The 66598-nt window shown below is 43.5% G+C and overlaps 1 protein-coding gene across 1 annotated transcript; it reads right to left on the reverse strand.

The window, feature by feature from the left end:
* Positions 1-10685: 10685 nt before the first annotated feature.
* LOC120433867 (NXPE family member 3-like) lies at positions 10686-36954 on the reverse strand. The gene is made up of 4 exons (XM_039600820.1): positions 36912-36954; positions 36709-36779; positions 11945-12151; positions 10686-11849 (listed from the first exon to the last, which is right to left on the reverse strand). Exons 1-4 carry the CDS (start codon positions 36929-36931, stop codon positions 11296-11298), a joined length of 852 nt encoding a protein of 283 aa, XP_039456754.1. The 5' UTR covers positions 36932-36954; the 3' UTR covers positions 10686-11295.
* Between the last annotated feature and the right edge of the window lie 29644 nt (positions 36955-66598).

Genomic DNA, 66598 nt, shown 5'->3' on the forward strand with positions numbered 1-66598 from the left:
AGACATGCAGCACAGCATCTTTCATAAAAAGCTGGGATGGGTGACACATACTACACCACAAACACACTTAGAGGGGGGTGAGAATGACACAGCAGAATGATATGTTGCAGATGTCAGCGATCACCCGGTGTCAGGAGTTTTCCTGTATTGCAACTCAGGTCGGAATAAAAACGCTCAGACAGGTTTAACGTGTACACGGGTGAGACTCAGGGAGACTCGCCCCGTGCAATAGTTGTCAGCCTTTTTATTCATAGCATTCTCAGAGACATACAGGAAGAGATAAAATAGAACTGTGCAGGCTTCCTGTTGAGTCTGCACTTCCCCATTTAAGTGTAACTTCCCCATTTAAGCTTAATACTGAAAGAGCAAACATATTTAGATAAAGAAACGTACTTTTAAGCATAACATAATAAAAATCCCAAAATCCTGAAATCTTTTGACATTCCCACCTGTTGTTTGATCTTTCCTTCTATATATGTACATAGCAACCACTAACAGTGCATCAGTCTATGGCCACTTGTAGACATTTTTAGCCAAGACATCATAAAATAGTGGGTTTTGTGAGTATGTTATATCCAAGTGTCTGTCTCATTATCATCTTCATCATTCTGTGATAGGGTGATGTAAGCATGAATTGAAGCAGAATAACAGTATTATAACACCAACAAAAACAAGTCCTTTAATCAGCAGGGACTTCCAAGAGCCGCTTAAAAGCCACGTAAGCCAGTCTTCTGTGTTTGCGGCATAGTCTCATTGTTGTGCATCCCGAAGTTGTCTGAGTGTTTTCAGAGCATCAGTCATGTTCGGTGAGTGCACATTATCTGGAATGTATGTGCAACATGTGTTGTTAAAGAGAATTCTCCTTTCTCGGCGAGAATTATGTCCAATGCTACCCTGTGTTGCATTACTGCAATGCACAGAGCGTCAATCTCCTGATCCCATTCGTCGTTGAATTTACATGAAGCATTCAGAACCTTTTGTCTTTCAGTCCAAAGTTTAAATTCCTCTGGGACATCGGAACCCCATATGGAATCATGCTGCTTGAGGTCTGGGGTGCTTCGTCTTTTCCTTGTTGTTGACGTTGAAGTTGACGTGGCGTCCATGGTTATCTTGAAAGTGTGGTCAGATATGAAAATGGGAGCGCACTGACCTGTCCAATTCCCAGGAAGGATATCCCAGGCCATCCCTTGCACGCAGAAGGTGTCATTTGAGATGTTGCTGCTCTTCACGGGCCCTCCAGGAGCATGTGTCTGTACTGCTTTGCAGTTGGTGGTTTCCCATTGGCGTGGATCCGTTCTCTTGGCGGTAGCATGGGCTTTGGCTCAAATTCCCATTGTTTTCAAGAAAGACTGGGAATGATTTAGCCTTACTTCTGTGCTTCACTTTCAGGTCAACCCAGAACCATTCGTCACATGTGCCATTTCGTCCTATCTGGAGAGGTTCCTCATGGTTGACCACGATTCCCTGGAATTGATGCCCACGGCTGGCGTAGCTTGCGGCACACTTTGCCTGAATTATGTCCATTCCCTTCGCATACAAGGTGGCGTATTGTGTCGTTGGGGGCATATAGGAGCAAACATAGCAGTCCTTTCTGGGTGTGCTGTCATGTATATATCGATACCATGCGTTGTTCATCTTCTTTCTTTCGGGTGAGTGTTAAGAAACTCACCAGGAGTGCAACATTAGCCACTAGGAGGACGAGTGTCTTCATGATGACCAGACACACCTGTGACCTCTGATGAGTAGACTACTGGCAAGAAGAAGAAGGCTCGTATACCCGATCAGCCCTCCCTCCACCAATAGACCACCATACAGGAGTTAGGGGTGTCGGCGTCTAAACGTTTAGGTTGTCACTCACTTTTTTGCAGTGGCTTTGATGGATCCAGGGCGGTCTTTCTGATATTTTGCAGGCAGTAGGTGTGGTGAGTAGCACTTGATAAGGACCTTCCCACCTTGGTGAACTCCAATTTCTCCTTTGGAGTACTTTGATCAGGATCCAATCACCTGGTTTCAACCTGCAAGATACTGGAGAGTTGTTTAGAACAATCTCTTTATTTTCAAGTTTCTTCCATGCATTTTCTCAGTCTCTGTTTTATTTCCTAGTGCTTCAGAGACTTTACTGATTACTTCATTAACAAAATGTGTCCCATTGTCTGATCTTATCAGAGTGGGGATGCCATATATTGAAATAAAATGGTTGCACAAACATTTTGCTACTGGCATCTGCTTTTTTACTGGATAGATTTCTGGCCATTTTGAGATCACGTCTATGATCACTAGAGCGTATTCTAGTGGCATTCATTTAGCTCAATAAAACCCATGTGGATTGTATGAAAAGGATGAGGTGGTGTGCATTATGTGCATTATGTTTTTGGCAAATCATGCATGTTCCGACAAATTTCCGAAATTTTATCTACCACTCCTACCCCCCCTCCTGTTGACAATAATGCTGCTGATATGTGTAGGGACTGGTAGTATTGGTTTGCTATTACAAGTCACCAAACCACCTTCTAGCTGTGCTCCACCTTTTAACCACTTCTATTGTTCTGTAGTTGGTGCAGCTTTCTGTTCGTTTATAAGCACATCAAGTGGTATTTGCATTGAGGAGTCAGACATTAATGTGTCTATAGTTTGTTGTGCTGCTGCTTTTGCGGCTTTGGTCTGCGAAGTTATTGCCTTCAGTGACCTCTGAACAAAATGCTAACTGTTTTGGCAATATAAACACTTCCAACAGTGCCTTCAAAAGCTTTCCATGTTGCAGTTGGGTTAGGCACGTATGACAGCTGTGAGTTCTGCACTCTGTGCAGAGTGTGAGGAAGTTGGTGCTTTTGCTTCTAAAATTGTGTCTACTGTGGTTACCGCATAACCTACACAGTTCCGCCCAAGGCTACTTTTGGACGCTGAACCGTCTACAAAGATATCAACGACACCAGCCTGTGGGGTGCTGTGAAGGTCAGCGCGTGATACAGCATACAGCAATTCTGATGTGTGACAGTGTAAGCTCATAGCTCACAGCTCTAAAACTAGGCATCAGCAAATCATATGCCCAAATCATTATGTGTCACTGTGATCCACAAGTATGATCACAAATTTGTTTTCCAAACTTACTAAGCAAACAAACAAAAACAAAACAAATCGCCTATGGCATCATCAAGGCTTTGCGTTCATATTAATTGAGTGTAAGCTGCTTTCTTCATTGCAAGTATTTATTGCAATAAGGTTTAATTCATGCATCATATCACTGAGTTCTAAATTCAACCTATCTCCTCACACACACACGGTTTCCTGTCACCGACAGGCACACATTTCCTGTTTCTGCAGACTCTGTCTTTCATTGTATTTATAGTCTAAAAACCCTCTCTAATTCTACTAAAAACAATCTAAATCTCTTGATCTAAAAACAATACACCTTTATTTCACACACACTTTTAAATTGAGCTCTTTCAGACATCAGGAATCATCACACACACTGCCTTTTCTCTCAAACGTCCACTTGTTCACTCACTCCACTATGAACCTTTGTAGTGTTATACTTACTAATTCTTTATTATTTTTGTACAGATCACACCCAATCACTCAAAACCTACTACTCAAAGTCAAAATCACTCAAAATATGCTTCCATGCGAGTATTTCAGATATGCTTTTCAAGATATATAGAGGTCACTCACTGTACATCCACAGAATTCAAACTCTATTTATACAATTGTAGTAAGCAAAACCAGCATCTCCATGCGCGTCACCGCTCCTCATTAGCTTGGTAGTGTCCACATATTTATTTAATTCAGCTTCTCAATCTTGTAGCTGTTGTATACAGGGTTTGGCTCATTAGTTGTTAGTATAGGTCTTCATTATAACAAAGTCTCATCTAAGATGACAGGTTTACAAGCAGGTCAAGTGTCTCTATGCACCTGATTAGTGTAGTTAATTCCTTATTTTCTTCATCTCATATATCATTGTACTGAGTTTGAGCAAACCTTAAGCTTGAATCAGACTACTTTTAACAATCTTCCACCTCGCATCATAACTGACTGAGGTGCCTCTTCTTATTAATAGTATGTCATTATTAATGTTATCATTGTATTGTTTTTCCTTTTTTATAACAGCAATAGTATATTACAATACACTGCTTCACTACTAATATACTATAGTTTGTTAGTTTATATTTTATTATGTATCCATCACGGGTCTGTGCGAATCTGCAACTTCACACCTTCCCAAGCTGGAGACATTTGCTTTTCCTTGGCTGAACAATGACACAGCCTTAATATACCTTATGCATCTCTCTTTTTATTTGATATATTTTCGTGTGAATTATCTGGTTTCATGCATTCTATTCATTCTAGGCACGGTCGTCATGCCAACTATGTTTCATTGTTAATACCAGTTTACAGGTTGTTAACCTTCCTATTATCTCCTATTATCATGCTTATCACTAGATAAGCTCTGCTTTAATTTAAGTTAACCTTAATTTAACCTTTTGTTTATTCCACTTCATTCCTCTTTCCATGCTTTAAAATACAACTCTTGTGTACGCTTTGATTTCTTTTTAGCATCCTTTTCAGTATTTATTTCTGCTTGGAGGGTTTCTTATAGTTTCCCTCCCACGTGGGACATTTAGGTTCTCTTTGGATTTCTCCATCTTTATGCACTAATTTGTCCGGCACCTGGACATTTCTTTTCTAACCACTGCTCGTCAGCAGTGAGTTTTGAAGCTTCATTACCCATTTTAATCCTTTACAACTACACAACTGCGGCACCTTCTCTGGCACGAGAATCGAGAGAGGTAGTTGACACGGCCTTCTACTTTCAAGCTATTCTTGAAAGCGGTGTCATCTTTACGTGATGAAACACGACCTGTTTCTCTCTTTTCACCAGTACTTGGGTGGCCAACAGCAAACAAAACAGTGGAATAGTTCAGCCTCCTTATTGTGCTGTAAAATCAACTTATTCCACCAACAAAAATAAAACAACAACAATACCTTTTCAACGCGTACTACGTTTTATGGACGAGGTTTATCTAAAAATGCTTCCAGCCCTTTTTCAGGCGAGCGTTTACTTCTAGAAACCCTTCTAAAATAGCTTCCAGCCCCTTTTTCAGGCGAGCGTTTACTTTTAGGAATGCCCCCTAAAATAGCTTCCAGCCCCTTTTTCAGGCGAGCGTTTACTTTTAGGAATGCTACCAACCCCTCTGGGCGAGCCGAGCCTAGACGTTTTACGCGAGGTGTCTGAGTGTTAATATTCACCTGGTTGCTGATTCACTGCCGGTCTCTCAGGTTTACCTCATCGACCCCCACCGCCGTGGACCACTTATAAGAACGCCGGCCAGAACCCGAATTCACGTCTCTGGACTTTATCCTGTACCTGGACAGGAGCTGTCGACAGACTTCAGCGCGGGCTTCTCACGACGGCAGGACTCAATGAGGCTTTCCTGTGGGGTCACACAAAAGCGCTGTGTCCCATCCGGCTCGAAGGACCAAAAAATGTCAGGAGTTTTCCTGTATTGCAACTCAGGTCGGAATAAAAACGCTCAGACAGGTTTAACGTGTACACGGGTGAGACTCAGGGAGACTCGCCCCGTGCAATAGTTGTCAGCCTTTTTATTCATAGCATTCTCAGAGACGTACAGGAAGAGATAAAATAGAACTGTGCAGGCTTCCTGTTGAGTCTGCACTTCCCCATTTAAGTGTAACTTCCCCATTTAAGCTTAATACTGAAAGAGCAAACATATTTAGATAAAGAAACGTACTTTTAAGCATAACATAATAAAAATCCCAAAATCCTGAAATCTTTTGACACCCGGAGCTTAAACAGGTCCCAAGTCCCAAGCTCTGGTCTACTGGGAAGACTGATGTGGGGTTAATGACCACAGCGAGTCCAGTAGTAATAAAGCCCAAAATGTCTTTTAGGCCAAGAGTGAAGCAATATCCCTTGAAGCCTGATGCAGTGGAAGGCATTAAACCAGTAACAGAGGATATGATTAAAGCAGGGATACTAGTTGAAGCTCAACAGGCAGTATGTAACACACCAATCTTCCCAGTTAGAAAGGCTGATTCACAGTCATGGCGCATGATTCAAGACTTAAGAGCTGTAAATCAGGCAGTGGAGAGTATAGCTCCATGCGTCCCCGACCCCCACACCTTGTTAAATCAGCTTAAGCCGGACAAGACACACTTCACTGTGGTAGATTTAAGTAATGCTTTCTTTTCCATACCAGTGCATGAGAATTCACAAGGCTGGTTTGGTTTCACGTATCAAGGCAAAAAATACACATACACCAGATTGCCGCAAGGTTTTTGTGATAGTCCTACAATCTTCACACAGAATATTACAAATTGTCTGTCTGATTTTGTAGTTCCATCACATTCGCAGATGTTGGTTTATGTCGATGACATTTTAATTGCATCCAATTCAGAGCAGAACTGTAGGAACGTATCATTGACATTGCTAACTCACTTAGCTGAAACAGGTAACAAGGCCTCACTTTCAAAGCTACAGTGGGTAAAGACAGAAGTGAAATTTTTAGGACATCTGCTTAGTGCTGCAGGGAAAAGCATACATCCAGAGAGGAAAACAGCTATTTTGGCAGCACCTAGGCCAGTGACAAAGAAACACATGATGCAATTTCTAGGGTTGCTAAACTTTTGTCGATCATGGATGCCCCATTACACTGAAGTTGCGCAGCCATTATTACGGTGTGTTCACACCGAACGCGATAGACGCAAGCGAAAATGCCCCAAACGCCCCTAATTTGACGCGTGCACATTCGCACCTCGACGCGTGTCCAAGAAAAATCCATCGCGCCTCAAAATGGCATATTTTGACGCGCGTGAACCGGAAATGTGGGAGGAAGTTGTGCCAGACGGTATCTTTGCTAGATGGCAGCTGTCGAGCTAGCGCTTGAAGAGAGAGCCTCCCTTCTCTATTTACTGTGGAGAGCAGAGCAGCGGCATTAAGGACGTCCTCGCTGTACCTGGGTCCATCAGGTCCTCCAGAGGCGTGAGCAGTTTGGTGAGTTTCACCACTTGCTCGAGGAGCTGCGCCTGGATGACGGCCAATTTCAGCGATATCACCGTCTTTCACTCGCCCAGTTTGAGGACCTGCTGTCCCGTGTCGGTCCCAGAATCGCCCGCCTAGACACCAACTACAGGCGCTCAATCCCACCTGCAGAGCGCCTGTCCATCTGCCTGAGGTTAGTAAAAGTGTTTAATACGGTAGTCCTTTATTGATACCTGTGCTAATATATGCTGAACTATCATTTATACACTGCTAACATGGCTGTGGTATGCTAACAGTGAATGCCGTCGGTGTTTACTGAAAGCAAACTGTGGTATGGAGACGACTGTTTATAATATTTCTAGTGATACTCGACAGTTCTCATCAAGTCCTGATTTAATTCAATTTATGCTGTTATCAGTGTTAGCAATGATAGCATGGCTGTGGTGTCATATCAATGTATGCTCTCGGTGTTTGCTGATATCAAACTGTGGTATGAGGACCACTGTGGGTAATCTTTGTAGTGATACTGACTCCTTTTTTTTTTATTTAGACCTGGTTTAATTCTGGTATAGTTGAATATTTGTATATAAATATTTACACTTTAATTGTCCTCACAGCAGGTTTCACACGTTGGATGAGTGGTGAATACCTGGGTGTGAGGAACAGGGAGAGATGGTCCGATTGTCCAATGTGGGGGAGGGGTGTTGCTTTGTAGGCTCCAGCCAAGTTGGAATAAACATGGTCTAAAGTCTTGTCTCCTCTGGTGTGGCAGGAGACATGTTGGTGGAATCTGGGGAGGACTGTCTTTAAGTTGGTGTGGTTGAAGTCGCCAGCAACAATAAAAGCAGCCTCGGGGTGTTTATTCTGGTGTTTGTTAATGGCTGCAGAAAGTTCTTTCATGGCCAACCTAGCATTAGCGTCGGGGGGGGATATATACTGCAGTGAGTATGATCGAAGTGAGCTCTCTGGGGAGATAATAAGGTCTGCATTTGACCATTAAAAACTCCGCATTAGGTGAGCAGTGACTCTCAGTAGTAGTGGAGTTCATGCACCAAGCATTGTTAATATAAATGCACAAACCTCCACCTCTGGTCTTGCCGGAGTCATCTGCTAACCTGTCGGCTCGGTGTGTGTGGCATCCTGCTAACTCAATATTGGATGTTATATTATGCGAACATAGCTGTGTCGCTAGCGGTCACGTAGCACATCATTATATACCAGCTAGCCAAACTTCAGTAACCCTACAAACGTCACTGCTGTTTAGTTTTCTGTCTTCATTTATGTTGGAAGTGATAGCAGAGCTGTACTTTTGAATTTGTTTCCAAAACCCCGCAGTCAGGACATGCTATATTGTATTTAGATAGAAGCTAGCGAGCTAACTTCCTGCTAACTTCTAACGCCGTTAAATGTCATAAATTCCATTTTCATGGATGCCTGGATGTTAAACTCAATTGTTACACCTGGTAGAGCAGAACACTGATGATTTTATTAAAGATGAAAGACTTTAGACAGTTTTTCAACTCTCAGTAATGCCACAGTGATCGTTTGATATATGGACCTGCAGCGGAGTTTAGGCCCAGACACGGCCAGTGACGTCAGACTGAACAACCGGATAGACCTCTCTGCATTGAATCATATCTGTTATTAACGTCTGTCTCTCTTCCACAGCATGTCTTTCATCCTGTTTTCCTTCTCTCACCCCAACCAGTCGCAGCAGATGGCCGCCCCTCCCTGAGCCTGGTTCTGCCGGAGGTTTCTTCTTGTTAAAAGGGAGTTTTTCCTTCCCACTGTCGCCAAAGTGCTTGCTCATAGGGGGTCATATGATTGTTGGGTTTTTCTCTGTACCTATGAAGTGCCTTGAGGCGACTTTTGTTGTGATTTGGCGCTATATAAATAAAATTGAATTGAATTGAATTGAATTGAATGTGTCCCTCAAAGTCCACAAAACTCATGTAGACTGGTTGGGAAAACGTCCATGCACCCTCAAGTATCCTTGAGAGGATAAAGGCCCAGTATTCCACGACCAGGACAGAAACCGGATTGTTCCTCCTGTATCCGAGGTTCGACTAATGGATGGACTCTCCTTTTCAACACCCTGACATAGACCTTCCCAGGGGGGCTGAGGAGTGTGAGCCCCCTGTGGTTGGAACACACCCTCCGGTCCCCTTTCTTAAAGGGAACCACCACCCCTGTCTGCCAATCCAGAGGTGCCGCCCCTGATCTCCATGCAACATTGTAGAGGCGTGTCAACCAGGACAGCCCTACAACAGCCAGAGCCTTCAGGAAGTCAGGGTGGACCTCTTCCACGCCAGGGGCTCTGCCACCAAGGAGTTGTTTAACTGCCTCAGTGACCTCGCTGCCAGAGATTGTCGGGTCATCCCCCTCATCCCCAGACTCTGCTTCCTCCACGGAAGATGTACCAGTGGGATTAAGGAGGTCTTCGAAGTATTCCTCCCAGCGCCAGACAGTTTTCTCAGTCGAAGTCAGCAGCACTCCACCGGCACTATACACAGTACAGGTAGAACACTGCTTTCCCCTCCTGAGTTGCCTGACGGTTTGCCAGAATCTCTTCGAGGCAGTCCAAAAGTCTTTTTCCATGGCCTCTCCGAACTCCTCCCACACCCGAGTTTTTGCTTCAGCCAATGCCTGAGGTGCATTCCGCTTGGCCTGTCGGTACCTATCAGCTGCCTCCAATGTCCCACAGGCTAGCCAAGCCCGATAGGACTCCTTCTTCAGTGCAATGGCTTTGGCAATGGAGGTGCTAAATATGGTCCATTCGGAATCAGTGTTCCCAGTCTCCCTTGGAATGCTGTTGAAGCTCTGCTGGAGGTGTGCATTGAAGAGCTTGCAGACTAGGACCTCTGCTAGGCGTTCCCAGCACACCTTCACTATATGTTTAGGTGAGTGTCCAGAACATATGGCCGCAGGTCTGGTGATACAATTACAAAATCCATCATTCACCTGCGTCAATGATGGATTGACGCAGGTCAATGTCCTGGTGCGCGTGCACTTATGGGCACTCTTATGTTCAAACATGGTGTTCATTATGGCCAAACTCACGTTTTTCGAGCAACAAAACACTGCTCGGGTTCAGATCAGGGAGGCTGTTCCTCCCAATCACGCCCCTCCAGGTCTCACTGTCGTTACCGATGTGAGCATTTAAGTCTCCCAGTAGGAAAACAGAGTCCCCAGGCGGAGCACCCTCCAGCACCCCACCCAGGCACTCAAAGAAGGCTGGATACTGTGAACCACCACTCGGCGCATAAGCGCAGATGACGGTCAGGTCCCGTTCCCTAACCCGAAGGCGCAGGGAACAAACCCTCTCGTCCACTGGGAGAAACTCCAACGTACAGGCAGCAAGCTGAGGGGATACTAGGATACTTAGGCTCCTTCCCTATCAGAGAGCTTACATTCCATGTCTCAATTGCCAGTCTTGGTAGGCGGGGATCGGTCTACCAGGGCCTCCGCTCATGAGTGGGTAGGAGTGGGTAGCAGCTACTGCATTTGTTACTTCTGTTAGGTTAACTGCAAAACTGATGCTCCTGTGTGGTACCTCCCAGTGCCCTTTATTGGTGGGCAAAGTGCTAATAGCACTCACAGCCCTTTGAAAATAAAACAAAAATAAAATGAAAATTTTTTTTTTTTTTTTTCAAAATCATTTTTATTTATTTAACTTCAGGTCTGCTAATAAGTGACAAGCTAGTGAAACAATAATCAGTATGTATATGTGTACTTTTTAACTCATTAACTCAAATCAAACCCCACAAATGATTCATGCACCACAGTCACAGGACCCTTTTCAAATACTTTTCAAATATAAATTAGCTAGTTCAGTGAACGGGAAAAAACTTCACTTTGGTTTTCCAAGCAATGTCCAATGTAAAAACAAAACAAGAAAGTGTTCAAGGTATTTTCAACCAAGGAATTACAAAAATTTGCAAAATCAAGAAACAAATTGAAGGCTGGCAGTCAACTATAATAACCAGCTAGATGGACAGCACCAGAGTTATGTTGATTGCCCACAGCCTGTGAAAGACAGACTGATGTAATTGGTTGACCTGCTCAAATATAATTACATAAAATCACACTTAGAGACAGCATAAATTGTCAGGTGCTTCCCCTCTTTAGAAAACATTGGAATATGTCAGCTTTACATCCCCCCCCCCCCTTTTTCAATTTTATTTTTGTTGTAATAACAAAAAAGTTATTAAGATGATGTGCCTCCATAAACTGCTCCTGTGAAGTTGAAGCAGACATATTATATATGAGATGTGTCTGCATGGACTGCTGAAACACATCTATCCAACCTTTTGAGGACATATGTAGGATAAAAGAACATTAATCATGTTCTTGATAATTGGAGGTTGTGGGTGCATGTTGTGTGGTAGGTGATGGGCCAGAACCATCTCCCAGGAATGGACCAGATGGACATTCAAGCCTTTGAACACAGCCTTGAGTACCTTTAGCCGCTGAAAAGTGTACCAGTCGCTGTTGACAAATGCACCAGAGGGTGTAAAAGATTTGGGATTTCCAGTCCGAATGACAACCACAGTGCCTGGAGCCCTGGACAGTAGCCTTACCACTGCCCTGCGGATGGACATCAGTCGGCGGATGTAGAACTCAATAGGGAAATTGTCAAAGTGTGCCCAGATGCCAAAAACTACTACAGTGTTACTACCTCCAACCACATTGTCCAACTCATTGGCAATATAATGCAGCTCCATGGATGGGACATTGACAGTACGCAGAGGAGGACCGTGGGCGCGGTGTGTCACAAAGATATTGTTTGCATAGTCCAGGGCCATTAAAGGTCCGATAGACTTGGGGCTATGCAGGTTAAACTCCTTTAGATCTAAAAGAATTCCAAAGGGAATAAGTCAAGATACATAAATAAAATAGTGTGAATAACATAATGTTGGTTTCCAGAAGGGTTTGCAGAGATGCTACCTGGTAGTGATGCATTAAGGTACTCAAACCACTGCCTCATTGTGGAGTCTCCATACATATGGATCACCTTTCCTTTCAGACACTGAGTGATGGCTGAGGAAGTGTTGAACTGATGAACTGTGGTGCCATCTAGAGCTCGCCATACACCCTGGTAGTAATAGCCAGAAGGTTCAGGCTCCCCACTGCTGCTGCTCACCTCTGACTGACCTGGTAAGGAGTAAAACAAATAATTGTGTGTGTTTTTAACTTAAATTAAAAGACCAAAACAAAGTCTTTCCTTAACCTGTCTGTAGCTATCAAACCCAAGTAAAATTCGTACAAATGTATTGCTTTATTTTTCTAATGTTGATTTCATAAAACATCTGGTCGATTGAGTGTTCTACTCTTACTTAAATAAATGGGTTTTTAAATCTACTGTTTACATTCTCCAATAGATCAATATAAATGTACTTCACTAGTGATTTGCAGAACATTACATGTACAATTAAGTTGATCAATTAAAACCTACAGGACAAATCAGCAGGGGATAATAATTTTGTTGTGTTTAACTTAAACTTATCAAATGCATGAAAGTAGAAGATTTCAAAAGCTGAAAGAAGCTTAACAAACAAGCTTTACACTTGGAAAGCTTGACACTGCATTGCGCCAGTTCAGCTGTTGTATGGCAGGTGTGATGTGATCAAAAGTTCTTGTAACCAGCCCACAATAATCCTTAACGTGATTTAAAATTGGTCAAATTTGCCTGAAAATGGGTCTTTTGCTCACAAGACTGGTTTACTGAATAACACTCTTTTGCATCAAACTCTGATCATCTCCAGAGCCTTTTTAAAAAACTTATTGAGGCACAGGTAAAAATTACTGAAGATTATCTACTGAATGAATAGGTACTGGTTCAATTCCAGGAGCCAGGACATGGGCCCATCCTCCTGCAGGATGGGTGCCGTAGGGGTCGGGTGCATTGTGTGCCGGGCGGCGGCCAGGAGCGGAGGCCCTGGCGGACTGATACCCAGCTACCCAGACTGGCAACTGGGACATGGAGGTGCATGAGGTTGAGAGGTACTGGCTAGATATAGTTGGGCTCACCTCAACGCACTGCTTGAGCTCTGGAATCAGTCTTCTAGACAGGGGCTGGACTCTGTCTCAGTCTGGAGTTGCCCCTGGCGAGAGGCGGCGGGCTGGCGTGGGTATTCTAATATCCCCTCGGCTTGCTGCCTGTACGTTGGGGTTCTTCCCAGTGGATGAGTGGGTTTGTTCCCTGCACCTACGGGTCAGGGAAAAGGTCCTGACTGTCATTTGCGCTTATGCGCCGAGTGGCAGCTCAGTGTACGCTGCCTGTTTAGAGTCCCTGGGTGGGGTGCTGGAAGGTGTTCCACCTGGAGACTCTGTTGTCCTAATAGGAGACTTCAATGCTCACATCGGTAACGACAGTGAGACCTGGAGGGGCATGATTGGGAGGAATGGCCTCCCTGATATGAACCCGAGTGGTGTTTTGTTATTGGACTTCTGCGCAAACCACAGTTTGGCCTTACTGAACACCATGTTCGAACATAAGAGTGTCCATAAGTGCACGTGGCACCAGGACGCTCTAGGCCGCAGGTCGATGATCAATTTTGTAATCGTATCACCAGACCTGTGGCCATATGTTTTGGACACCCGGGTAAAGAGAGTCCGCATGGATCATGTTCAGCATCTCCATTAATGAAGCTGGTGCACTGAGCTGCGGCTGCAAGGTGGTTGGTGCCTCTCGTGGTGGTAACCCCCGAATGAAATGGTGAACACCAGAGGTGAAGGGAGCCACCAGGCTGAAGGAGTCCTATCAGGCTTGGTTAGCCTGTTGGACTTCGGAGGCAGCTGATAGGTACCAACAGATTCTGGTAAACCGTCAGGCGACTCAGGAGTGGAAAGCGGTGCTCTACCTGTACTGTGTATAGTACCGGTGGAGCGCTGCTGACTTCAACTGAGAAAATTGTCTGGCATGGAAAGAATACTTCGAGGACTTCCTTAATCCCACTGGCACGTCTTCCATGGAGAAAGCAGAATCTGGGGATGAGGGGGATGACTCGCCAATTTCCGGGGGTGAGGTCACTGAAGCAGTTAAACAACTCCTTTGTGGTAGAGCCCTTTGGGTGGATAAGGTCCACCATGAGTTCTTGAAAGCTCTAAATGTTGTAGGGCTGTCCTGGCCGACACGCCTCTGCAATGTTGCGCGGAAATCAGGGGTGGTACCCCTGGACTGGCAGACTGGGGTGGTGGTCCCCATTTTTAAAAAGGGGGACCGGAGGGTGTGTTCCAACTACAGGGGATCAAACTCCTCAGCCCCCCTGGGAAAGTCTATGCCAGGGTGCTGGAAAGGAGAGTCCGTCCATAAGTCAAACCTCGGATACAGGAGGAACAATGCGGTTTCCGTCCTGGTCGCGGAACACTCGGCCAGCTGTTTATCCTCTCGAGGATACTTGAGGGCACATGGGAGTTTGTCCTACCAGTCTACATGTGTTTTGTGGACTTGGAGATGGCATTCGACTCGGGGTGTCCTGTGGGAGGTGCTGCAGGAGTATGGAGTGTCTGGCCCATTGCTACGGGCCATTCAATCCATATTCAACAGTTGCAAGAGCTTAGCTGGCAATAACGGACTCGTTCCCAGTGGGTGATGGACGCTGCCTGGGCTGCCCTTTGTCACAGATTCTGTTCATAATTTTTATTGACAGGATTTGTAGGCACAGCCAAGTGGCGAAGGGCTTTTACTTAGGTGGCCTCAGAATCTCATCTCAGATTATGTGGTGCTGTTGGCTTCATCAGGTGATGGCCTCCAGCTCGCAATGGAATGGTTCTTAGACGAGTGTGAAGCAGCGGGAACGAGGATCAGCATCTCCAAATCTGAGGCCATGGTTCTCAGCCGGAAAAGGTTGGAGTGCCCATTCCGGTTTGGGGATGAGTTCCTGCCCCAAGTAGAGGAGTTCATGGGGTATCTTGGAGTCTCGTTCACGAGTGTTGGGAGAAGGGAGCTGGAGATCGACAGACAGATTGGTGCTGCGGCTGCAGTGATGTAGATGCTGCACCGGTCCGTCGTGGTGAAGAGAGAGCTGAACGTAAAAGCAAAACGCTCAATTTACCGATTGATCTACGTCCCCACCTTCACCTATGGTCATGAGCTGTGGGTAGTGACCGAAAGAACGAGATCGCAGATACAAGCGGCGGAAAAGAGCTTCCTTTGAAGGGTGGCTTGCCTCTCCCTTAGAGATAGGGTGAGAGGTTCGGCCATCCGGGAGGGGCTCAGTGTAGAGCCGCTGTTCCTCCTCATTAAAGGGAGCCAGTTGAGGTGGTTCGGGCATCTGACAAGGATGCCCCCTGGGCACCTCCTGAGTGAGGTGTTCCAAGCATGTCTCACCCGGAGGAGGCCCCGTGGCAGACCAAGGACATGCTGGAGAGATTACATCTCTTGGCTGGCCTGGACAAGCTGGAGGAGGTGGCTGGGGAGAGGGAGGTTTGGGCTTCTCTGCTTAGGCTGCTGCCCCCATGACCCGGCCCAAGATAAGTGGAAGAAGATGGATGGATGGATGGATGGATGGATGGATGAATGAAATGACATGGATAGCTCAAATTGACAAGCATTAAATAGTATGTTTGTACCAGTACGTTTTTTTCCAAAGACCTTTGAGCTTCAACTTAACATATCTCAACATATTGTACAAAGAAAGTGGCAGGCCTGAAAATAATCAATAAAATATCTATAACTAGCTGCCCTTAAGAAACAGGGAAAAAATCCAGCAAAGGACCGCAGACCCAGAAGCTGAGATTGCATCTGGCCCTTCGGTTGATCAATCTACTATTTGCTAAAGCCTCATCAAAATGGTCCTAATGGAAGACTTATTGTCAAGGAACCATTTTTAAGATAGGGAAACACAAAAACACAAACACAAAAAACCACAATCAGATTTTAAACCACCATGCAATGCCATCTGGGAAGCATGTAATTGCTAACAATTTCCTTTTTCAGCACAGCAATTACCCCAAACATGCTGCCAGTGCAGTTAAAGCATACCTGGATAGAAAAAACACACAATTGAACAATATCATTCATAAATAGAGATGGGAACTGAGAACTTGCTCTTGTACATGTTGCAGGTACAGGGCTAGACAGGGAGACATGGCTTGTCATTCCTGAATGCTCCACCAATATTTATTCCACTTCATACTCATGCACTATTTTTTAACCTTTTTAGTATACAACTCTTTGTTTACTTTTTCCAAAGATATCTCACATAAAGAATGGCATAATCATCACCATCTTAAAATGTGCACTGAATTTGAGTAAACACTTTATGGCAAAAAAGAAGGAAGTATAATAATACACGATAAAGGTGGAGCCAGTCGGCAACATTACAGAACATTGAAGGTGTGTGATGCAAACTGACACGCTACCAATAGCATGCTGCTAAAGCAGTAAACAAGCATTTAAAAAATAGACTAATGTACAAGACTCAACAGTTTTGTGTTATTTCTGTTTCTGACCTTAAATGACTAATCTACACAATATATATACACACCACTTTTGTGGTCTATTTTGGACACAATACTAACCTGTAAACAGGAAAGGAATGATTAGACAGGGAGACGTGGCTTGTTGTTCCTGAATACTCCGCCATTATGAGAAAATAGTGTGTGCTTCTGGCTGCTAACAACAGGCGAACTCATGGTCTCACACTGCCAGGAGGTGTCCTTGTATAAAAATCAAGCAGCAGCTACAATGTCCCTGACTATCCCTCCTAGTACCCTGTTACCCTAAATGTGGATTTTGCTCATTTTTTGATTTTTGATTCTAGTTGCATGAAACTTGGCCAGGATGGTTTTTAGGATTATTTTTAAAATTCAAAGATCCCTCTATGGCAGTTGTTCTCAAACTTTTTTTGTCAGGCCCCCCTTTGTTTTACAAGACCCCCCCCCCCCAATCACAAATACATCCTCCAACCACACACACCCACTTTTTGTTCTCCATTGCAGTTTATTCACACCTCAAACATTTAGTAAACAATTAAACAAATAAAAGTAAACTGCAATAAATTACAGGTAGCCATAAAATAAACTACTAACTCTTTTACACTATGTCCACATCTACACAGGTATTTTTGGAAACTCTGCTTTTTTTATGCATTTGGACCTTTGTCCACACGTAAACGGCGTTTCTTTCTTTCTTTCTTTTTTTTTAACCTTTATTATAATTATGTATTTATTTTATTTTATTTTCAGTTGTTACAGACGGGACAGACATGACTGGGGAATAGGACAGGGAGAAAGAAGGAATGAAAGAAATAGAGGGAGAGAAAGAAAAACAGAGGGGAGAAGAGATAGTGAGAAAGGGGGGAAGAAAAAAAATCACCTGGAACACCTGTCATGAGAAGAAAAAAACAGAAGAGAAAACAAACAAAAAAGAGCAACCTAATAAATACAACACCATCACAATAAACTAGCTAACTGTGAATAACAGTAGATACTAAATATTAAATATTATTGTGCAGTACGCAAGATCTACAGCGCACAATGTGCTTTGAGGTAGCGGCCAAAAAAGGTGTAGTTTGTGTCTGTGAACACCTGTGTGTACACCTGTGTGGATCAGCACGCTTGTATTCAAAAGGTCTATTCAATTCAATTCAATTCAATTTTATTTATATAGCGCCAAATCACAACAAAAGTTGCCTCAAGGCGCTTTATATTATACAATAGATCGCACAATAATCCATGGTCTCCATGTAACGATCTCCTAGGGAGTGTGGGGAGCCATAGCCCTGTCCCCCAGGGCATGAAGCAGGTATGGAGGAGATCTAGGCCCCAGACATCCAGAGGCGCCACAGTACGAGGACCCAAGGAGGATGATCAGAGGGGCAACCGTGCCACCCTCCTGGGAAGAGCTGAGGAGAGCCCCAGACAAGGGGTCACCCAGCAGCCACCGAGCAGAGGGCAGAGGGGGTTGCGGGCTCTGCCGGCAGCCAGCTGTGTCAGAGAGGATCGAGGGCTAGGCCCAGAGGCCTGAAGGCCCCCCACCCCCCAGAAGGGGCCCAGCTGGGCCACAGGCGCCAGGCCTCGCCAAGCGGCCACCAGGAGTGAGCCGGTCCATACATGAGCGCCCAGCCCCAGACACCAAGAACCACGAACGCACCGACGTCTGAGGGCATCAGCCACCGGCGGGGAGTGTGGTGAGGGGAGATAGGCCTCCATACCTCGGAGAGCCTGAGATGTTCCCAGAGAGGTAAAGTCTATGACCCGACCTGACATATAGACACAGATGTACAGGCACACACAGACACAAAAGTGCATTCCCACCCCCATATACACATAAACAAATACTCAGCAGTCACCCAATGTGGAGATAGACACTGTACACACAATCACACTCCCCAAACATACTCTATACCCCAGGTGCAGGTACCCTTGCCCCCAGACGGGCAAACCGCACCTAGACCCAGGGCTGACCGCCCCCGTATCTGCAGTAGCAGGGAGGCCCCGCATCCCAGACCCCAATCAGATGGCCAACACCTTCTCCCAGCCCCCACGGTTAACAGAGAAAGGGGGTGAATGAAGACCCCAAACCTCCCTCCGCCTGCTCATATGTAGTGTTGTTGCATGCTGTTCTAAAGTGCATTTAAAACACAGGAGGGTGTTTCTAATTACCGGAAACAGAGATTTTTTTAAACTCCTGTCAGATTGGCGATTTTGCGAAAACTCAGTTTTTGCGTTTTCATGTGGACGAAGAATATGGAGTTCGTCACACGATGTCAAGGGTATGTGCCTGTGCGCCACGTTATTGTTTACATTAGATGAATTTCTACAATGGCGATAGAGACAAAATACTGTTACTGTTAATCTGATTATCTACAGTTTTTACACGCTTACATATACACACGCAGTTACTGTCCCTCCATTTAGAAAGGCAGAGGTGTCATGGTGTAATTATTAGTGTGAATGCTTGAAAAGCATTCACAGTATTGTTGTTGTAATCTTTATTATTATATATTCTGTACGTTTTTGGCATCTAACTCCTTCAAAACCATTCAAACACCGTTAGATTCCTCTTCTTTTGGACATGACTGCTTCTATTTTTCTCATTTTTAACATTTATATTTTTAATTTTATTCAACTTTTTTCAACAAAAGTTTCCCATGTATTTCAATGGGGAGACCCTTCAAATCCTCATTCAACTTACTCATTTTTAAACTCTTACTACTTCCACATACGTTGACATAGAGCCACCATTCAAACTTTAAAACGAAGCCAAGACATTCAACTATTCAACTTTTATTTATCTTTTCAATATCAATTATACTTTTTCTTCAGTTGCAGTTTAAGTTTCATGCTGTTTTTTCAGCCATTTCAGAGTTTATAATGGGTGTGTATGGGACAGAATGTTGGGGCTAGAGTGAGACAGCTCAACTGGTAGAGTGAGAGGAGGAAAGAAATCAATCTTAAAATCTTTTCTTAAAACTGCTGCTGTGTCCGCAGCGTTTGCTCTACAGGTATGATTTTACCCTCAAAACGTAGCCATCGCTGTCCTCTTTCATCCAATGTGTTTATTATTGTAATAGGTGTTATGGTTCTTTCATAAATGTCACCAATGCACAGCCTCCTCCCTCCAACTCTTCCATAGTCTCCAATGTTAAAATGTCTCACAAAGTTTGTCTGAAAATCAGAAGTACAGGCTGTCTTTACACTGTCACCACGTCCATATAATAAACTCCACAGGCATGAAAACTGAGAATTCAGTAGACTAGACATTGCTGCCGCTCACGGTGAAAGAATTTTGTTAATACGACTTGTACTTTTCATTTGGGAACAATTTGTTTCGGGCTGACTTTTCTGTTTATTTTAAGCAGCAAAAGTGAGGTGCATGTCTGTGTGCGTGTGTATGGAGCATTGACTGCAGAAAACATGGACGACGCGACTCCGCCTCCTACCATTGTGCAAAAATGAAGCCAAAATATCCCGCTTGTGGAGGCTGCCATCTTGCAAATTTGGAGCCAGAGTCTGTGCAGTAGTGACTTTAGGTGGAGCGACTGTGTAACGCTCCCGCCCACACACCCGCTGGACATGACCGCAAACACGCCCCCCTACATTTTTTAGGTAGCCCGGCTGCTCGAGTTTTTTTGCTGTTTACCGCGACTGACGACTCCTTTAATTAAGATAAATACAACCATGTCACTGTTATAAAAAAAGATGCACAGCTTATCATCTTATAGTTCTAAAATCACTTTGTTGTTAATTCATTTGCTAGATTAGCCGCTAGCATACGCACTGTGTTGGAGGCTTGTTGCTAGCTAGTTAGCGATGCTACACACCTGCTACTCTAATAGTCTGTGTTATTGAAGGATTCAGCACTTCTTATGTTTGTTTTTATCCATTTTTAGACAGCGATGAGATCATCTGCACACTCTACAGAAGCCCAGAGTTACTGTTAATATCAAAAATATAATGCTGTCCTTTGAGATTTTAACATAAGACTGTGAGTGTAATGGATCTAAAACTGTTTAAATCTTCAGAGCCCTCTACAGCCTGGTAACATGGAGACTTTAAAAACATCAGCAGAACGTTTCAGTAGTGTAGTCTAATTTGTTCTTTTCATTTAATAATAGAGTCCATATTATATCAACAGCTACATTCACCCTGGAGAGAAACTAGTGAGGAGACCACCAGGACCAAGCTGGGTTTCCTGGGTCCAGAGGTTTGGAGAAACTTCTTCCTTTTCTTTCATCACAGATGTCCTGTGCCAGAAGTTCTGTTGACCCACTGAAAGAGGCATCATTTAAGAAACACCAGGAAGACTGAAGCTCATCGCATAGATCAAGCAGGACTTATGATCTTCACCAGCAGCTCCCTCACAGGGAAATCTTCAGCACTCCTCCGTAGGCCCGATCCAGGAGATGGATAAACCCAGCATTTCATGAACACTGTGATGGAGACCTTTGGTTTGTGTAATGTTATAAATACTGGATACTCCCAGAGGCTCCAGACTTTTACATAAAGATATTATATTCAGTCCTGTAGAAAGTTATATATTTAAAAATATATGATCCTCTCTGGTTACTCTGGTATGAATAACTCTAAATCACTTTATAGTAAATAACACACTATCTGCAAAAAACTGTGAAAGAATTCCAGATGACAAGTTTGTAGTTCAACATACAAGTGACGACCTTTGACCTTCATCAGGTTTTATTTAATTGTGCCAGAGAAAATCTCATATGCTCTTCATGCAGCTGAGTACATCAAGTGTTTAAAACGGAAGATGTGCAGGTCTGAGATCAGCAGCTTTGTGAAACACCAAACTGAGGTCCTGTTAATGCTGATATATAGTGACACAGTTACATGAGTGATTAATCCTTTTGTTTTTTTGTCTTTAACTTTATCAATAAAGCTGCAGCTTTCACTACAGCACATGTAGTACTTTAACCTTTGTACTGTTTTCATCAGTTCATTTTGCAGTTAACATATGAACATGTTGGATGATCTGTCTGCTGTCACTGGGTGGTGCTGAGGTCTGAATCTGAGGGCAGCTCCTGTAATCACAAAGACAACAGAACCATCAAACTCAGATATAAATTTTATCCCTCAAAATTGAAATAAAGCTGATTCTTCTGTCCTCACACACTCAGGATCTGAAGTTCTTCTCTTACATTTTTTCAGTATTACAGTACACTACAGTACTTTAATCCATAGTTCCTGATTAATGAGGAGTTACTGAAGTACAAGCTTTTAAAAAAGATGTTACTGTCTTTACAGATGTGGCAAGAGACTGAAAACATGCTGTTGTTTGCACATATTTAATATTCAGCTCTGCACAGGAGCTGCAGCAGGGTGCAGCCTGTTGTTTTTACAGTATAATACTTGTAATAAAAGTACAGTAACAGTAATTAGTGACTGAGCAGCCCGGGGCGTTTCTCTTAATTTCTTTAGTAAATTCATTCCCCTGCACAGATTAGCTAAACGAACCCTGACAGCCGAGTGCTCATCTTAGCTAACTAGGTCTCAGGAGCTAGCTAAGGACCGTAGTTATGGATTAGCTTACAAACACGATTAACTTACCGAAAAAGTGCAGCGGGGCCTCGGGTCCTTCTGTCGGGTAGTCCAGTTTACTGAAGAACACCTCAGGCTTTCAGGTTAAAACACTCGGTCGTGTTTTCGTAGCGTAAACGCTGCCCCTCCTCTCAGAGCCTACGCTCTATCTGCTATTCCCGAACAGAGATACGCAAGTTTCTCCGTGAGTGCAGCTGCCAGTCAAAGCTGTTATGATGACGTTTCACCCCAATTTAACATCGCCGCTGTAGGAATTAGAATCAAACTTATGGTAAAGGAGACCCCTTGGACATCAATCAGCATGATGAGAACTATTGATAACAAAAGAAAGAATCTTTGGAAAAAAATTATCTAAGGACAATAAATTTATTTTAGTCTGACCCCAGTCCCATCCGCTAACATGGAGGAGGCGGGGTTTATGACCTATACTGCAGCCAGACACCAGGGGGCGATAGAGACGTTTTGGCTTCATTTTTGGGGAGCTGTGGCGTCGTCCATGTTTTCTACAGTCAATGGTATGGAGCCATTGGGTGCAGTCACTATAGCAACCAGGCTCACACCTGCCTGCTTAACGAGCTCTGTCTCTCACTGTGCCAAGATTAATCTTAGACACTTCTCTTTCAACTGCTGCTGTCTCCACAGTGTTTGCTCGACAGCCATCATTTCACGCTCAAAACGTAACCATCGTTGTTGTCTTTCCAACAGTCTTTGAAAGCTCAGACATTTAAACTTTTTAAACTGTGTGGATCCAAGTGGAGGGATCACATTTTAGTCATTCAGTGATTCAAAGAATATGAACTTTTAATATTCATTCAGATGTTTTCTGACTCTAAATTTTCTTTTCTCATTACTTAGGTTTTTCTAATTTACATTTAAAAAATTTTCAGCTATTTTCCAACTTCTTCTGTGTGAATGTCAGCTTTTAGCTGTTCAGCACTTTTGTTTTCAGTCGAAAATTTCTGTATTTTTCATCTCATTCAACATTTTTAACTTAAAATTCAGCAATTAATTCATTTCAGTGCATACATTCAGATTCAAGCATTCACACTGCAGTTTCTTCAGAAAATGCACTTTCTAGTTTTACTTGTAGTTGGTTTTCTTCCTGTGTAATAATATTCAACATTGCTATCAATACATTTTTCAAAAAATGCCTCTCTGTTCAAAATGGGTTCAAAAACATAAACAACTGTGGGAGACTGTCCGTGATTTGGACAGCCCAGCGCATGCTCCCCATGCAGGGGAAACAAATGCTGTCGGGGATCCCTACCTTGGCACTTGTGCAGGTGAAGCCAAAGGGAAGATATGCTTCATCATATTTCATCAACATGCTTCATCAACATATTTGGCGATGCTTCATCTTCTGCTTTGCGTTTGTGTGGGAGCCCCGTCAAAAACCTGTCCATTATGCTAGCAGTGTCCAAGCATTCTTCTTCTTTTTTTTTTAAATTCATACCGCACCCCCCCTAATCATATATTTCAGATATACTGTAATCCTGACATGTTATAATGCTTTTCCCATGAATACCTAATGGATCTAAGCCTCTGCCTTCAGAATAAAAGAAAAATAGGTTTTGGATGAAATTAGCACTTTTATCACCAGATATAGGCAGAGCTCCACCTTAGATATTTTCAATGGAGGCCTGGTTTTGAATGTAGGACCTGGTTATCTTACCTTGCAAAATGCATGACAATAAAACTGCTAACCACCACAATGGTCTTGATGTGCTGGGATTGATATTAGGTGTGAATGTGATTGAGAATATATTTTGTGTGTGTGTGTGTAATTATCAAAGGCCAAAAAGGGCTGTGTTTATGTTTTTTCTTGATCAAAAGAGAGCCTCCTCTTTCTTATTGGATGCATGGTATAGCATGTTTATGCAGGTGCACCTTTGAAGTCTGTGAGAACAGTTTGCAGCCTGGTCTTACTGGTCATTTCTGCACAGACACCATGAAGCGCACACTCAATTTAGAGGAGGCTGTTGCTGCAGTTTTGCGGTCTTCCAAAAGCGAAAAAGATAGCACTAGGAGTGGAGAGTTTTCTGACAGCGAAGAAGAGGAGGAATTTTTGCCAGGCACTGAGGAGCTTTGCAGCTCATCTGAGGAGGAGGAAGAAGAGGAGGAAGAGACAAGACTGGAGCATGACACTCGGTGGAGATTGAAAAATCGGGAAATCATGTGGTGTCCCACACATGTAGAGGCCCTGGCATTTTTTCTTCCTCCCATTTTAACCCCATGATCAACCCATTATGCAATTGCTAGGATCAGCAGCCCTGTGCGGGCTTATGATCTTTTTTTGCGAAGGACATTATGCAGCTAATCCTGCATTTTACTAACCTGCAGGCCCACATAGGACAATTGTTATGGCCCGGATCTGGCCCACACAATGTGCTTTCACATGGCCCACATACCGCAAAGAATGACGGCCCTTTGGTGGCCCAGATCTGATTTGCCAGAGGCAGCCCACACATGGGCCAGCACAAGGCCAGTTGCAGACGCACTGGTGGTCCTGTCCTGGCCCAAATGTCAGCCTAATGTGTACCTTAATCAAGCCATGTAATAACGACATGTTCCGAAACATAATAGTGCAAAAGTAACAAACTCTGTTCAGACAGTGAATGGACTGATTCTTTATAGCACTTTTCTACTCTCCCGGATTACTCAAAGTGCTCTATACAACATGTCATATTCACCCAATCACACACTTTCTCTAAACTGAGTAAAAATAGGAAAATAGGAACATAAATAGTGCCATCATTGCCAGACATGGCCCACATCTGGTTGACATACACCCTGCCATGACACTAGTCAGTCAGAAGTGCCGGCTTGATGCGGGATCCAGGGAAGACCTGTTTTCTATGGGCCTGGGCCAAATACACCAAACCACAATCGAGCCAGATATGGTATGCCATCACATAGACAGTGCCATCTATGCCAGGCCTGGCCCATATCTAGATGACGTATGTCTTATCATGCCAGAAGTCAACCAGCAGTGCCGGCTTGATAGCAGATCCGGGCCTGACCTGCTTGCTATGTGGGGGGTTGCCTCAGCATGAAGCTAAAATTGAAAATAAGATCTCAGAAGTCACAGCAGTATTAAGAGGGGAGATAGTCAGCTTGAAAGCCGAGAATGACAAAGCCATAACAACGCTAAGGAACGAGATAGAGTCACATGGCCATACGCTGCAAGAGCTAGCTGATACGGCTAGCGGCTCATCCGATGCAATACGGGAGTTGGAGAACAAAGTTGAGACGCTCCGCGGGCAAGTGACATCGCTTTCTGAAAAATGCCTCGACCTCGAGGGACGTTCGAAGCGTCAGAACCTAAGAGTGGTAGGGGTGAAGGAAGGCAAAGAGGACGGGCAGAATGCCAGGGAGTTTGCAGGGAGGCTGTTAAAAGAAGCGCTTGGTCTGGACGAGACACCTGTGATTGACAGAGCCCACAGAGCTTTGAGAAAGAAGCCTGTAGATAACGAACCACCCCGACATCTTATTGTAAGAGTTCACTACTGCCACACCTATGAGGACATCATGAAGAAAGTCATGGGCACCCGGGATATAACATTTTGTGGCCGGCGGATTCAGATTTTCCGGGACCTGCCACCTGAGGTGGCAAAGCGCCGAGCTACGTTCACCGCTGTGAGGAGGATGCTACGCGACAAACCGGGGATCAAATACGGACTTCTTTACCCAGCCAAACTACGAGTGTCTCACGACGGTATCGAGAAGTTTTTTACTGATCTGGAAAAAGCACGACAGTATGCAGAACGCCCCATCGGAGACGTGGATAACGGAGGATCACGGGATCCTGTCCCACGTGAGATCAGGGCAGATAATGCCACAATACACCACCCAGAACGCGAATAACCTCTACGCAGGTGACATCTAGCATTTTATTACTGACGGGGTTTTTTTTCTCTTTGTACCTAAGAGTCAATAATCCGGGCAGCTTGCGGTTAAAGGCGTATGTTAGTAATGTTATACTTGTTAATGATGTTACATGTTGCGGTCTCACACTTGGTTTTAAGGGCTGGTAGTTAGACACTCTTTAACTTGTTTTTGAACAACTGTATTGTTTTGTTTAATAGTGACGATAATGTACCTTCTGATCCTTTTTTTGTGATATCTGGTCTATGCTTAATGTCTTTATGGAGCTACACAGAGCACTTGTTATGTCGGAGGTTGCGACAGAGGATGGTTAGAAGTACGCATGGTCTTGTCGGGAGGATGGCAGGTTCCCCTCCCTGCTATGACCTAGGTGTGTGTGTTTTTTTTTTGTTTTTGTTTGTTTGTTTTCTTTTTTATTATTTCTGCTGTGTTTACTTTGTATTTCCATGGGTGGGGTTGTTGGGCGGGAAGATGCTATCGGTAGAAAATGTTCTAGTCAATACGGGACAATACACATAAATCACTAACAGTATGGCCTCAATAGATGGTGATGGAAATAATGGGGTGAACAGGAGAGGGCTTGTAACTTTTTGCTCTTGGAACGTGAATGGCATCAGTGAACCAATAAAACGTGGTAAGGTGTTGGCATACCTAAAATCATTGAAATCAGATGTTATTTTCTTGCAGGAGACACATCTTAAAATGATGAAAAAGATGCACATTGCAGAATTAGAGCTAAGTGGATAGGGCAGGTCTATCACTCAAGGTTTTCCGCAAAGGCAAGGAGTACAGCAATAATTATTCGTAAAAATGTGCCATTCAAACATAAATCTACCCTGGCAGATAAGGAGGGGAGATATATCATGGTGGTAGGAGAAATTCAGTCTATACCAATCACATTGCTGAATGTCTATGGCCCGAACAGGGATGACCCAGAGTTCTTTAGAAAAACGTTTAGCTTGATCCCGGATATTTCAACTACAAATTTGATACTCGGGGGAGACTTTAGTTTTAGATACCTATCTGGACAGGTCGTCAGCTCAGACAGTTGCGCCATCAAATGCTTCTAGGTTTCTGAAATCGTTTATTGATAATTTGGGTCTTGTGGATGTTTGGAGAACCTTGAATGCAACCGGAAGGGAATATTCCTTTCACTCTGGGGTTCATAATACATACTCCCGTATAGACTACTTTCTATTAGATAGTAAACTGTTACATGGAGTCCAAAGTAGTAAATATCATAATATCCTTATATCAGATCATAGCCCAGTGTCTATTTCACTAAATTTACTTGAATCAGGTGGTAATTATAAACACTGGCGATTAGACCCTCAACTTCTTACGAGGAAAAGATTCTGCAATTATCTGGAAGAACAGATCAAGTTATGTTTTTTGAGATGAATGACAAAGACGATGTATCACCTCTTTTATTGTGGGAGACGTTTAAAGCATATGTTAGGGGCTGTGTAATTTCTTTTCAGTCGTCTGAGAAAAAACATAATAACATGGAACGCATACAGTTGGAGGTTCAAACACAAAAATTGGACTCTGAGAATGCCAGACAACCGTCTGTACAGCTACATAGTAAAATATCAGCTCTGAAGTATAAACTCAATAACTTGCTCTCAGATAAAATTTCCAGGGTCTTCATGTATGTTAAGCAGACCTATTTTGAATTTGGTGATAAGCCACATAAATTACTGGCCAGGCATCTAAGGAAGAGAGAAAGTGATAGGGCCATTCATGCAATCAGGTCAGACTCGTGGGTTGTTGACTAATTCTTATAAGGATATTAATACTGCTTTTAGACAGTTTTATGAACAGTTATATACATCTCAGTGCAATGCACCTCCTGAAATTATACAGGATTTTCTAAGCAAATGTAACTTGCCTACATTGGCACAAAAGGACAGGACACTTCTAGATGCAGACTTAATATGTCCAGAATTGATTAGTACCATACGCTCCCTGAAAAATGGGAAAAGCCCAGGACCTGATGGTTTATGTAATGAGTTTTATAAAAAGTTTAGCAGTTTACTAACCCCATATTTGCTAAAAATGTTTAATATGGCCTTGGAAGATGGTGCACTCCCTCAGTGTCAGGGTTCCTGGGTCGGTGACCCAGTGTTTTCAGTTTTGTCACGTTTAGGTTATGTTTACATTATGTTGCCACATCAATGTTCTTACTTCCTGCTTTTCCTGTGTCAGCTCGTCTCTTGTGTTATTAGCCAGATTATGTTCAGCTGTGTACTCACCGGTCTCTCATTATCATCCTCATCAGTCTGTGTATTTAAGTCCTCTGTTTCCACTCATTCACTGTCGTGTCATTGATGTTAATGTTGTCTCTCCGCCTGTATGTTCAGATCAGTCAGCCAGCCATTCAGTCCTTCAGTCAATCAGTCAGTCCTTCATTCGTTCATTCAATCAGTCGTCCACCCAGTCAGCCATTTCAGTTCATGTTCTGTTCATCCAACCTACCTACAATAAACCCCATTATCCTGCACCGTGAGTCCAGCGTTTGGGTCATCTCTTCCTTGCCTCCACACACGACACTCCTGACAGAATGACACGACCCGTGCCAAGAAGACACGCTTTTGACCCAGCGGACTCCGACCTTTTTGAGCGGCAGGAGGCAGCGCTCTCCTTGTGGGCGGAAAAGCTTAAGGAGAGACAGCGGCTCTTCGCGGAGCGAGAGCACGTCTTCGAGGGGACTCGCCTGGCTCTGGGCGGGCCTCGGAGACGCCGCGTTTTTCCACCTGCTGCCTCACCTGCACCGGAGCATCCGCCGCGGAGAGTGGGCATTTCTCGCTGCGCTTCAGCGGCTCCCTCTCTTGCGGCTCCACTCCTCACTGACACGCCACCTGCCTCATGCACCGGACCTTCAGCCTCGCCACGGCACAGCGGCTCCGCCTCCCATCTCGGATCAACGGAGGCTCCCGCGCCAGAGGCTCGGCTGTGTACCCCGCCCGCTCTCTCTTCCCGGAGAGAGCGGCGCGTCCGCCGCCATCGCACTTCCCATTCGGAGCTGCAGCACCCGGTGGTGAGTGAAACAGACTTTTTTCTTTCCTCTCACTTCAAGCCAGAGACTGTATGTTGTGATGACATTCTGGACTACCCTATTAATACGCACCACTCTGCCTCCAAAGAGACTGTTCCACCATCTCAGGCCACTGCTAAAGACATTATCCCCACTACACCTAATAATTTCTCCCACTCAATCACCATTTCCTCACCCATTACTCAACTTTTTTTTGCCAGCACAGTGGCTCAGATTCAGCCTTCCCCTTCACCTGTTTCACCTTCTCAGGTGAAGGCAACTAGGGCTCAGCCTGTCTCTGTGGCACCCCCACCTGTGCCAGCTCCCAGGACGAGAGCAGCTGTGACCCAGTCTACCTCCACACCCGTTCCTGTTTCTCGGGTGGGGGTGACTGGTGTCCAGCCACCTCCCGTGCCTGTCCCAGGACCCAGGCTGAAGGCCGCTAGAACCCAGCCTGACCTCCCTAGAGGCTCGGAAGAGCCAGCCTCTCCACCTGTCAGTTCACCTCTTCATCCACCTCCTGATCCAGCCTTTCACGCCCTCGCACTATCCCTGGTTAGGCTAGCTGAGGTGTCCCCTGCCCAGGCACCAGCTTTACTAGCCCAGGCTGTAGCTCTATCTCCTTCACTAGCTCAGTCTGTAGCTCAGCCGTTAGCCACACCAACCACAGCTCCATCGTCAGCCTCGCCTACCTCTGTTCATCCCTTAGCATCCCCACTCCAGTCAGTTCCCTCACCCGCTGTTCAGCTTCCAGTTCAGTCAGTTCCCTCGCCCGCTGTTCAGCTTCCAGTTCAGTCAGTTCCCTCGCCCGCTGTTCAGCCTCCAGTTCAGTCAGTTCCCTCGCCCGCTGTTCAGCCTCCAGTTCAGTCAGTTCCCTCGCCCGCTGTTCAGCCTCCAGTTCCGTCAGTTCACTCACCCGCTGTTCAGCTTCCAGCTCCGTTAGTTCACTCACCTGCTCTTCAGGCTGCTCCTGTCCAGTCACCTGTAGCTCAGGCTGCTCCTGTCCAGTCACCTGTAGCTCAGCCTGCTCCTGTCCAATCACCTGTAGCTCAGCCTGCTCCTGTCCAGTCACCTGTAGCTCAGCCTGCTCCTGTCCAGTCACCTGTAGCTCAGCCTGCTCCTGTCCAGTCACCTGTAGCTCAGGCTCATCCCGTCCTCCAGGCCCCTGTAGCTCAGGCTCATCCCGTCCTCCAGGCCCCTGTAGCTCAGGCTCATCCCGTCCTCCAGGCCCCTGTAGCTCAGGCTCATCCCGTCCTCCAGGCCCCTGTAGCTCAGTCTCATCCCGTCCTCCAGGCCCCTGTAGCTCAGTCTCATCCCGTCCTCCAGGCCCCTGTAGTCCAGTCTCATCCCGTCCTCCAGGCCTCTGTAGTCCAGTCTTCTCTGGTCCAGTCATTCATCCACCATCCTGTTCAGTTCCCGGACCTGCAGCCACAGCATCCAGAGCCAGCTGTGAGCTCTCCCGGTCCTCAGCCAGGGGCTTCCGCGCCCGCTGGCCCGGCCGCTCCTCAGCCAGGGGCTTTCGCGCCCGCTGGCCCTGCCTGTCTCCAGCCAGGGGCTTCCGCGCCCGCTGGCCCTGCCTGTCTCCAGCCAGGGGCTTCCGCGCCCGCTGGCCCTGCCTGTCTCCAGCCAGGGGCTTCCGCACCTCCTGGCCCAGCCCCCGAAGCTGTTGCTCCGTCACCGCCGGCTCCTGGCCCAGCCTCCGAAGCTGTTGCTCCGTCACCGCCAGCTCCCATGCCGTCGCCTGGTCCAGCCTCGGCTCCAGCTTCTGCTCCGTCACCGCCAGCTCCCATGCCATCGCCTGGTCCAGCCTCGGCTCCGCACAGTCCAGCTTCTGCTCTGTCACCGCCGGCTCCCATGCCGTCGCCTGGTCCAGCCTCCACAGTCCAGCTTCTGCCTCTGCGTTAGCCTCGCCTGGTCCTGCGGCTGCCACGCCATCGCCCAAGCCACGTTCTGGACGTCGCCGCCGTCTTCCTCGCGGCCACCGCCGTCTTCCTCGCGGCCGCCCACCGGACCTTCTCAGTGGCCGCCGCCGTCTTCCTCGCGGCCGCCCACCGGACCTTCTCAGGGGCCGCCGCTGTCTTCCTCGCAGCCGCCCACCGGATAACCTCCAGCGTCACAGCCGGCCACGTGGCCGTCCGCCGGATCACCTCCAGCGTCACAGCCGGCCACGTGGCCGTCCGCCTGAACTGTCTCTGTTTGGACTCCGTCCCTCCGTCCTGGGCCCCCTCCGCCCGCCCTGTTCTGGTGTCTTTCTCTTTCGGCCGTCGGGTGCCAGCCTTTGAAGGGGGGGGTACTGTCAGGGTTCCTGGGTCGGTGACCCAGTGTTTTCAGTTTTGTCACGTTTAGGTTATGTTTACATTATGTTGCCACATCAATGTTCTTACTTCCTGCTTTTCCTGTGTCAGCTCGTCTCTTGTGTTATTAGCCAGATTATGTTCAGCTGTGTACTCACCGGTCTCTCATTATCATCCTCATCAGTCTGTGTATTTAAGTCCTCTGTTTCCACTCATTCACTGTCGTGTCATTGATGTTAATGTTGTCTCTCCGCCTGTATGTTCAGATCAGTCAGCCAGCCATTCAGTCCTTCAGTCAATCAGTCAGTCCTTCATTCGTTCATTCAATCAGTCGTCCACCCAGTCAGCCATTTCAGTTCATGTTCTGTTCATCCAACCTACCTACAATAAACCCCATTATCCTGCACCGTGAGTCCAGCGTTTGGGTCATCTCTTCCTCGCCTCCACACACGACACTCCTGACACTCAGACCCTGAATGAAGCAAATGTGATTCTCATTCCAAAGAAAGGAAAGGATCCAGAATTGGTGAGTTCTTACCGACCAATCTCTTTATTGAACACAGATCAGAAAATACTGGCCAAATCTTTAGCCAGGAGACGGGTTTATCCCAGCAAGACATGCATCTCATAACCTGAGACGTCTTTTTGACATTATTTATTCCTCTAGGGATCCAGATAAAGACCTAGTGATATTGAGCCTTGATGCAGAAAAGGCCTTTGACTGTGTCGAATGGTCATATCTATATGCAGTATTAAGTAAGTTCGGAGTTGGACCTAAATTTGTTTCCTGGATTCAATTGTTATATAGTAATCCATGTGCCAGAATACTCACAAACAATACCCTTTCCGAACCATTTAAGTTATTTCGTGGCACAAGACAAGGTTGTGCGCTGAGCCCTTTATTGTTTGCCCTTGCATTAGAGCCGTTGGCGGAAACAATTCGGAAACATAAAGAAATACATGGCTACAATATAGGATACACCTCCAATAAGATCTCACTGTACGCCGATGATATTCTGCTGTTTGTGACCATTAGACTCAATCCCTAAGGTGCTAGTAACAATAGATTTATTTAGCTCTTTTTCAGGTTACAAAGTAAATTGGGGGAAGAGCGAACTGATGCCAATTAAATGCAGTAATCTTGATTTACTAAATCGTCTTCCCTTTAGAATAACATCAGAAAAATGTTCATATCTTGGAATTGAAGTTACTAAGTCATACAAGTCATTATATGAAGCCAATTTTGTGAGAATTGTGGATACATTTAAAAACGAGGTTGAATTTTGGAAATCACTCCCACTTTCCATGATAGGTAGGGTGAATGCGATCAAAATGATTTGTCTTCCCCAACTCTTATATCTGTTTCAAAATATCCCAGTGTTGGATTCAGTCCTTCTCCCTTTTATCTGGAATTATAAGAGCCACAGGATAAAAAAGGCCCACCTTTGTAAAGAGAAAATACATGGTGGCCTAGCTTTACCAGACTTTAAAAATTACTACTTCGCAGCTAATATGCAATACATAGCTTATTGGCTAGATGATACAGTTATAATGGGAAGTTGGTTGGACATGGAGCGAGAAGACTGTATGCCTTATTCTCTTGGTGCAATTGCATTGTCTCCGCTCGTTTTAAAAGAGCGTACTACAATTGTAATCCAGTTATTCACAATACAATTCAAATCTGGAGACAGATCGTGAAAGAGTATAGACTCAGAGCATTCTCGCTTTTGACACCTATTACAGCTAATCCTGCATTTAAACCCTCAGTTTTAGATGGGACATTTGATCGCTGGAAGGTGTGGAATTACAGGGATTATTTTACATAACCATCATCTTTATCATTGCATTAATTATCATTTCATCCAAGCATTTATTGAAGTTGCTGGCATTATGTTATAATTTGTATTACAGGGGTTATCATAATCAAATATGTTAATAGTTGATTATGATTATGATGTTTATTACAGGTGCAGTTACAACCACTTAAATCGTTGAGTTAAATCTATAATCATAAAAGCTTATATGCTGAGTATATTGCTACAGTAAAATAGTGGCTGAGTGAAGGCCTGAATGTATTCAGCTTCTTGCTGCATTTGAGTTTGCCTAGTAACAGGTGACAGAAGATGGGCCAAAGAGGAGGACAAGTCCATGGGGACCTCATCACCATATTTGGAAAAGGATGCCAGAAAGGGGAACTCCTGTCTCTGTAGTTATCTCTTAAAATTGATCATTGTCTGTAGAAGAGGCAAATAATGTTCTTAAGATGCAAATTATGTGCTTGTAAACGCAAGAGGGGGCGTCATAATACCCTGATGTTATAAAAGCAATCTGAAGTGTATTTTTGGGCGGGGATTTACAACTGATGGTTTCCAGTGTACGTCTCCCCACGCTGCGTGTATTCATTAAAAATCAATTGTTTGATTGACCTCTTTTGGACCATGATTGTTTTACTCTCGTCCTCAATTTCGGACCCGTAACAAAGGAAATGGGGTTGCGAAATGTGGGACACCTGTATTTTCAGGGCTCTTTTGCTTCATTTCAACAGCTTAAGGAGAAGTACAACTTATTAGCCTGTGATTTTTTTAGATACCTTCAAATAAGGAGCTATGTAAGGTCCCAACTACAACAATTTGAGTCTGCAACTCCAGGTAAGCTTGACCAATGCCTGGTGGATTGTATAACAGAAAAGCATGCTGTTGCTTTTATATATGAGATATTACAGTCACTCCAGCAGAAGGATACAGGTAAAATAAAATCAGCTTGGGAAAAGGAATTAGGGTCAGAAATTCATAATGATGTCTGGACTAAAGGGCTACGTTATGTTAATTCCTGCTCTATCGACGCCCGACATAGGTTAATTCAGTTTAAAATTTTGCACAGATTGCACTACTCGAAGACAAGATTACATCGGATATTTCCTGAAACGTCACCCATCTGTGATAAATGTCAATGTGCAGAAGCTGATCTGCTTCACAGTTTTGTAATGTGTATCAAATTACAAAGTTTTGGGGTGTCAGTTTTTTTTTTTTTTTCAAAACTTTTTGATGTGCAGTTAGACCCTGACCCCATTTTGATTCTTATTGGACTGTCGGGACAATCTAAAAAACTTAAGAGCACACAGATTTCCCTCCTGTCCTATGGCCTTATGTGTGCAAAGAGACTGATTCTCCTCCTATGGAAGGGAAAAGAAGTGCCTTCCTTGAAAGTCTGGTTTTCAGTACTGACACATACTCTTCATCTGGAAAGGATCCGCTACATTATAAACGACAAACTGGAGGACTTCCATCAGATTTGGAGGCCGCTCATTGAGCACCTGGAAACTATGAACAAATGAGAGCTATTATGTGGACTTCACCGTTGCTTAAAATAAGCTGATAGCACTCTGGGATAAGGGAAGGGTGTAGGGAGGAGGTTTGTATGTTTGTTTGTTTGTTTGTCTTGTTGTTGTTTTTTTTGACCGCCCTTTTTGGTACTTTCCATTGTCTTGGTTGTGTGTTTTGTTTGTTTTTTCCTGTTTTTGTTGTTTTGGTTTGTTTTCGGGGGGTTTTTTTGTTTGTTTTTTTGTTCGCTTTGTTTTTCCCCTTTTCTTGATGATAAAACTGTAAAAAGGAAGCAATGTCAGTCTATGGGACACTTTGTGATTGTTATTTGTGCTTCACAATAAAAATATTTGAAGAGAAATACGAGTCCAACATGTCTGTTGACAGAGAATCAACTTTAAGAGAGTGGATGCATTTAAAGCAAGCTGGAAAACGTTTGGCACCTTCCTCTGTGCACGACCTGGTGAATATAGTGAAGACAAGCAACGCTGACAGTTACTCCAACATTCAAAAGGTCCTTCTCTTGTCCCTCACACTGCCTTTAAGCAGTGCTGCATGTGAAAGAGGATTTTCACATTTGAATATCATAAAAAACAAGTACAGATCTTGCCTATCAGACACTCGCCTCTCATCTCTAATGCACATCATGCTGTCGCAGTTTACCACGGAGACATTTGACCCAAATCCAGCTGATGACTTGTGGATGAAAACAGTTAATCGCAGGCTAAACCAGAAAAAAAGAAGTAGCCCTGATCCAACTACATCCTCTGCTGTTTGTGAAATAGAGGCCAATCAAGATTGTGAGGATGATGATGATGATGATGATGACAATCATGACATTTTGTAGAAATAGAAACTTCTGTGCTTTGAAATAGTAATTCTGTAAAGTGCTTAAAAAGCTGTTATTTTTATGTTATCACAGAAGAACATTTGTTTTGCACATTTAATTTTATTATGTTATTAGAAAATTAGAGGGTTTTTAAGATAATACATTTTGTTGTGCTTCTCTTTTTCAGTCAAAATTAAAGTACATGTTGCATCTATCAATGCATTATTCTGTTTTGCTCCAATTGTGAGGTGGGTTAAGATAAAAAAGCGCATTTAAAAATATGAGGACCAAGGAAGAACCCTAGGTTCTCCCCTGAGAACCAGGCAAAAAATATTATGTGCACCCCTGTCTACGGCTGTATAAATCTATTCATGTCATTTGATCATTTCTTTTTCTTTTGCAGGTTTGTGGCACCCACTCCTGCCGTCAACAAATGTATCACATAATTGGCATGATTGATAAGCTGCTACAACGCTTTTCTCCTCTTCACTGCTGTGGACCCAGACTGGAACAGAGTAAAGCACTACAGGCGGCGTCTGTTCATAGAGCAGGTTAGCAGAGCCCTCATCACCCCAATCATGGTGAAGAGAAGCCACCTGCCTAGAACACCGTTTGCAGCCAGCCTGGTCTTACAAGCCCAAGCAAAATCCATCTGAAAATGCTTCATGGTTCATGTTATAAAATGTAAATTACATCTTTGTTCAGTTTGTTGTTGAGTTTGTTCAGCTCAGTTCAGTTTGTTTTTTCAACAAATTTTCATTGTTCCAAAAATAATAATGCATTCAAATCAATGTTGTTATCAATTATTGACCTATTCAAGGCTGTAATAACCTGTCCATGTTTCTATAGCAGAATCACTGTGCTATTTTCAATTCCCATTTCTAGTCGTTGATTGGCTTCCAAAGATCCTGGATCTTAAAATCATTGAAGCAAAGGGGATCTCACTGACAGAATGACAGAGAAACAAAAGACAGCCAGTGTTCAACAATGGCATCAAATGAGATGAGAGATCAGTCTAATTTTAATGAGGTAAGCCTCATTGTACTGCCCAATTCCCAGAAGTTTCTTTGTAATTTTATAACAGACCCCTACAGTAAGTTAATTTATCCTAGTTGTTAGTGTTATCAATAACGTATCAATAAAGTTCTCCAGATCTCCTGATCACTTACTCTTAAAATAACCTTGACACATTCTATAGGTATCCAATATCCAGAACATGCTAGTAAATGTTGTGGAAGTTTTAATTAATTAATTTGTTTATGTTTGACCTGCCAACTGCTTATAATATATATCACAACCTCTTTAGATATTTCATTATGAAGATATAGATGTTAGTGTACCTTTCTGTTTTGGCAAAACGGTGACACTGGCTGGTCCTGAAGCTGGAATGGAGACTTTCATATTTATACCTCTGAAGGAAGCATACACAATATAACATCTTCACAAAACTGGGAATGAAAGTCTTTTTAAACTAGAAAATTAAATGTATTATACACAGTACATAAATTTTTTGTAACTCCAGAAATTCACAGATAATGCTCACCTCTGAAAAAGCTTCTCCATGGTTGTCAGGTTTTTTTTATATCCTCCATTGTAGTTACTGATCCTGGCATTACAACTCAGATTTGTTGGCTTGTAGCAGAACCATGGCTCACCTGTACGGAGGTCAGTGTAGTTACACACAGGCTGCTCAGTTGGACGTAAACATACATTACATGTGGTTGTCCTAGTGAACAAGCTTGAGCGGAACTGGCTCTTGAAGAAGATCCTGTCTGGTTCCTCTATGTTCATCCTGCGCAGCTCTGTGACTGCCTCACTGGGATGAACTAGTATCACCTGGTGGGACAAAGAATCAGAGTGTTGAAACACTATCACATGAATATGTATAATGACGACAACCTTTTAGAATAGACTTTCTTTTTGATGGTAAGTAATTCATTCAGATTACATGCGTGCAAGCACGAAGACAATGACAATGACAAGAAACACTAAAACTTTGTTTGGATCATCACTTAACCCTTCTATTGTTTGTTTGTTTTTTTCACTTTTTGCACCCCCTGGTGTTCTTTGGGTCAATTTCACCCTGGACAAACTGTCAGGAAAAAAAAAAATGATTTGAACCCCTGCTGATTTTGTAAGTTTGCCCACTAACAAAGAAATGACCAGTCTATAATTTCAATGGTAGGTTTATTTGAACAGTTGGAGACAGAACAATAACAAAAAATTGCAGAAAAATGCATTTTTAAAAAGTTAATATGCATTTTCGTGAAAGAAATAAAGCAAAATAAGTATTCAGCGTCACGTGTAGTTCTTGCCTTGCAACTTCTGATTGGTGGAACTGACGTAAACTCAGCGATGTTTCTGTGATTCCATCTGCGCAAACGCTTAAAAAGAGGGTCAATCATGCACAATGTATGTGAGCGTGAGAATAATTTTTTGAAGAATATTAAAAAAACATGCATTTTTAGGCATGTAAATAAAGTTATATAATTTTTGTTGTTCATTACATTCAAAATTGAACTCACAAATGGTGCCAAAATGTTCCAAATAGCAAAATGCCTCGCCATTTTTTAATTAAAGCTCTGTAATTTTTCATTGTTTCATTTCAGCAGCATCAATCTTTGCACAGAAAATCTTCATATGTTGAATACTGGTTTTCTGAAACTAAATGTCTTCTAAAACATACTGTGAAAATGTAATGTAATCAAATCCAAAAACAAATTAGATGAAGAATTTATCCACTTACTTTTTCTATGTTCTATCCTGAGTAACTTTGATACAGTAACATCTGCTGTAATATTTGCATCTCTGATGAAATCTCACAAGAGTTTATTTTGACACCTGTAGAAATACTCAGAAATACTCAGAAATACTTATTTTGGGCATGTCATTTTCAAGGATGACTTAATATCTCAACATGACTCACTGCATATCTTGTTGGCCCTGGTACCATTTGAATTATGTGAGTAGCTGTGCAGGGGAACTCTCTCTGTAACTGTAACTTTGCAATTTTGTACACGTATACACGACATAATACAACCGTAATTACCCTTAACCTGTAAATTGCACACTCTGTATATATTATCACTGTGACAGTGTTGCAGCTACTTGCACTTTAAATTTTTTGCACCCACACATAAGCTACAAAGTACTGTTTTACTGTTTAACTTATTATTACTTTTTTCTAGTTGTGTGAAGGGAACCAAAGTAAAGAATTAGTAAGAATTTCATTGCCTTGTTTTTTGCCGTGTACATGACAATAAACTTCTTGAATCTTGAATCTCAGCTAGTGTAAGGGCCCACTTCAGATTCACCTTAGAATGTATTACTTAATTCTGTTTTATCATGTGTGACAAGTATTTTGGTCTTCAGTGTGAATTTATACAACCCCGAAGCTATTTTTATTGATGGGGGAATCATTATTTAATGTTGCTTTAACACCGGAGAATAAAGTGTTATGGAAGTATTACTTTTATTACCATGAGACTGTGTAGTGAAGGATTTGATTTGTCTAAAGGAAGGTGAATTAATATGTCTGTAGGAATGTTGTATTCTTTGTGTGTATGTTATTTAGGTTATTTTAGGCTACGTCCACACATACACAGGTATTTTTGAAAACAGAGATTTTCCGTTTTCGTTTTAAAAAAAAAATCCCGTCCACACGTGCAGTTTATCTCCGCCCACATGTAAACGCCAAAAACGCAGTCAAACGTTGTCAAGAACATGCCAAATGCTAGCCGTGTAGAAATGTTGGCCAATAAGAAATCTAGAAGCCTTGGAGGAAAGAGGTAAACAGGGTTTTATGCAAACCTTAAGTACTTCAGAAAAGTTTTTGTGTTTTTCTGGAAGGGCAATTTTGTGTTACTTTTCAAGTGCCTCCATCATTTCAAACGTTAATAACCAAAAACAGTATTTTGGCTGATGCATACTCAGAACATAGGAATGAACAAAATGCATACAACATGCATAAATTTTAATTTTAATTTCAAAAACAATTCAATTTATTCAAAAGCGATGACGACGTTGGCTTGGGTTTTGAATAAATCCTGCTCTCCCGCTGGAAACTTTTATTTAAAGCAAGCACGAGAAAGGAAAGGAAAAATACGGTTCGGTGAGCTTTCCAAAGTACCCACAGAAATTGTGTAAAGGGTTTGGAGGCCCAGAGAGGAAACTGGCATTAGTTAGAACCCTCTCTAAAATCAAGAGCGCTTGCCAGTGCACTGTGTGAAGTTGTTGTTTGAATAAAAGGTGTTTTTTGTTTGTTTGTTTGTTTTGTTTGTTTTGCTTTTTTTTATTTGATTAGTGTGCACCCTGAGAGAAGCAGAGGATTCCAGCAAGGTGCTGTGTGTGTGTGTGTGTGTGTGTGTGTGTGTGTGTGTGTGTGTGTTACAGGAAGCGAGAGTGTGTGTGTGGAAAGCCATAAAACAAGAAGTGAAGAGACAGTGTGGGGGAAGCCATAAAATGTGGAAAGAAGGGAGTGTGTGTGTAAAAAAAGACTTCTTTCTTCCATTTGCGCAACATCTCTAAAATTAGAAATAACCTGTCTCAGAGTGATGCTGGAAAAACTAGTTCATGCATTTATTACTTCCAGGCTGGACTACCGTAATTCATTATTATCAGGATGTCCTAAAAACTCCCTGAAAAGCCTTCAGTTAATCCAAAATGCTGCAGCAACAGTCCTGTATTGGCTTCCCTTCATTGGCTTCCTGTTAAATCCAGAATTGAATTCAAAATCCTGCTCCTCACATACAAGGTCTTAAATAATCAGGCCCCATCATATCTTAATGACCTTGTAGTACCATATCACCCTATTAGAGCACTTCGCTCTCGCACTGCAGGCTTACTTGTTGTTCCTAGAGTATTTAAAATTAGAATGGGAGGGAGAGCCTTCAGTTTTCAGGCCCCTCTTCTGTGGAACCAGCTTCCAGTTTGGATTCAGGAGACAGACACTATCTCTACTTTTAAGATTAGGTTTAAAACTTTCCTTTTTGCTAAAGCATATAGTTCGGGGTGGACCAGGTGACCCTGAATCCTCCCTTAGTTATGCTGCAATAGACGTAGGCTGCTGGGGGATTCCCACGATGCATTGAGTTTTTCCTTTCCAGTCACCTTTCTCTTTTTTTTTTTTTTTTTGCCTGTCCCGTTTGGTTCTTTTGCCATCAGAATTATTGTCTAAAGTCAAGAAAGATGCCCAACGGATTTACTTTGCCAAACTGACCATCCCAGCCTTGCCGTAATGGTCCATTTGATTCACCTTTTATTGTTTATTTTATTTTCATTTGCTGAATATGGGACAGACTTTACTGGGAGAAAGAAAAAGGGAGAAAGAAACAGGGAAAGAAAAACAGCTGAGAAGAGGGACGGGGAAAAAAGGGCAAAAAACAAAAACCAACAGAGCAAGCAGACAAAAAAATACATATATCGATCACCTGGATCACCTGTTGAAAAAGAAAAAAGAAAACAAGCAGAAGAAAACGAGAGTAATAGGATAAACAACATCACAACAATATATGGGAATATGGCAGTAAATACTAAATGTTAAACATTATTGTGCAGCACGTAAGATCGACAGCGCACAGTGCGCTTTGAGGTAGGAGCCAAAAAGGGTGTAGTTTGTGTGTGTGTACACCTGAGAGCATGGACGCGCTTGTTTTTTTTAAAAGGTTCTTTCATGTAATGATCTGCTAGAGGGTGTGGGGGGCCACTGCCCCATCCTCCAGGGCATGAAGCAGGTATGGAGGAGATCGAAACTCCAGACATCCAGGGGCCCCCAGAACACAAGAGACCAAGGAAGACCAACAGAGGGGCAGCCGCGCCACTATCCCCGAAAGAGCTGAGGAGAGTCCCAGATGAGGCGTCACTCAGCAGCCGCGGAGCAGAAGCCAGGGGGGTTGCAGTGACGCGCCCGTGGGCTCCGCCGGCAGCCAGCTGTGCCTGAGTGACCGAGCCCTAGGCCGAGAGGCCGAGGGCACCCCGCCTCCGAAGTGGCCCGAGCGAGTCCCAGGCTCCAGGCCCCAATGAGCAGCCGCCAAGGAGTGAGCCGGTGTGTACATGGGCGCCCATCCCCAGACACAAAGAACCACCAACCCACCGATGTCTGAGGGCGTCTGCCACCGGCAGGGGAAGTGGTGGGGGGAGATAGGCCTCCAAACCTTGGAGGGCCTGAGATGTTCCCAGAGAGGTGGCGTCTGATACCCAACCTGACATATAGACACAGACATACAGGCACACACAGATACAAACATCCATTCCCACCCTCATGCTCTCATAAGTCACCTTTCTCACTCACTATGTGTTAATAGACCTCTCTGCATCGAATCATATCTGTTATTAACCTCTGTCTCTCTTCCACAGCATGTCTTTATCCTGTTTTCCTTCTTTCACCCCAACCGGTCGCAGCAGATGGCCCCGCCCCTCCCTGAGCCTGGTTCTGCTGGAGGTTTCTTCCTGTTAAAAGGGAGTTTTTCCTTCCCACTGTCGCCAAAGTGCTTGCTCATAGGGGGTCATCTGATTGTTGGTATTTTCTCTGTATCTATTATTGTACAATCCACTGTACAATATAAAGTGCCTTGAGGTGACTATTGTTGTGATTTGCCACTATATAAATAAAACTGCCACTATATAAATAAAACCCCTTCCCACTGTCATCGCTTATGACAGTGGGAAGGAGAGGGACTCCGAGGTAGGAGGTGTGTTCCCAGAAATCACGGTGACAGAAGGAACCCTGACAGTGGAAACAGTAGGGGGTTCCCTAGGGGTCCAAGATGGACCGGACAGAGAACCATGGAGCCCTGCGCTGCACGCCCCCTCTACCCACCCCTCCCCCGTGTAAGTAATCCCTTTTATGACCATAAGCTCTCCACCAGTACTTATGAGATCCAGAATCAGCAGGCAGAAGAACCGTTTGAGGCTCGAGCAAAACGAGAACAAGGTTCCTCTCTTGGGCGGGGTCCCACGCCATCATCTCAGGAAGGAAGGCCATCAACATCGGGCGATCGTGGCTCAAGAGTTGGCAGTTCGTCTTGTAATCAGAAGGTTGCTGGTTCGAGCCCCGGCTCTGACAATCTCGATCGTTCTGTCCTTGGGCAAGACACTTCACCTACCACCTACTGGTGATGGCGAGAGGGGCCGATGGTGCAATATGGCAGCCTCACTTCTGTCAGTCTGCCCAGCAGACTGACAGAAGTGAGGCTGGTTCTAGTGTCCTGCAAGGGACACTAGAACCAGAATCAGGAGGACCATTTTCAAATTCCGAGTCTTGACTGACAACCACGTGCCATGATCCAGGCACCAGATCTGTGGTTTTGTCACAGGTTGACATGGTGGACTTGATGAATCAATCGAAACACTGTTTGGTCACCTCAGAGCGGGCCATGCAGGAAATGGCAAACAGAAAGCAGGAACGTCTGCATCACATGATGATGAGATACCAGACTTGAGGAGCCACAGGTGGGGTGTTTCCCTGTAGTGGGAGGTGGAGCTAAATATAACTCCTTCAATCTGGGGGATCTCCAATCTTTGGTAGAGCAAATGCCTTCTGTCTCAGAAGGGGGAGCCTTATGGCTCATGCAGTTAGATAAGTTGACAGCAGCAAATCAGCTGGCCCTGGGGGATTTTAGAGCGGTGGCCGCTAGGTGTCTGACAGCATCAGGACTAAGAGAAATAGAGCAGAATGCTGGCACTGATGGTGATCCAGGTGAAGTGCCTCTAACCACCATAATAAGGCTTCTGAGTGAGGCTCTTAGAGAAAAATACTCCACTCCAAACTCAGCTGTAGTGCCAAAATTGCAGTGGAAACCCAAACAAGCCCCTCAAGAGTATGTAGAGCATTGCAAGGACCTGTGGGTCAGACAGACTGGGTGCTATCCTGGTGAAAGGGGCACTCAGCAGGAGTGGTTTAGGAAAGCATTATTGGAAGGAGTTCCAGAGAAGGTAAGGTAAGGTTAGCTATGGCCAGTAATCCAGCCGGGTGCTGAGGTTCATAAGTGGGAGCGCCTGTTACGCACCCTCATGCCTCATGAAGCAGACCTGCAACACAAGAAAAGGAGAAAAAACTCTCTCCCCGAGGGAGAGCCACCAGAGGTCAGCGACCGTAACAGCGCCATCTGGTACATCACTTACAGAATGCAAAAGACAAAGGTGGAAAGGAGAAAGATGAACTCAAAGACCTGGAGAAACAACTTTTGAAGTTACAGCTCTGAGAAGCGAGACGAAAGGCGAATGACATTACGAAAAAAGACAGACAAAACGCAACCGTAGGTTATGATTGTACAGGGTGGTTCACCGGATGATAGGTGGCCAGACTTAAATCCCAATATCTACCCTGATGACCCATGGGGAAGGGATAAACCTGCAAATCCAAGTTCAAGTTCAAATTTTATTCGCCACATGCAGGTTGCCCTGCAGTGGAATGGACCCGCCCCCCGACCTTACACAGACAACACAGACATTACATGGGGATAGCAACAGGGTTGGGTAGGGGGTGAGGAGTAATCCTAGGCAAACACAGCAGCCATCCTGCCACTGCGCCGTCTCTCCAGCACGGGCCCAGATCCGCCATGTTCTCCAGTAGGGAACAAGCATCGAAGGCGTTTGGAAAGGGAGGGGGGGATGAGTGAGTAAGTATCAGTGTAAGTGTATGTGTGTGCATGTCCAGAGTTCAGCTGAGACAGTGTCCTTCACCCTGCCAGGCTAAGTTAAGTCTGCCAGCCAACCCAGGTGGCCTTGCATGGAATGGGAAGAACAGTCTAAACACAGTCGTTATCAGGGAGTTTTTGTTCGGCTCCAGCCTTGAGCCCACAGCTGGCGCCGAAGGGATAGACGCATTATGATGGTGGTTTTTCTTTTCTGCGAACAACTCATGAGAATTTCAAAGCTGTTCTTAACACTCCGACACTGGTCTGTCAATCTCCCGTTGGAGAGCCGCGAGCTTCTCCATGATGTTATCAAACTTACGCTCCGTGGTCTTGTCATTCTTGCGCTCAAAGAGCAGATTCTGAGACCTCATGACCGCAGTGAGCTGCTCCAAGATGTGATCCAACTTTCGCTCAGAGGTGTTATTCTGAGTGAACTTCTCCATGATGTAATCCAATTTACACTAAGAGGTCTTATTCTGAGTATTCACGGCAGCCGTAAGCTTCTCCAAGATCTTATCCATGCTGTACTCAGTGGGCCCATTCTGAGAAGTCGCGCCTCGTCCCATCGTTTCAATCCCAGCGAGCATTCTTTGGGGGGTTTGAACAGCTGGTTCCGCTTTCTTAATTCTTCGATAAGCCAGGGCCAAGCCAGCTCCAATCAGCAAGAAACCAGCAAGAAACCACACCAGTATTATGATGAAGGTATGCTAGCAGTGGCGCCTGGGCCAGTAGGATGGGGAAATAGACCAAGAGGAGTGGCTCATGGGGGTCCAAGTGGTGGCAAGGGAATGCTGGGGCCAAGAGGAAGGGAAATGACACAATGGGGAAACCTGCCAGGTGCCTGCTGGATATGCCATGCACCTGGGCACTGGGCTAGAGATTGCCCCACACAACAACCCTATGGATCACTGGTGATGAGGGGACAAGGAGGACCCCGAGGACGGTCCATGGCACCAAACCTGCATGTGGCCCCAACCGCAGGTCACCAATTCCTGATGTAAGAGGACAACCAAGGTTGGGGTGGCTGTAGCTCAGGAGGTAGAGCAGGTCACCTATTAATCGGAAGGTTGGTGGTTCGATCCTTGGCTCCTCCAGTCTGCATGTCAAGTATCCTTGGGCAAGATACTAACCCCAAGTTGCTCTCCGATACATCCATCGGAGTATGAATGTGTGTGAATGTAGTTAGAAAAAAGCACTAAGTACAGATAAAGTGCTTGTGTGAATGGGTGTGATTGGGTGAATGTGATATGTTGTATAGAGCGCTTTGAGTACTCCGGGAGAGTAGAAAAGCGCTATATAAGAATCACTCCATTTACCATTTACCGCAATAACATGCCCCACAAGGAGACCCAGACAACAAGGGAAAGGCAGACCCTATGTTGTCTCTAAGGGTGGCAAGCACTGAACTGCCATTTCTAGTGGACACTGGAGTGACTTTTTCCACTATGAAGAAGCTGCCTGAGTGTTCACATTTATCTGAGAACACTGTTGAAGTAGTGGGTTTCTCTGGGGTACCTCAAACTCTGCCGTTGACTGAACCACTGAAAACTCAAGTGGGTCATGCATCCTTTTGCTATCTCTCACTCTGTCCCAGTGAAACTTCTAGGACGAGACCTCTTAATGGAACTGGGAGCAACGATCCTATGTGGCCCTGATGGACTAGTGCAGGGGTCGGCAACCCGCGGCTCCGGAGCCGCATGCGGCTCTTTAGTCCTTATAGTGCGGCTCCGCGTGGTTTGGGAAAATAAATTAGAAGTATTTCGCTGAAGTGTATTTTATTTATGTTAGTTCTTTTAAACTTGTAGTTCTAAATTGGAAGATTGTTGTGATATTGAAATATAAATATAAAATTATATTCTATTATTTTTTCCTCGCTCAATATAAGCGTCACACTGGCGGAAGCCGGTATACCCGCCGAAACGCCGTGCATTTATCGAGACTTTCAACCCCAGGTAGGCCAATTATGGATCTTCGGATCCACATTATGTCAGCAGCTGTTCTCCACCGTGAACTATGTTAAAGACAAACACCGTTCACACCTGACAGATGACAGCTTACAGTCCTGCGTAAACTGACTTCGTATAGCCCCGATTTGCGGACTCTGTGCGCAGAGGTTCAGGAGCAGAAGTCTCATTGTAAACAAATCACGGCAGACCCGACGATGTTTGCATGAACGCGCTTTTCAGCATCTCTTTATTGACCACTTTTAAAACATGGTTGCTGTACGCATACAGCCGGCTGTAGCTTCGCAGCTCACAGCCCGACACACACCACCAACAACAACAGCAGAGAGACCACAGACTATAAGGCGGCGAGGCGTGATTGTGGGTGCCGCTCAGGTGCGTCCGCCTCCCCTGCAGCGGCGCTGCAGACCACGCCCCGCCGCACGCATTAACCAGGTAAAATACATATTTAGGCAGAATTTTGCAAATATCTATTTTCAGTTTTTCAGCAGCATAGAGCTTTTTTACCAATTATTTTTTAAAAGTCAGGTCAAGGCTCCAAAAGCCCAAAGGAGATATAAGGGAGGCGGCTGACAACTGTTTTTGTTTGCTACATGGATCATTTTAGTTCAGCTGGGTGTCTTTGCTTTTGTTATATTTCTTTAAGAGTTCAAAATGTGTTGATTACATAAATAAAATGTAATTTTCTCTGTAGCACTTCATGGATTTCATAAGCAACACACCTTAGTTGTTCACACAAAGGTAAAAAACAATATATACAGTGTTATCTTCATTTTAGATGTCAAAAAGTATTTGCGGCTCCCAGTGTTTTCTTTTGCGTGGAAACCGGGTCCAAGTGGCTCTTTGGGTGTAAAAGGTTGCAGACCCCTGGACTAGTGGTTACTCTGCCAGGTGCCACTACTGTCAACTGTGGTACAGCATATTCCGGTCACACTCAGCTTTTGCTAACTGAGACTGACATTCAGATGGCGGAGATCTTCTGGGGGCACCTAACTACTGATACAGGCATTCTGGCAGAGTACCTGAAGTGGAAGCCCTGGATTCTGTCCCTGGACGTGTACTCTCCTCTTGTGGACCCCTACCATGTCACTCTGTTTTATGACACTGAACATACCGAGTGGCATGAGGATCTATTTGATGACCATTTGCAAGACAAATTGTGGGAGGTACATCCGAAGAGGATTTATGTTGGTCCACAGGGGTTGGCTGCGTTAGTTGAACTAACGCCAGAGCAGATGGTGTGGCATAAAATGCAGGATGAACCTGTCTCCCATGTGTCATTGGCCTTACATGTAGGACACTAAGCTAAGGATTTGGGTCCCATGGTAAGAATGGCTGATTGGGTATTCACACAACAGGGGCGATTCTGGGGTCAGAGCTTTGGGGGGTGCTGAGCACCCAGAGAGCTGCCCAGCCAGGCAAGATAAACTACTGGAGTGATCGTGGCTCAAGAGTTGGCAGTTCGTCTTGTAATCGGAAGGTTGCCAGTTTGAGCCCCGGCTCGGACAGTCTTGGTCGTTGTGTCCTTAGGCAAGACACTTCACCCATTGCCTACTGGTGGTGGTCAGAGGGCCCGGTGGCGCCAGTGTCCGGCAGCCTCGCCTCTGTCAGCGCACCCCAGGGCAGCTGTGGCTACAATGTAGCTTGCCATCACCAGTGTGTGAATGTGTGTGTGAATGGGTGAATGACTGAATGTAGTGTAAAGCGCATTGGGGTCCTTAGGGACTAAGTAGAGCGCTATACAAATGACTGTCTCCTTGGTGCATTTAAACCCTTGTTCCTCCCAGTCCTTGTCGTGTGTTGTCTTTGTCTCCTTTATCAGTCATCTTAATTTTACCATCTCTGTGCAAGTCTGCACATTTCTTTATTAAATCATAAGATTCTTAAATTCATCAAGTCTCTCTGTGCCTGGGTCCTCCTAACAAAACATGGCATCACTGTTTGACATCACACATGTTAACACAATTTAATCCCCACATTTGTGAACGAAAAGCAAAACACTTTTTTGAAAAGTCTGTAACAAAACCATCAAATCTGATAAAGGTTATTTAAATGCTGCAAAAGACTACGACTGCAAAAGAAGAATGGATTGGAATAAAAAAAAATACATATCCTAACCTTAATTACTGGGGGAGAATAATGAATGATGCTCATAGTGAGTAAAAAGTAAACAGAGTGCATCTTTTGGACAGAGATTAACTTTTAATGTGTATGTATAATATAATACAGATACATAAAAAAATACACTCCAAAAAATAGAAGTGTCTTTGAAATGTAAAAATGTACAAAATATTAATAAAAAAATTTTAAAAATGGAGGCAACTTTGCCTATGGTACAATGTATATTATGTATGATAAGATCTTTACTGCAGATACTACTATGGCTCTGCAGATTTTTTATTTCATTTTAACCTATGTCGCCTCACCTTGAGGTTGGCAAATCTGTCTATCACTTTTTGGTGGTCAACTCCCTCAAGTATCTCTTTCTCAACTGACATCACAGCCAGGTGCTGGAGTCTGCTTTGACCCATGGACCTGAATACCACCTTTAAAAACGGGGGAGAGTCGAAAAGTACAAGTCGTCACTGACCAAAAACGGGAGATGGAAGCATATGTAAAGTATGCGACACACACGGTGATTGTGCTCCAGAGTATTTGTATTTTATTGACAGCTCTGTGCTGAAGGGAAAGAGTCCGTTCCAGTCCAGTTCTCTCTCTCCCCGCTCGTCACTATATATGTCAGGATCCTGGGTCATTTGACCCAGTGTTCTTAGTTTTCCTGTGTTCATGTGTCATGCTAAGTTCATTTGTTATTCTATGGATCCTAAGTTGTTCAGGTAATTTACTAGACTTCCCCTCGTGTCTTTATCCCCCTTGTCTCCCTCTGTGTGACCGTGTTTATAGTGATGTGAGTTATTGTGCTTTGCTCATACTCCTTGTGTTCTGTGTTTTCCTCTTTCCATCGTGTTCTCTCTGCCTCTCTGTGTGTACTCTCTGTGTTATGTTTAAGGTCCGCGTCTTGGTGTCAGCATTTTCAGTTTCGTGTCTTCGCCGCACTGTCTAACAATGTATAATTGTCCGTGTTCCCCGTGTGCTTCCACTTCCCTCATTACCTTCTGTGTATTTATGTCAATGTCTCCCTTTGTTCCGTGTCACGTCATCCCTCATGGCTGTGTTTCCCTGTGTTTCCTCGTTTCAGTTAATCATTTCCCAGTTTAGTTTAGTTCTCTGTTTTCCCTGTATTCCTGCAATAAAGCAGTGCTTTTGAGTTTATTCCTCGTGTCTCAGTGCGTTTGCGTTTGGGTCCAATCCCTGCCTCTCTCTGTCTCTCTCTAGCAAAGTTGACCCAGACAACAAAGTAAAGCTAGTTTTCGGCCCGACACGGAACCCGACGTATTAGTCAGAGGTCCCTTTACTACAGTTCGGAGCCGCGGACCTGTTTTATATATAGCGGAAAATAGTTTTCTATATGAGATTGCTGCAACAAGTGCAGCCTTACCTAATGTCCACCCTACTGTTACTCATTTATATTAAGATTTAAACATCTAGTTGGTATTGGTATGGCGAGTAGCCTTCAGTAATAGTAATAAATCACACAGCAATAGTACATTCATGTAGTTGTAAAAAGCTTGATAATATATTAAGTAATCCAAAGAAATCAAAGAAGAAATTTAAATGTAATCAAGTTCAATTACAAACACCAGTGGCGGTCCTAGCCTGTTTGGCGCCCTGGGCGAACACTCCCTCTGGCGCCCCCACACACACACACAAAACATGTTAGGGATTGTACATTAACATAAAACTGTTGTCCACACACACATATGAAGAGAGAGAGAGTATGCATAGTATGCAAACGGCTACTAAACAGCCATCATAATTCGTCATACAATGAGAACAGGACAAATCAACAACTGACAATGACTAATTAATATTAAAATCTGTAACATAATGTATTGTTTGGAGTTTAGTCTGTTACTGTTACTATTTTTACCATTTCTTCTTGGGGCAACTGTAACCCACATTATTTCCTTAGGGATTAATAAAGTATTCTGATTCTGATTGTTTCAGGATGACCTGCCATTATCCAATGGAAGAAACATGGTGTATTGTTGCAATTCTCTTTCACACAAGCAAGGCCCGACCTTCAGAAACTCTCTGTGTTCGGTAGCACAGTGTGTGCTGTGGTGGTGTGTGGCTCCAGCGCACATCCAGGCATCAACTGGTTTTTCCACTAGCTGGCTAGACCCACAGCTTCCATGCTGGAATCTACCATAAAAATCTTCTCTGTGTGTAACTAATTTGTATGTGTGTGTGTGTGTGTGTGTGTGTGTGTGTGTGTGTGTGTGTACGCGCATCTCTCTGTTTGTGAATGTGTATATGGACATGTTTCTGTGTACCTCTGTGTATGCTGGTCAAACTGACTCAAAGACCATATGGAGGATGTAAATGTTTTGGGTGTAGTAGCATGTGTGCCCAGTTATTATCTTTTGTTTTTAAATGTTTATCACCGAAAACAACCTAAAACTGTTGAGTTTCAGGTAGAACTGTATTATTTTTTTCTTTTAAAAATTTGAAACGAGATAGTTTGATCTGAATATCATACAACGGTTAACTTCATAATGCATATGAAGTAGTAATTTTAAAGAATAACAAAGTCCACTTCATGATTAGAAGGGTGTTGGAATAAACCAATCCCAGGGGAGGGAGATTCATAAAAAATGTTAAGGAACTTTCACATAGGACACTGAATGGCCCAAAATTTGTGTTGCATTGGCCGCTGCATTCTGCGTGTACATCATTTGCCCTACATGTACTAGGTCCACCTGCTCCCTGTCATTTCAAAACACGCATCTCTCATCCATAAAGAAGAACGCTGTGGCACCATCCCTAGTAGTCAAGAGTGTGTCATTTCCACAACAATGCTTTGTTTTGAACTCTAGCTGTTGGAGCTACACCTGAACAGTGCTGTGCCTTTGCTGTGTGTCCTCATATATCGTCCTCCTAAATTTAATAAGGGCTTTATCCAAGAGTTTTCAGATTTTATGGCCGGAATTGTTCTTAAGTTTGACAGTCTTTTAGTCCTTGGTGATTTTAATATTCATGTCTGCTGTGAGTCTAAACTTCTGGTCAAGGACTTTCTAAGTGTTATTGTATCTTTTAACCTGACTCATTGTGTAACTCATGAAAAAGGACACATACTGGACTTGGTGCTATCCCAGGGGCTGGATGTATGCATCACAGAAATATCCATCTTGCGCGGTTTTGATCGTTTTCGTGGGCTGGAATAATGAACTCCAGCTGTGAATGCACTGAGGACCTTTCTGACATCCTTCATTCAACCTGCACTGATATTGTGGACTCTATTGCTCCATTGTTGGAGCTGTACCTTCACTAAGTATGTCTGATGATTTTTTTTTGGCATTTACTGATAAAGTTTCAGCTATTAGGTCTTATGCCTCGTTGCCCACTGCCTCAGACCCCAGTGTTCCTCCTATGTGCTCAGCTGTCTTAGAGCAGTTTGAGTCTGTCATCACACTGTCCATCAGATCGTCTTTCCCCAAGTCTGCTGAAAAATACTCTAATACTGTTGGGCCTTTTATGCAGAGATTAATCAATACTTCCCTTGCTACAGGCTGTGTCCCATCATGTTTTACACAATCTATAGTTCAGCCTCTTCTTAAAAAACACAATCTGGACCCAACTGTTCTGGCTAATTACAGGCCAATTTCAAAGTTTCCCTTTCTTTCAAAAGTTCTAGAGAAAGTGGTCTATTCACAGTTGCAGGCCCACCTTTATCTTAATGAGATCTCTGAAAAGTTTCAATCCAGTTTTAAATCACTACACAGCACTGAGACGGCACTTTTTAATGATATTCTTTTAACTCTGGACTCTGGCAGCCCTGCTGCCCTATTGTTGTTGGACCTAACAGCAGTCTTCGACACAGTCGACCATGATATCCTGCTATAACGGCTGGGATGATATGCTAGCCTAAAAGGGTGTGCTCTTCAGTGGCTTCGGTCCAATTTATGTGGAAGGACTTATTATGCCAACATGGGCTCTCACAGCTCCAAAATAGCCCCTCTTAATTATGGTGTACCTCAAGGCTCTATTTTTGGTCCTGCCTTGTTTGCACTATATATTTTGACACTGGGGTCTATTTTCTCACGGTAAAACCTTTCATTTCAGTTTTGCAAATGAATTGCAGCTCTGCCTTTAAAACCAGGGACAGACTCACTTCAGCTATTATTACGCTGCCTTGACGTTAAACAGTGGATGTCTTCAATTTTTTTTTTATTTAATGAAAACAAAACAGAAGTTGTCATTTTTGTCAACTCTTTTAGTAAACACACTGGCAGTGCTCTGGGCCCCTTATCTTTCTATTGTAAGACAAATGTTAAAAACCTCGGTGTGTTCCTTGATGGTTCCTTTAAACTGTGTAGGCAGGTGAGCGCAGTAGTCCAGTCCAGTTTTTTTCATTTAAGACAACTTGTAATGGAGACCAGGAGTTCCATTACCCTTGTATTTTTATTAATTGGCTGACTGATTGGTATTTTAAAAAACTATATAATAAAAAAACCCACCCATTTTTGCTTAGGGATTCTTTATTAGGTTCCTTACAGGATCAATTTAAAATTGTACCTTTTATAGTATAGTTTCCTCTGCGGTAGGGTGGGGTGGGCTTCCCCAGGTCCTGTGGGGCTTAGCGGTGCTGCTGCCATGGGCCCCGATCGGGATGGGCCTGGGCTCCCTTGCCTTGGTGGGTACTAGAGGACGGGGGTGCCTACTGGGGTCAGCCGGGGAGTTGGCCCTAAGGAGGCATCTTGCCCCTCCCTTCTTTCCTCCCCATCCCGGCTGCCTCCTCTTCCCGCTCCACCACACCCACCCACACAGGTAGGGCCTTGGGGTGCGGGTGTGTCACCAGGGTACAGGGAGGCATTCCCCCCCCTCTGTCCCCTTCTGGCCACCTGTGCCTCAATTTTATTTCACAACTTAGACATCCACATTATTCACACTCTCATAACACACACACACACACATATATATATATATATATATATATATATATATATATATATATATATATATATATATATATATATATATATATATAGGCCTTGAGGGTGATCACGTTAACGGCGTCCAGAGGACGGTCTGTGTATTCAACCCTACCTCTGGCGCCGGTGCCCACCTCTCAATTTTAAATCCATGTAGACATTGAGGGTTCTCGGGAGGGGCGTGCTAACACCTGCTGCTCTCTGGCAGCAGCACCATGCCCTCCCTTGTTTTAAATGCACTTTAGAACAACACGCAGCAACACTACACACGAGCGGGAGGAGGGAGGTATGGGGTCTTCACACCCCCGTTCTCTACTGGCCATCGGGCGGGGGGCTGGGAGGAGGTGTTGGCTGTCCGATTGGCCTCCCTGCTGCTGCGGAGCCTGGGGCGGTCTGCTTGCCTCCACCCCGGGGAAAGGTCACATCTCTTGGGTCTGGGTGCCGCTTCCCCTCTGGGGGCGAGGGTACCTGGACCCAGGGCATAGAGTATGTTTGGGGAGTATGATTGTGTGTACATGTCTATGTATGTCTATCCCTACGTTGGGTGAGTGCTGAGTGTTTGTATATGTGTGCATGAGGGTGGGAAAGCATGTTTATGTCTGTATGTGCCTGTTTGTCTGTGTCTATATGTCAGGTCTGGTCTTAGACTCCACCTCCTGGGTACTCCCAGGCCCTCCAAGTGTGGAGGCCTATCTCCCCTCACCACACTCCCCTGCTGGTAGCTGATGCCCTCAGGGGTTGGTGCATTGGTGGTTCTTGGTGTCCGGGCTGGGCGCTCAGGTATGCACCGCTCACTCCCGGTGGCTACTTGGCGGGGCCCGATGCCTGTCGCTCGGTCAGGCCTCTTCCGGGCAAGGGGGCCCTCGGGCCTCCGGCCTCGGGCCTGCAACTCGGTTCACTCTGGCACAGCTGGCTGCCGGCAGAGCCGGCGGGCACGCCGGTGCAGCCCCTCTGGCTTCTGCTCCGTGGCTACTGGGTGACCCCTCGTCTGGGGATCTCCTCAGCCCTTCCCAGGAAGGTGGCACAGATGCCCCTCCGGTGGTACTCCTTGGGCTCTCGCACTCTGGGTCCTCTGGATGTCTGGAGCCTGGATCTCCTCCATGCCTGCTTCATGCCCTGGGGGCGGGGCTATGGGCCTCCACACCCTCTAGCAGACCGTTACATGGGAAAACCTTTTGTATACAAGCGCGTTGATCCACACAGGTGTGCACACGGGTGTTCACTGTTCGTGAGACATAAACTACACCTTTCTTAGCTGCTACTTCAAAGCACATTGTGCGCTGTCTGTCCTGCGTGCTGCACAACAACTTTCAATATTTAGTATTTACTGCTGTTCACACTCAGCTAGATTAACGTGATGGTGTTGTGTTTAGTATGTTGCTTTGTTTTTGTTTGGTTTTTTTGCTTGTCTTCTCTTTTTTTCTCTCAACAGGTGATCCAGGAGATTTTTTTTTTTTTTTTTCTTTCTCTTTGTCTTTGTAAGTGCCCTTTCTCACTGTCCCTTTTCCCTTCTGTTTTTCTTTTCCTTCCTCTCTTTCTTTCTCCCTTTCCTATCCCCCAGTCATGTCTGTCCCATCTGTAACAACTGAAAATAAAATAAAAAAAAAAAAAAGAGGGAAAAAAAAAAAAAAAAAAAATTGTACCTTTTGTTTTTAAATTACTTAATGGCCGAGTCCCTTCTTACCTGTCTGAGCCCCTTTTTATTTATGCTCCAGAAAGAACCGTGAGGTCCAGGTCGAAACTAACCTTAACTATTCCACGGACTAGTCTCGTGACGACAGAGCCTTCTCTGTGGCAGGTCCCAGACTCTGGAATAGTCTTCCTCTTAATATAAGATCTGCTCAAACACTCGAATGTTTCAAATCATTACTAAAGACTAAAGACCTGGCTTTTAACACACTTTGACCTAAACATTTTGGTTTTAACAGCCTTAGTTGTTGTTTTTGTTGTTTTTATTGACTTATTTTATTTATTTATTTTTCAATATTTTACTGCAGCATTGTTTTGCATTTTATTTATTTTAGTGGCATTTTACATTGTTAAGCACTTTGTAAGTAAACTTGAATAAACTTAATAAACTTGACGTTGACTTTAACCTTGATAAATTTTCCAGTGATTGAAAAAAGGACAGAAAGTAAAAGAAAGAGGTCCCTACAATCACGTTCAGAATGAGTGTTAGCATTACCTGAACCTGTGCACTTCCTTCCCAGAGTAAAGAGAATACAGCAGAGTAGGTGCCATTGAGATAATCTGTTATATGCCCTGCCACACCTGCACCAAGAGTCAAGTTGTGCAGCCGGGCTAGTAAGACATCTCCGCCGGACTTCTTTGGACGGCCCTGGAAGTCATACATTTTTATCATAACCTCCAGTTTATCACCTATGTACCACTGTTCTCCCCTCTTCCTTGGGAGAATGGTAAAAGTGCTATGGGCTGGATCACTGGTGTTATTCAGAGAAAGAGGAGATGGTAATGGTGGAGTTGTAGGCCAAGCGATGGACTCTAGTACAAGGTTTTCTTCAAGAGCTTCCTCAGGGGACAGTGGTTTTAACTTGCAGAAGTTATAATACATGTCAGCAGGTTGGGTGACAGTGGCAGCTCCTGGGATGATGATGGTGATGTCCAGTTTATCCCAAAACTGAAAAATTGATAAAGTGTGGCAAACACAAAAAATAGCAAATATACTCATTTATAATTCATCTTTAGTTTTTAACACAGTATGATGAAAGATTATTTTTGTGCTGGTATCCCTACTTTCATTGTTTTACATACACGCAGTTTGTCTGCCACCTTGTTTTTCAGTAGAATAATCATTGAATGAAGACATATAATAGTGTTGTGTGCATTTTTAGCCTTGCTTGATCCATTATCCAATTTCAAAAAGAGTAAAAACTGCTGCCCCAGTGTATCACTTTGAGTTTTCCCCTTAGACCAGCTGCCTAAAATCAAACAACAGCACAGCTAATGCCGAGCTACAGAAGAGAGAATGAGTTACACTGAAAGTGTGTTAAGTTTTATATATATTTTTTTGATTAATAACTTTTTTCAGCAGTTATTGTTTATCGGTAAGGCAAATATGCTGTGCACTTACAAAGTAGGTATCAGCTGAAAGTAAACAAGGTAATGTTTTAGTATATAGAATTATAGGTGGCTGCTCACTACAAATATTCTCCAAAAAGTGATCAGCAGGTGTGTTTCAACCTGCCATGTGTCAAAATAAACATTTTAAGAAACTGTAGTGTGGTAGAATGAGTGGATATTACCCAGAGACTTGATTTGATATGAATCACAGTATAGCTGCACATACAGTACATCATTACTTACAATGCATTATTACAGAAACTTGAATCACCCTTTGAATTTGAACCTTGGGCAGAAGGTTAAAGCTAATAATAAACACATTATTTGCCTGTAGGTCTGTGGAAAAATGTGGGTGCTGTGCTTTGATTTTGTTTACTAGTATTTTTTTTGAGTCCCGGACCACAAATCCTGTGTCAGAGTCTGTGTTTGCAGACTGTATGGAGGTTGGATTGTGGACCCAAAAGCAGACACATAGAAACAAAACGTGAGCCATTTATTCAAAAATTGGTGAGCAATAGAAACGGAAGGCAGGAGAAAACTAAAGCAAAACTAACTAAGACTATACTGGGAATACTGAACTAAACTAAACACTGGGGACATAAACATGGAAAACCTAAACATGGAATTCACGAGCATGGAGCATGACGAATGAGAAACTGATGACCCGACAATGAACAAGGGGAAACTCACACAATAAATACACAGCAGGGTGACGGGGGAAGTGGAAACACATGGGGAACACAGCATGAACGAATTAGGTTAGACGAGACAGGAGGAAGCAAAACTGAACACACTGAACACAGGATGCGACACTGCCAAAGTAAAACAGGAAACACAAAGACGCAGACTAATTCATGCAGCTTGACACAGGAGCCAGGAGGAAGGAACGCACATGGGAACTAGATCAACTGGGGAGACCATGTGAGGAGACTCAAATAGGGGGAAAACAGAAACAGTTAAGGGAAAAGAGACTCAGAGGGAGCGGGAGTGAGACACGGAGGGAGAGAGTGACAAGACAGGCTGGGGAGAACAACATATACATACTTCAGTAAAGAAAGGGGCATTTAAAATGTTTTGAAGCTACTTCAAGTAGTTCCTTGGTTTTTAAAAGAAACTTTGCATTTAAGACAATTTGTATTTGTCAAGGGCACACAAGATTGGGAGTATTGCAAAAACGACACTACTAATGCATTTGTGTCATGGCATTTATGTATTTAGGACAGGTTTGAGTCTGGTTTAAGCAATATTCTAAGTATAGTTATTTATAGTTTCAGGTCCCTAAGGTCTCTGTTACTGTGCCTTCCCTACGTTCCACGTTTCATGTAGCCACGCTTGTCTTCATGTTTGTTTTTCTCCTGTGTCCGTTTTCTGCATTTCCTTTCTGTCTGAATCAGGGCATCACTGGTGCTTCTCGTTTTCCTCGTCACTCCCTGTTCCAATTCCAAGTGTTAGTTTCTAGTTTTTTTTCTTAGCTTCTAATTTCTGAGTTTTGTATTTAGTTTGGGTTTCTTAGTATACAGCAATAAAGGTGCTTCTTTTCATTCATCATGTCGCATTACAGGTCCTGCATTTGGGTCTTCACCCTGCCTGCCACACAGCTACACTTTGACAATTTGATTTAGACTATATGCTGTTTAATTCATTTGCACAGTAGATGAAGAGAAGCTTGGAGAAGTGGTGGTACTTGGATCAAAATAATAAATTTTATATCAATATGCTCCAGTAACTGATTTTTTGGTTAATTTCTATTTTGCATTAAGATGACTCTGTGGAGGACCACAAGTGACGCAATGAATGAAAAAAATTCATAAATTAGTTAAAATGCAACATAATAACTCAATATATGAATAATTACTTCAATCTGAATTCATTTCATTTAATGCATATATTAATTTATGTATTTCCTATTTTGATTAATTAAAGACGTAATTTTATGTCAATACTTAATTAATTATTTCTCATTTTAATTAATTGTTTCATGGTTCCTGTGCTGCAGTGTAACAGTGAAATTTGATCTGACACCGCAGCTCATCAAAAACTAGCATCTTAATGGTTTACCCTGCATTGTAAGTCAAAACAGATCAACTCCAAATAATGAACTGATGTGGTGCTGTGGAAACTTTTGACATACTGCATTCCTGTGTCACCAAATATACTTTCAACATTTTTTCTAGCATGTAGTGGCATAAAATAAATATTTTATTGAATGTTTTAAATCAAAAAAATACCTTAATTTTAATTTTATTATTTATATAGTTGATTGATTATAAGTTGCTAATTTTATGAAATTGTTTTAATTGTATAAATTTTTTTAATGACATATTTATTTAATTCTTTTGACACAGGCCCTCTATACAGCACGGGGACCATGAATTTATTAATTAAACAAAAATAATCAAATAAATATTAAAATACCATTAATATTAAATGTACCATTAAAACATTAAAATGCTAAGTAATTAATGAGTTGATTAAATATATGGTAAAATGGTAAATGGCCTGTATTTGTATAGCGCTTTACTTAGTCTCTAAGGACCCCAAAGCGCTTTACACTACATTCAGTCACCCACCTATTCACACACTGGTGATGGCAAGCTACATTGTAGCCACAGCTGCCCTGGGGCGCGCTGACAGAGGCGAGGCTGCCGGACACTGGCGCCACCGGGCCCTGCCCAAGGACACAACGACCGAAACTGTCCGAGCCAGGGCTCGAACCGGCATCCTTCCAATTACAAGACAAGCTGCCAACTCTTGAGCCACGATCTATAATTATATAAATGTGTCTTTAATAAGTTAAAAATGTAAATAAATCTAAATAGATAAAGTCCCAACCATATGGCGTTATTTTTGTGCCACTGTTTCATTTTGAGGAGAAATTCATTTTGAGCGAAGAAAAGCTAAATTTGAGTGAACAAAATTCATTGCTACGTGCAAGAATTGTATTTCAGTGTTTGCTATTATCCACACACACACACACAATATCAGCCCCTCTCGCTCAGTTTCTGCATTTGCACTTGCTCGCAATGTGTTGCTTGCACTCTCAACATTTCTGCCTTTGCGCGTTCAACCCTTTGTGTACACAGTTATATTTGTGCCACAAAACCAGCCAATCACAAACTTGGATTCAAAAAATTCAGATTGGCTGTTTCGGTCTCCAGTCTGCTCGAAATCACAAAATGCAATATCCCAGAATGCATTTCGTCCAAAGCTCAAATGAGGCAGTGGCGGAGGAACGAGGAAGTGGTGGAGGAACGCAGAGTTGCGGAGTTTGAAATATCACTCTTTGTGGATTACAAAATAAACTTTTCAGATATTTTCAGGTGAGAATGGTGCTGTGTAAACTTCAAATATCTGCTCGATTTATCAAGACATCACATATTTGCAAAAGTGCTCTAACGTTTTCGGAGATGTCCCACCAGCTGACCGGGTGGTCAAGGCGCAGCTCCCGGCACATCGTTTTCAAACCCCCAGTGGTCTTTCGCTACTCAGGTTAAACGTAATATATAAGTCACTTAGATCAGCGGTCTCCAACCTTTTTTGCGCCACATAACGGTTTAATGTCAGATAATATTTTCACAGACCGGCCTTAACGTTTCGCAGATAAATACAACAAAATAAAATGATACGACCAAAACAAAAACTGTGGTATTTTGTAAATATAATAATCAATGCAAATTCACTGTGTAATTGTGTAACTTTATTAGAAGTGTCCTCCTTAAATGTGCCAACAACATTGAGTAATAATGGACAATGGGGGACAATGACACCCGAAGTGTGCCGTCATATTCCCTGATGTAAAATGTTCTGTTCTTATTTAAAAAGCTGACTCTGTTGGGCATCTTTCTTCGCCTTTAGACAATAATTCTGATGGCAAAAGAACCAAACGGGACAGGTTAAAAAAAAAAAAAAAAGAAAAAAAAAAAGCTGACTCTGAACTAAATCTAACATAAAATAATATTTAAATTCAGGAGGAAGCCTTTTCATAACATGACGGGTGAAATTCAAAATAGACTGACAGCTCTCAAAGTAAGACTTCAGTATTAAATAAAACGGTCCAGTTATGAAGCTGAAGTTTAATCTCAGCCAAACCGATTTACTCAGGAACAAATCAAACACTGAAATAAACCAAACATTACCATTTAGAAGTGATCTAGGCGACTTATATATCGTGTTTAACACAAGTAGCGAAAGACCGCGGGGTGTATGTATGATTTGTATACAGTGTATGAACTTCATGTTTCCCTCTCACCAAAAAATCAAACCGAAATCATGAACAGCAGCTTTTATGGCTGTGGCTCCAGCAAACATCAGCTGACACTAGAAGGTAATTTTAAATAAATTCTAACAATAGCTTATAAAGCTTAAACGTGCTGCTGTTGTTTAGCGCAACATCCGCTGGTTTCCTCTTTCTGGCGCAAAGTGGGCGATAAATAAACAAGAGAGATGGGACTCCGGCAGAAAAGCCGATCAGCTGATCATTGATCAGTTTCATGATTGAAGTAGCAACAGGAGAGGGAGGGAGAGAGAATGAGAGAAGAAGCGGCAGCTGACAGCGTAAAGACAGAATAAATCCAGCTTTGTGTCTTTTTTTTTCATTCTAGCTGAAGTACGGGACAAATCGCGTTCTTTTTCACCTCAATACGGATGTATTGTAATTGGTTCAGCCCAGAGTTGATCATGACCAATTGGCTAATCCACCACCTTTCATTGTTTATACTGTTACAAAAACAAACAAACAAACATGAAAATAAAAAATCACCATCCGCCCACCGGGCAAATGCCCGGTATGCCCAATGGCCAGTCCAGCTGTGTGGTCAGCTGGTGGGTAACAGGCATCTCCGAAAACGTTAGAGCACTTTTGCAAATATGTGATGTCTTGATAAATCGAGCAGATATATGAAGTTTACACAGCACCATTCTCGCCTGAAAATATCTGAAAAGTTTATTTTGTGATCCAGAAAGAGTAATATTTCAAACTCCGTCACTCTGCGTTCCTCCGCCACTGCCTCTTTTGAGTTTTGGATGAAATGCATTCTGGGATATTGCATTTTGTCATTTCGAGCTGATTGGAGATCAAAACAGCCAATCAGGATTTTTTGCATCCAAGTCTGTGATTGGTTGGTTTTGTGGCACAAATATAACGGTGTACAGAAAGAGTTGAGTGTGCACGGGCAGAAATGTTGAGAGCGCGAGCAACACATTGGAAGTAAAGGTTATATGGATAATAGCAAACACTGAAATACAATTTTTGCACGCAGCAATGAATTTTGTTCACACAAATTTCTCTTTTCTTTACTCAAAATAAATTTATCCTCAAAATGCAACACTTGCACCTGCAAATTTTTTTTACATGCGCTCAGAATAGTGGCACAAAAATAACTCCATACAACCAGAAGTCTTTCATTATCCATTGATAACTCTGTTGTCACACCCTCCTCTCAGGTTAAGAGTCTTGGTGTCATCGTTGACAGCACTCTGTCCTTCACAGCACATATAAATAATATCACTCGGTTCCTATTTTCATCTCTGTAACATTAACCGCCTTCGTCCTTCACCCACTCCAAACAGTACCCCCATACTTGTCAATGCTCTTGTCACATCTCGTTTAGATTACTGTAATTCTCTTCTCTATCGTCTACCTCTCCATAAATTGCAGTTAGTTCAAAATACAGCTGCTCGAATTATTTCCAGAACTAGATCCACTAAACATATAACACCTGTTCTTAAACAGCTCCATTGGCTTCCAGTTCACCTCCGTGTCAATTTCAACATCCTGCTTCTTACTTTCAAAGCACTTCATTACCTCGCTCCTCCATATTTATCTGGGTCTAAGGAGCTTAGAAAGAAAAGTGTCTGGACTTCTTTAGGTTGCTTGAAGATGTTTCACCTCTCATCCGAGAAGCTTCTTCAGTTCTAAGAGTCAAATGGTGCAGAGTCCCAGATTTAACCCAGTGGGAGTATCCCCCCAAAGAGGGACAAAGGACCCCCTGATGATGCTCTACCTAATCACATGAGCCAAGGTGTGAAAACGGGTGGGGGTCACAATCAGCCAGGGTTTCGGGTGAGCTCATTGTGAAACCTAGCCCCATCCTATCATGTGATTTCCTGAGGTCAGATGGCCCAGGATGTGAGTGGGCGTTAAGGCGTCTGGGGAGGGATCTCAAAACTGGATTATAGATGGCAGACAGTTGGTGTCGTAAACCACCGCCTCTGTTCAAAGATGGTCGCTCACAGTGGACATAGATGGCCTCTTTCACTCCTCTTTCAAACCATCTGTCTTCTCTGTCCAGAATATGAACATTGGCATCCTCGAAAGAGTGACCTTTATCCTTTAGATGCAGATGGACTGCTCAGTCTTGTCCTGTGGAGGTGGCTCTTCTATGTTGTGCCATGCGCTTGTGAAGTGGCTGTTTGGTCTCTCCAATGTAGAGGTCTGGGCATTCCTCGCTGCACTGTACCGCATACACCACGTTGTTCAGTCTGTGTTTTGGAGTTTTGTCTTTCGGGTGAACCAGTTTTTGTCTGAGTGTGTTGCTGGGTCTGAAGTACACTGGGATGTCGTGCTTGGAGAAAACTCTCCTGAGTTTCTCTGATACCCCGGCTACATAGGGGATGACAATGTTGTTGCGTCTGTTTTTCTTAAATAATATCACTCGCTTTTCTTTTTAAGCTCCTTAGACTACAATGACCTAGATGACTGAGAACCTTCACAGACATATTTATCTGGTTTTCTCCATACATACTCACCCCATCATACACTCTGCTCTTCTTCAGCTTCCTCTCCTGTCTGTTCCACCTGCACGCCTGACTACTATGGGACTCAGAGTCTTTAGTTGTTCTGCCCCGAGACTTTGGATGCACTTCCACCAGATCGCCAGACCACAATCTCTCTCACCACTTTTAAATCACGTCTCAAAGCCCATCTATTCAGAATTGCATACCCTTGATTCCGTCTTAGCCTATTTTTACCTTGCTCACCTTTTATATCGTTGTGGGCGATTGTGGCTCAAGAGTTGGCAGTTCGTCTTGTAATCGGAAGGTTGCCGGTTCGAGCCCCGGCTCGGACAGTCTCGGTCGTTGTGTCCTTGGGCAAGACACTTCACCCGTTGCCTAGTGGTGGTGGTCAGAGAGCCCGGTGGCGCCAGTGTCCGGCAGCCTCGCCTCTGTCAGTGCGCCCCAGGGCAGCTGTGGCTACAATGTAGCCTGCCATCACCAGTGTGTGAATGACTGAATGTAGTGTAAAGCACTTTGGGGTCCTTAGGGACTCAGTAAAGAGCTATACAAATATAGGCTATTTACCATTTTATACTTTCATCCTTAGTTTTTTTTTGTTTTTGTTTTTGCTATTTTTCTCTTCTTATTTACCCTGTGTCTAAATTTTATTTTGCCATGTTTTATTATATTGTATTGTTGCTATTGTTCTATACTATTGTAAGATGACCTTGAGGGTCTTAAAGGCGCCTATAAAAAACCATCCATCCATCCATCCATCCATCCATCCATTCGCTTCCGCTTATCCTTTTCAGGGTCGCGGGGGGCGCTGGAGCCTATCCCAGCTGTCATAGGGCGAGAGGCGGGGTACACCCTGGACAGGTCGCCAGTCTGTCGCAGGGCCAACACACAGGGACAGACAACCATGCGCACTCACATTCACTCACACATTCACACCTAGTGACAATTTCGATTATCCAATTAACCTATCCCCACAAGCTGCATGTCTTTGGACGGTGGGAGGAAGCCGGAGTACCCGGAGGGAACCCACGCAAACATGGGGAGAACATGCAAACTCCACACAGAAAGACCCCGGCCTGATGGTGGAATTGAACTCAGGACCTTCTTGCTGTGCAGCAACAGTGCTAACCACCGTGCCACTGTGCTGCCCAAATAAAATGCATTACTGTTATTATTATTGAATTTTAAGTACTTTTTAATTAATATCTAATGAATAATTTGTTATTATTAATAATTTATTTAATTAATACAGATATTTTCAACATGTATTAAGTTCATTCATTCTGGTACTTGAGGTCCTCCATAACTTCAAGGTTGAAGCCTTTAAAGCTTAAAGTTCCTACTTCAGTTATATTGACTGATGTGGTGGTGAACAGAGGCAAAGCTACAAATTTTTTGCTAGTTGCCCTTTCTTTTCTCTTGTTTCTGATTTTGAGACAGTAAAGAAAATTAAGAAAATCAACTAGTAATTAATTACAAAAACAAATTATAAATAAAAAAAACTCACATCCAGAATGTCCATGATGTATATAATCAGGATCAAGACAAACACAATGAGGAATACGAAGATGTAACCAGGCTTCGGAAGGCAAATGGAGTGTTTACAAACTAGGAGCTTCATGACTGGAAAACGGTCCTCATTTCTTGTTGCAGTGTTGTGCTGTGACCAGTTCACCTGGTAGTGGATGTAAAAGTGAGAAAAATAATATATCCCAGTTTCTTGGCTGTGCTCTGCATTGTGTATGTGGAAACTCTCTTACTTTCACAGTTAAACATAGCTATAAGTTCTATGGTTAAGCAAAGAGTTATGTGGATCCTTCCAGGTTTTAAAAATGGATCAGATTTTTACTCAGTTTTAGCAGTTTCAGCATATACAAAACCTAGTGATTAATTGTTTCCAACTATAAATGTTTGGAAGAGTCTTTAAGAAAGATTTGGAGTGAAAGAAAAGTTATGTGAATTGAAACAGCAAATGCTTCAGTGTACATACAAGTGCACATGTGGACAAAACAGAATTTCCAATGCTTTCATCATTCTAACATCTGGTCAATGGTCAATGGTAACTTTATTGTCTCCAATGGGAAATTGATTTCCATTGTTTGTTTTTATATCTCTGTATGGACATCAATTCATCAAACACCACACATACACACAAAAATAAAAATAAGCCCCAAGAAAGAAATTTTACTTTCTTCATAAGATATCAGGAAAACAGTCTAATGTCATGTGCTACATAATCTAATAAATATAAACTACTTTGTAAATAAATGTAAAATTTCAATCAGGAAAGAGGTACGTCAAAGTTATAGAAATATACAGTTCAATAAACAAGTGAGAGCAAAGTACGAGACACAGAATAATGTATATGTAATAACTGGAATATTTTCTGCAGGAAAATGTGGATAAACAGTGTAAAATTACCCACAGTGTTTATCCACAGAAATATGTGTTAATCACCTCCTTAAGTGTTTAAACAATGTCAATAATACGAAGTAAATCAGAATCTGACATTTCTTACTTTAGTGGAGGAGATTATTTTGCCGATGATCCAGTTCTGGTGCTGACTTGCAGTTCAGTCCTTTTTTCCTATCTTTGCTACAATCTTGTTGGCTTCCAGGTAATTATTGCAAAAGGACTGTGACACGATATAGCACGTCAGCAAACATATATCACACATCTACGATCCAAGAGTAAATTCAAGTTGGTGCTTTTTGGATAAAACCAACATACCTTGCTCGTTTAATTTTTGGCATCATTGTCAGTAGGTGGGTGGAGAGAAGGATCTCTGGATACTAATATTTGCACAGAGGGTGTTCTTTTATTATGTCAACAATCCAGGCAGATGACTGAGAGAGACGACAGTTTAGTTGTGAATTTATTATCAGACTGCTGTAGTTCAGTGCACCTCACCTCCAGGCATCTGCATGAACTGACAGTCCATCATGTTTTAGTTCACCGTGATATCCACAGACATCCAAACTTCATGTGGCCTTCAGAAAAGCTCTAGAACAGTGCATAGCAAACTACATGAAATATGTTTCCATGGCCGCGCAGCTCGATCCAAATCCTACATCATCAACTACAATGCAAAGCCTTAGATGAAATGGTGTAAGGTACACTGCCACAAGACTCTTGAGCAGTGGAAACGTGCTCTTTGGAGTGACGAATGAAACTTCTCCATCTGGCAATCCAATGGATGAGCTAGGAGAACAGTACTTGTCTGACTAGGTTGTACCAAAGGTAAAATTTGGGTGCAGGGGAGTGTTTGGGGATGGCCCCTTTCTGTTCCAACATGACTGTACACCACTGCACAAAGCCAGGCCCATAAACGCATCGATGAGTGAGTCTGGTACAGAAGAACCTGACTGGCCTACATAGAGTCCTGACATCAACCCGACAGACCACCTTTGGGATGCATTAGAGCAGAGACTGTGAGCCAGGACTTCTTATCCAACTTCAGTTTCTGACCTCACAAATGCACTTCTGGAAGAATGGTCAAAATTTTCCATAAACACTCTCCCAAACCTTGTGGAAAGCCTTCCCAGAAGACTTGAAATTGTTACAGCTGCAGAGCCGACATCATAAGGATGGGATTTAGATTAAGCTCATATATGTGTGAAGGCAGGCGAGCAAATACTTCTGGCAATATCATGTGAGTGTGATTGTTATTTTGTTTCAAACTACTTTTGGGTGCTTTCTGGTTTTTTTGAGCCCCAGCTCCTCTATATATCAAAGTTGTTTTAGCTAAGATTATAAAAAGGA

Source organism: Oreochromis aureus, linkage group 17 (genome assembly GCF_013358895.1).
Source record: "Oreochromis aureus strain Israel breed Guangdong linkage group 17, ZZ_aureus, whole genome shotgun sequence".
NCBI classification, from domain to species: Eukaryota; Metazoa; Chordata; class Actinopteri; order Cichliformes; family Cichlidae; genus Oreochromis; species Oreochromis aureus.

Excerpts from the sequence above, each read along its gene's own strand:
- LOC120433867 (XM_039600820.1), bottom strand. The coding sequence starts at position 36,931 with ATGGAGAAGCTTTTTCAGAG. Across the intron at positions 12,152-36,708 it reads CGTTTTGCCAAAACAGAAAG|GTCAGTCAGAGGTGAGCAGC; the intron begins GTACACTAACAT and ends ACTCCTTACCAG. Across the intron at positions 11,850-11,944 it reads CCTTAATGCATCACTACCAG|ATCTAAAGGAGTTTAACCTG; the intron begins GTAGCATCTCTG and ends GAATTCTTTTAG.